Source organism: Anabrus simplex, chromosome 12 (assembly GCF_040414725.1).
Source record: "Anabrus simplex isolate iqAnaSimp1 chromosome 12, ASM4041472v1, whole genome shotgun sequence".
Taxonomy (NCBI): domain Eukaryota; kingdom Metazoa; phylum Arthropoda; class Insecta; order Orthoptera; family Tettigoniidae; genus Anabrus; species Anabrus simplex.
This window is the reverse complement of record NC_090276.1, coordinates 72,504,273-72,576,361: the sequence shown is the minus strand read 5'-3', so window position 1 is coordinate 72,576,361 and position 72,089 is coordinate 72,504,273. Positions and strand designations below refer to the sequence as shown.

Genomic DNA, 72,089 nt, shown 5'->3' with positions numbered 1-72,089 from the left:
ATTTTTAACACTTTTTAATGTCATTTGTGTGTATTTATGCATTTGTTTTAGTTATTGGATGTGTTTGTACAGTATTGCATTAAGGCTGGTGATGGCTAGCCAAGCTCAAAACTAGTTCCTAGTTCAGAAATGTAATTTAAAGATTGCATAATATAGTAATTGAAAAGGAGGATCATTACGACATTAGTTTATTTATTATTGTGATAACAATTCAATAACGGATCAAAACCATGAAGTTTATTCCTATAATATCACTTCTATCCTGGCCGTATGCATGCCCACTGTGGACACTCCCAAGTATCACCCATGTTTGGCTCTTTTGATCCTTACAGAGTACTCCCTGCCACTGGAATACCATTTCTATTCAAGGCCTTTTCAGTGGTATGCCACCATGTTGCTCTCTCCTTGGTTCCTTGAATGCAAGAGCTCTCTTCATGGGATGATCTTCATCTCGACATAGTATGTGTCCATACCAGCGTAACTGTCGCTCCTCCAATTGATCACTGGTAGGGGCCGTGCTAATGATCCTTGTGTAGGCTCATTGCGCAATTGGTCCAAGAGGGTGACACCCACTGGACATCGCAACATCTGCATTTCCGTTACATACATTTGCTGATCATGCTTCCTTTGCCTTGTCCAACACTCAGAGCCATAAGTTAGGGTAGGTCTTAGGACAGTCTTGAATATCTTGCCTTTGAGCTTTATAGGCAACATCCTGTCATGTAAGACGCCTCTCAGCAAATGCCATTTGGTCCATCCAACGTTGATGTGATGCTTCAAGTCTTCATCAGTTGTCATATCGGTGGTAATAATTGAGTCCAGGTACTAGGATATATTCACCATTGCCAGTGGTTCACCAGCTAAAAAAAAATACATTGAGAGGACCTTGAACTTTCAACCTGGCAGAGTTGCAGAACATATACTCCATCTTCTTACGGTTTATTCAGAGTACATTTGTCTCCAAAGTTCTAAGGCCGACTCAACCTCTTCACGTGTTTCACCAACTAGGACGATATTGTCTTCATATAGAAGGGTCCACAGTAGTTGTGTCATCTGTTGTTGTGTGAGATAGTTAATAACTATACTGAATAAGATTGGGCTCAAAGCTGAACCTTGATGAACACCAACCTCAACAGGGAAACTCCCAGAGGTACGAGAATTAGATTTTACTTTTTTAGAAGGATGGATGCACATGTTCTGTATCAGCCTCAAATACACCTCCGGAAAATTTTGATGTCACAGTGCGGTCCAAACAATTTCCCTAGGAACGCAGTCTAAATTAATGAAAGATCATATCACTGTTAAAATAAAATAAGGTATCTTGCGGAGCTACCTTCAGGCCGGTTAAAAATAAGAAATGGAAACAAGAGTTATCAGTAAAAAAAGTACTTCAAGACAACGGAAACAAAACTCTGATTAAGCACAGATTACAAAGGTTTTATTGGGTTAGTTTGAGATGTGCTGTTACTTGTCTAAGTATAAATAAGGTGTGTTCATTTGGGAATATAAAGAAAGTACAAAACTCTGTAAAAGGGAATGTGTTCCCACAGACCTTGAAATTTGCAAACCAAAAATTCAAGAGGAATATGCTACAAAACATAAAGAACTCAAACCGAGAATAATCATAGTAAGAGTTCCCATAATCCAAAAGTCCAAAACCAGGGCATAATTTACCTACTGTATTAGAATGGTTGATATGAGGAAGCATTTATCTTTGACTACTGTATATCTCCAAAGATGACTGGCCACTCAAATATTGCTGCAGTCATAGCAAAGGGTAACGTATACCTTTATTCATGAAAAACTTTTAGACAAAAATAGCGACAAATTTAAATTTATAATCTTAATCATAATGGCCAGTATTAGGTCTGTGTTGACTCAATCACAGTAAACTAGTCAATACTGTGTATCAAAATTTATTTACATTTCACACTTTAGACTATATAGTACATGTTTCGAGTAATAGGCTATGTTAATTCTTTTCTTCAGCTGTATAGGTTAAAATTCATATACTTACATTAAGACCTATTCAAACAATTTATCAATTTTTAGTATGATATATTGTATCTCTTACAATTTTAATTTTCATAAGAGTAGGGCCCTCCTATTTCATTAGTTCTTAATGTACATAAATGAATTTTAACCTATACAGCTGAAGAAGAGAATTAACACATTACTCTAAACATGTACTATATATTCTAAAGTGTGAAATGTAAATAAATTTTAACACATAGTATTGACTAGGCAGATTACCTATCTCTCTATTTTACTGAAATTTAAATTACTCGAAGTTTGACTTCTAAAACTTCTAAATAGACTAACTACGGGTGCAATAAAATACCATGGACTTTTGTCTTTTCAGCACAAATGTTCTTCTTACTCTGCAAAACTGTAGATCGTCTATGAAAGCCGTGGCACATGTAAATCCTAGTTGTAGTTAACAATAATGTGTCCAAATTAACACGTATGTTCTGAACAGAACAGGATGAGGGGGCATGAAAAAATATTTTTAAAAGTGCAGGAAATCCCTGATGTTTAGAAAAAGGAACTGAATGATAGCATCCTTCTTTGGCAGGTAAATCAGTAGGTGGTATACCACAGTTTCCCACACATAACCAAACTCTTTCCTGATTACATTTCTAAAATTGCATAGAATCTCTTTGTGTGTTTGCATTTAGCATTAGTACCATGCAATGCAAATGGTATATATATCATGTTTTATGAGCAAGTATCCAGTATGCAGATATTTTGATCTAATTTTTATTCTTCCGTCTTACCACACAACATACATCATTTTGCATGTTATATTACTTTTCCAACTAGAAATTGTCCAAAGCCATAAAATATTTTGTTAATAAAATGTATGGTTTTCAGAGAATCAAATGCATTAATTTCATATGTCACAAGGTATGGAAGCCACCTTGATATGTTACAGACATCTTGGAAAAAACTGGTACCTCCCAAAATCACTTTAAAAATACTTATTTCAGCTGATTTTGACTCCTCAACAGTCTTAATGAGACATTTTTAAAATTCTTCTGGAGGTGGTCAATTGAAGCAGATATCTATGCTAGCATTTAGAGCTAACAATGAAATTGTTTGGGATGCCTCCATATCTGTAATCAAAATGGCTGTTCATTTTCACATCCTGCACTTTAAAAACAGTGATTACTTTCCCAAAAGAAGGTAACATTTTGAGTGCTTTGCTAAGAGGATTGAATCTGAACCACTAAGCAGAAATAAGAATTACCTGTGAATATCTTTTCAATTAATCAACATACAATTGAAGTCTATTTGGGCACCTATTACGAAACTGAAATATTTCAGCATGGTAGAACCCCATTAAAAAATGTCTTGATATTCATGGACTATGGTAGCCTAATTACTCCCCTAATCACAACTGGGACACATAACAAAACACACAGTTCAGAAAATGTGTTTGAAGTTTTGAGAATGGTGTAAGCTCACAAAATTATTCAAATCAGACAGACTTTTAATTTGTAAATACAAAACTGATTATTGCACTTGTTAGGCTGGTTTGATGCAGCCCTCCATGCCACTCTATCCTGTGCTAAACTTTTAATTTCTACATTTATACTGCATCCTACATCTACCGTAATCTGTTTGTTATATTCATACCTTGGTCTACCCCTACTGTTCTTACAGCCTACATTTCCCTCAAATACTAACCGAACAAGTCGTGGGTGTCTTAAGATGCATTGTATCATTCAGTCTCTTCTTCTGGTCAAATTTAGTCAAATTGTTCTCCTGTCACCAATTCGATTCAGTATCTCTGCATTTGTGATTTTATCTACCCATCTTTCCTACAGCATTCTTCTGTAACACCCCATTTCAAAAGCTTCTATTCTCTTTCTTTCTGAGATATATATACACACTGTCCATGTTTCACTGCCATATAATGCCATGCACCGGATGAACAATATTCATATAGTTCCTTTAAAACTAATCTAATCTTAATATTTCCCACATCACCAGATTTCATTTGACTGCACTCCAATATCCTTGTTTTGGATTTATTTATTTTCATCTGTACTTCTTCTCCAAGACTCTGTCCACACCATTAAGCAATTTCTCCAGATCTTCTACAGACTCAGAATAACAATATCATTGGAAAATCTCAGATTTCTGATTTCCTCTCCTTGGATTGTGATCCCTTTTCCAAATACCTCTTTGATTTCCTTTATCGACTGTTCTATGTAAACATTGAAAAGGAGAGGGGACTAACTGCAGCCTTTCCTCACTTCTTTCTGGATTGCTACTGCTTTTACGTAGCCTTCAGTTCTTATCACTCCAGACTGATTTTTGTACAGATTATAGATAATTCTTCTTTCTCAGTATCTGATCCCAATCACCTTCAGAATCTCAAATAGCTTGGTCCAATAAACAACATTAAATGTCTTCTCTAGATCTACAAATGCCATGAATGTAGCCCTGTCTTTCTTAATTCGTTCCTCTACGATGAGGCATAAAGTCAGGATTCCTTTATGTGTTCCTACATTTCTTCTGAACCCAAACTCTTCTTCTCCAACTCAGTTTCAACTTGTCCTTCCATTCTTCTTTCAATAATACGTGTTAACATTCTGCAAGCATGAGAGAGTAAACTAATGGTGTGATAGTTTTCACACTTGTGAGCACCTGATTTCTTGGGCATAGGATAACAGCATTCTGTCTAAAATTGGATGACACTTCTCTTGTATCAAACATCTTATACACTAAATGGAATAATATCCCTATGATGCTTTCTCTTAAGGCGGTCAGTAATTCTGATGGTATGTCATCAATTCCAGGTGCCTTTTGCCTACTTAGCTTTCCCAAGTGTCTGTCGAATTTTGACCTCAAAATCGGGTCTCCCATTTCATTAGTATCACGAGATTCTTCTTGTTCTAGAATCTTATCATCTACTTATTTTCCTTGATACAACTGTTTAGGCCTAATATGTTCCTGCCAACTTTCTGCCTTGTCTTCTCTCTCCTGAAGTGGTTTTCGATCTGAGTTCTTAATATCCATACACCTAGGTTTTCTTGATTATCCTTTCCTACAATCATACAAACTTCAACATACGTACTTTTGCACTTCCATTTCAGCCATTCTTCCTTAGCTGACCTGCATTTTCTATCTACTTCAATCTTTAATCGCCTGTATTCTTTTCTATCCAATTCACTGTTTGCATTATTATATTTTTGCCATTCATCAGTCAGGTCTAATATCTCCCGAGTTATCCACTGATTCTTACTTTATCTTACCTTTCTTCCTAGTTCTTATTCAGCAGCCCTACTGTTCACATTCTTCATGACTGTCGACTCTTCATCTATGTTGTTTTCTTCAGCCTTTTCATTTAGTCTTTGTGCAACATGTTCCTTGAAACAATCCTTCACATTCTTTTCTTTCAACTTATATAGGTCCCACCTTCTTGCATTCTTTCCTTTCTTCAACTGCGGATGACATTTCATGACCACCATGCTGCGGTCCAAGTCCATGTCTGCCCCTGGGTATATCTTGCACCTTTCGAGTCCTTGACATAAGTTTTGACATGGTTGCAACAAAAAGATCATTTTTCCAGGTGAGAATCAGTGTTTCAAAATAGGGCATTGTTGCTGCAATCACTGGTATCTTCTTCAGACATATTTTGAATAAACCAAAGTTCCTGTCACACTGAGAAACAGTGATCAAGGACGGGGAAAATGTGCTAAATATGTACATTGTATGAATCTGCAATCCAGGAAATGAATGATATTATTGTCCTATTCTTATTTTGAACTTCTGCTGCATCAGACAGAAATGCAACTTATATATTTCATGGAAATCTGGATGTTTCTTTAATAGGCAATCATATTCATATTAGGATCTTCCTTGCCATCTGTTTCCATGAATGTATACATATACAATGTTTTATCTCTGTGAACATGTACATTGAAAATGTTCAGCCAGAGAAGTCTTTTGCAGAACTGGCTTCTGACATTTAGTTTTGGGCATAGTCAAATACCATGACTAAATTGCTAGTATCACTTTTTGATTTGTGCAGAATTTCTCTTTTTATATCTTCTTAATGCTTATTTTTTATTTTTGATGTATTAAATAGCGTAATATGCAGACATCTTGAGGATCTGACTTTAACTTCAGTTGGCATTCCTTACAAAAATCACACACATCCATTTTAAGATGACGGAAACTTAATGTGCAGGGTTCTTTGAAAAAACTGAAATAGGTTTTGTATTTTTTCGTGTATTTTCTTTCCTTTAAAGTATTCTGAAAAATATATCGTAAGAGAATCTTAACATTTAGAGCTGCTTCATCAAAGTAGCTCAAGTAGTTTTTCCATGGCAGTAGTGGGACTTTTTATGGTGTAGGCCTATGCTGTTGACGTGTTCAGGTAGCAAATCCCAAACTGAGGAGTCGTGCTTACAAGCTTTTCATTGAAATATTGTAGGGTTTTACCAGTAGTTTTTGATAAACCTTCAGTTGGTTTCCATCAACTCACAACTTCTAAGTCCAAGTATGAAGTCATGCTTTCTTAGCTGTAATAGCCAAGAGTTTTAGAAGGATATTCTTCATACACCTGGATAAAAAAATATTTTTAAAAAGACCCTGAACTTCTTTGTTAGAATGATATCAACAGCTCAAGCTGGTGATTGTCAGTTATATTTGTACAGCATTTTATCTTGCACAACAATTTGTAATACTGAGAATGTTTTACCATCAACTAATTTCTTTGATATTGATACATAATTCTTACCACATCAAAGTTGTGAAGACCAAGTTGTAGCATTGACAACTTACACTGAGTCAGGCTTTGAGAAACAATTCAAGAGTGAAGCAGTGCTCACAGACCTCACAGCCGCAAATGATACAGTTTGGAGAGATAGAATAGTATATAAGATTTAAAGCAAGGGGGTCCAAGTTAATGACACAGTTGTTAAACAATATATCATCAAATAGGAAGCCTCAGGTAGTAATCGACAGTAGGTATAACAAGCTGGAAGTTCTCAAGAATGGAGTCCCTCAAGGATCTGACTTCTCACCACTGTTGTTTAATTTGTACATTATAGACATACCAGCTACCTCCTCCTGCCAGTATGCATATGCTGATGATCTAGCACTTGCATTTCAACACACCTCAGTGGCTGAGATAGAGAGAAATATAAATGCTGATCTGACCATATCTGGCGGTACTGGGAATTGAACTCTGATTTCCAAAGATGTAAGTTAATAGCACTGACCATTATGCTATGGGGACTGATAAAAACACAGGCAAATTGTTAGCATTTAGTGCAATATGGAAGGCATTGAAGCCCAATTGGTGCCCTTTTTATTTTGTGTCAATGCTATAGATCTAAACATGAGGAAGATTATTACTTCCTTCCTCTCAGTGCCTCCCAATATTTAGCCTGAAACAAAAGTGTAGTGATATACCAAATATTAATGTGTAACAAGTGAGCAAAACTTACAAAACATTTTACATACTTTAAACGGAAACAAAATTTGATTATGTGACACGAGATGTACCTAAAAGAACCAAGTAATCTTCCTCAATTTATTGACGATGGACTCGAGAAAGGTCCAACTGGTGCTGTTTTTTGTAGGTTTAACTGCTATTTGTGATACTGTCAACTAGCAAGTTTAAATACATCTCCCCAGCAGTCAGGTACCTTGGAGTTCAGCTCAAACATGTGTTTATATTTAGAGGAAACTGCTATTTTGTCTGCATGAAGGTTAGAGCAATAATCAGCTTACTTAGAAAGCTCATAGGGTTCACTTGAGGAACACATCCAGCAAATGTGCAAATCACAGCCTTGTAATATCTTTCTCTGCAGCTGAGTATGCTTGTCCTATGTGAGCCAGCTCTTTGCATTCCAACAAAGTGGATACGACATGCCATGTTGCCTCTGGATGCCTCAGACCAACAAATAATGAAAAAGTGTACCACACCTGGGGTACAGCACTGCCCACTGTTTGACAGCAAGTAGCAACTTAAACTGAGAAACTGAAATACGAGGCAGATAATCCTCATCCTCTGCCTGGCCATCAAGCAGTATAAGTCATCTCCCAGACCACAGAGGAATTCCATGAACAGCGTCAAATCTGCAACAGTTAATCCAAGCGCTCCCAAGAAACCAGTACTGGAAGGAACAGTCGATATTACCAGACTGGATTAAGGCAATAGAGGTGATTTCAACTCATGCCTCACAATAACCATAGCCAGGATATAGAACACTTGTTACATTGTTGTCCAGAGGTGTGCTACTCCATTCGTTCCTCTGCACAGGATAGCTGAAGTTGGATGAGACAAATACTACTTCTTCATTTCCAGTCTTCTGGACTTTTAAATTATATGAGATAAATGATTGAAACTTCTGAAGGTACTTTTCCCATCCAGGTCCAACAACTGCTTCAGTTTTATGAAGCATCAGATCTCCACACATTCTTCCAGCAGGATTCATTCTTGGAGTACATGGAGTTGGTCTTGATACTTCTTCCATCAAATTCTCTTCCTCTGCTTCTCTTTCTTCTCCATGTTCCACTTGTTCTCCTATCTAATAATCTGCAAAGTTCTCCAGGAATTTCTTATATTTCATGTTTGATCTGGACTCTGCAATTGATATACCCTGAAATCATTGAAAAGTGAACAATTTATCAGGCAATGGAAAGACTTTCCTGCTCCATTTCACTGTTTTCCTGAGAAATGTACAGTAGACCAAGTACTAGTCAGCCCTGTCAACCCCCTTCACGAAGTTATTACGGATTTTGGCTTTTCTACATTTTGTTTTCCAAATCTATTTACAACATCTCTGACATGCCATTATGGATAGTACATATCATGCAAACTTCCCTCTTGTCTGTTCAATCACCATCATCATCATTTTACAGTTTCAGTTTCCTGGGTACTGTTTGCAAGCCTTTTCCATTCTGTCTTATTGAGATACATTCTCTTGTTAATGGCATCCTCCAGTGTCCTTTCCCAATCTGCAAGGTCCATCTTTATAATGTCCATCCAGTGGGATCTTGATCTTCCCACCATCTGTTTTCCTGCCACATGTCTCTCCAAGTTAACTTGGTGTTCTTGTTGGCTCCATCCTCATTATGTCCCCAAACCACTGCAATCTGGACATGCTGACCTGATTGACATGAAAAAACTTTAAAAAACCTTCAAGTTTCCTATGAAATACATTTTTACCTTTCTTCAGCATTTTTGATGAAGCTTTCAATACTTGGAAAATTCCTCTGTTTACCCAAATAGTCTCACACACTCTAAATTTTTTTCCTTTGGAGAAGGTTTTCTGCAATTTCTATGCTATTGTAATACAGTAGTTATCCTGGTATACATGACGTCACAAATCAAGGCAAGGTTCCAAAGCCAAGAATATGTTTTCCCCTAATTTCTTAGCTTATCCAGTATAAATCTCCACGTTGCAAATATATCCTGTAGCAGCCTCACGTACCATCCTCACTAATATACCATATCTGGTAAGTTTTCCAGGATTATAGCTCCTAAATCTAAGCCTGCCATGCCAAGAGATCATAAGTTCATAAAGGAAGGCTGCTGCACAGATTAATAGAGAGATGGAAACTTAGTAAATAGTTCACAATACGGCTCATTTTGTAGAGTCCATTCGAATCATGATCATTAGTCAAATTATCACTGAAATGCAAAAAGTTCCAAATCTGTTCAAAAAGATTTTGGCTCATAACTTCAGCAGAACCAGGTGTTTGCATCAACTTATTTGTTATTAGAGGCAAGAACTTAATTCATTTCCACCACATTTATATTTTTATAATTAAGGGATTTGGGGAGGTTTTATACCTCCCAGAATTTTGTTCATAACAGAGATTTGAACGTTCCACAAGAAATTGAAACAAGTCATCGCAAACTAAACAATCTACTACCTCCAAAATACTTGCAGGTTTCTATTTTCATCTTTATTTGTCCATCTATCAACCTCATTCTCACCACTTTCATTGTCATTATGATTCTTCTTCTTCTTCTTATTATTATTATCAACAGAATAGTCTAACCTGAATATTGCATTTTCACTTCCGCACTTATATTTTGATGTTGAAGGTCCCCCATCTTCACAGTCACTAATACTTCCACTAGGGACATTAGACAAACTATCAGCATGCGATTCTCCCAATATTTCACCATCGTTCAAGCTGTCTTCGTTGCAGAGTGTCATGCTGATAACAGACAATACACTGGTACTGAGTGTTATGAAAACTTCACTTCCTGTACCGAAAGCACTGCCAAAGAATGAATATACCTATCTCTATTTCTCTATTCTGATCAACAAAGATTTTAGTTTGTAAATGACACAAAGTAGTTCAATTAATGAACAGCTAAGAGAAAAAAATTACCCAAGAATGAAGCACTGTGAGAAAACATAGTTGGATACCGATATGAAACTATATTATTTAATATAGCCCATCATCAATGTGTTAATACGATAACAACTGGTATAGCAAGAACTAGGGTCACCCTAAAAATAGGGGATGGGGGTTACACAAAAAATGGTGCCAGCAAGTGCTGTGCTTTTCAAGACCTACAACATCTGTGCCATCTCCAACACTGCCCTGTGAAAGGTCAGCATGAAGATCTTGATGCAGTTGGTAATTTCAATGCAGTAATTTCTTTATACTGGGGCAACTTGAACATTTAAGAACAGCATACAATCATCATTACCATCTAATCAAGTAGGTACCCATGACAGATCATGGCGTTACTTAGGTTCCAATATTTGGTAATACTTGGTATATCGTCCACCTACTGACATTTCTTGATGGATGCACAGGCCACAGCAATATGAACCTTCAACTGAAGTCCCAGTCACCTCCATGACTGTGATAATATGGAAGGTGCTGGGTGCTAATCAGTAGCGTAGCCAGAATCGGCCGATGGGGCGGGGTTTAGTTATAAAATGCTGATGGAACATAATGAAGGTGAGTGTGTGGTGCACGGATGGATGACTTCTCCTTACAAGGACAATGATGCAAGTGTTACTGTTGCTGATATTCAAACTGCAGTACACTACAATATCTTACATTACAATTGAGAACAAGAACAATACGATCAAGGTCCAGGGGCTCTCAACTTGGGAGAGTGGGTTGGCAACCACATGGCTCTTAGCTGTGTCTTGGCATTGCTTCCCTTACTTTTGCCAGCCTCTTCACTTTCATCTACCCCCATCTGACCTCCCTTGGTCAACACTCATTCTTTACCAACTCCCAACAGTATTTGAGCATTTGAGGCCTAGAGAGTCTTTTATTTTCACGCCCTTCGTGGTCCTTGTCTTTCTACGGTCAATACCTTCATTTTTCAAACAGATGGACCCCTTCCATTTTTTCCCTTTGATTAGTATTAATAGAGGATGGTTCCACAGTTGTACTTCCTCTTAAAACAATTATCACCACCACCACTCACCTGATACAGTAGTTTGTCGTAAGGATTAGAAACAAGGTGTTTGTCAACCGTGTGTAATAATTTTTGAATAAAGCTTAAAAATCTGATTCATCTAAGAGTGTGAAGAGTAGAATTTGGAACTTGAAGTGGAAACTTATTTTGTTGCTTATTTAAAATAAGGGGAAAAATTAGGAAAACACGTTTATAATTTCTGTTGTTACTCCTAATGGCTGAGATCGGAACCCCCTCCTTCCGAGAAAGGAGATTTATTTTGGAAATAAAAGACGGCTATTTGACAGGAGTAGGCTACGTCCCGGCACCGGGTTTCACCCTCTCCCTTCCTACTATCATATATCACGTCATTCATTTTACCTCATTAACTCCTCTGATGAGGTTGTCACGAAGGGTATGCGGTCTTTTTTTTCTATTTGCTTTACGTTGCACCGACACAGATAGGTCTTATGGCGACGAGGGGATAGGAAAGGCCTAGGAATGTGAAGGAAGCGGCCGTAGCCTTAATTGAGGTACAGCCCCAGCATTTGCCTGGTGTGAAAATGGGAAATCACGGAAAAGCAATTTCAGGGCTGTCGACCGTGGGGCTCGAACCCACTATCTCCCGGTTGCAAGCTCACAGCTGCGCGCTCCTAACCGCACGGCCAACTCGCCCGGTGATATGCGGTCTTAACAATGCGCCACGACAGATTCATCTCACCTCATACCTGACCCCGTAGAGAAACTGGACAAGGGTTGGACAAAAGACAAACAATTAAGTACCGTACTTCTATTTCTAAGCGATCTTCTATTCTAATTTACTGCCAAAATTATTGGGAACTAATTCCTCACAACAGAAAATTAATTTCGGATGACATATTTTTCTTTTTTTCACTCAATCATTATTTCCCTACAAGTTCAAACAATGTCAAACAATTCTGAATACAATACAGCAAAACAGCACGACAATACAGGTACTATTCATTAACAATGCATTTGAGCGTCATGATGTCGTACTCGACGCCATTATTAATACTTACCTCAATATTCATCACTATCTGTATTCGTGTAGCCAAATTTGGTTGAAAGATTTCTTTAGGATCTAACTCATCTGCAACATCATCAGAAAACATGTCATACAAAAGTACGTCTTGATTCGACATGCACAATCTACACATATTTTTTATGTCGAGAGGCATTTTGGCTGGACACTATGCTTAACGTTCAACACAAAATCACACGGCAAAATGGTGGCCGATATCATTTTACCGTGTGTCATTTGTCTTAAATTGTTGGGGATTATTTTTTGGTCTAACTCGCAGGGTCGCAAACATTCCCTAATAATATTAGAGTTTCAAGGTTAAAGAAATTTATCAATGTAAACTATTAATATATAATATTATTATATGCTATGTCAGAGATATCTAAATAAATGTATTATACAGGTCTGTATGTACAAAAGATACGAATATTTAATTTCGAACATGTTATGTGTACTACCTTGCTTGTCTTCAGTAGTTGCCCTTCTGCTGGTACTAAAACCACCGCTTGCTTGAAGTACTTTGGATGTCTGCATGTGTATATTCTTTGTAGTGTGTAGAGAGCGGTGTGCTTTCAGTACAACTCTGTTCGGCTGTGCAATTTTTGAAGTTCGCTGTTCTGTCCAAAGAGGATTCTCTTTGATTCTATCTGAAGCGAAAAATTTCAACACTGGTACAATGGTTTTTCATCCACCATTTTCGAACGTTCTTTTCAAGCGAGTTTGGAGGCAGCTGTTTGTTTATTTAGGTATGTGGAGGTTATGTGTACGTGAAGATTTTGTGTTTGTAGAGGAGATTTTTGGCCTTGCATTATCTTCTTTTTAAGAGAGATTATTTAGCAAACAGTTAGTACCAAGCAGCATTTTTGTTAGAAATTTTCTAATAAAATTTTGAGATTAAAAATATATATATATACTAACAACCATATTGAAGCATTTCTTTTTATTAGAAAAAGTAAGAGTGTGGGCAGCGCGTTTTTGTTGTAAACTGAACTGGTGTTCAGAAAGCGGCTGTATTTTCGTATTTGCATGAAAACTGTATTGTTACGTAGGCATACATTATATTATGGACATCCAAGCAGTAGGTCTACTGTAATGAAGCCATGATGGAATATTAAGCTATTCTTTTATAGTAGGATATACCTTTTTTTTTTAAAGTTCATCAGTTTTTGTAAGTGGGTAGATGGAATGAGGAGAAAGTGCACAATGATCATGTCAAGTGTGAAAATACCCACACTCTAATAATTAGTGGCATAGGCCTAAACTTAATGCATTGTCTCTCTCTTGTCCTTTGCAAGACATTAACGTCACTTAAGCACCGCTAAATTAAATTCAGATTATAGATGTTGGCTGGAGGTATTTTTTTTTTTTTCCGTATAAATGGGAATAGCACAGGATTGGATGGCATGAAGGACTGCACACCTACCAAGACAGTGGTTTCAACTGATGAACCCAATGTAGCACATGAGGGCGAAACGCTGGTAACCTGGAATTAGCTGGACAACTTATAATGTCCAAATCGGACCATTTATGATGGTATTATAAATTTACTCATTCGGCACAAATATTTCAGATTCCCTATGGGAATCAACGTCTACTGTATGTCATCTGATAGCCAAGTAGGCATCAATTTTGGGTAAGGAGACAAAGTTTGTCATAGTGCATTGGCACTGCTGGTGGCTCCAAGTAGCCTACACAGTGGCCTCCACAGTATGCACTAGCCAGCGTCTTGGTGGGTGTGCTAGGTACCAACTGATGAGCCCAACCTAGCACATGAGGGTGAAACGCTGGCAACCAGGAATGAGTTAGCTGGAAAATTTATTATGTCCAATAACGGACCATTTATATTGGTATTATGAATTTACTCATTCGGGACAAATATTTTAGGTTCCCTATGGGAATCAACGTCTATATCAACTTCAGTTCTTATCGAGTATAGAACCAGTTCCTCGTTTGAGAGTTTCCGCACGGTCTCTATAATTATCGTTCATATACCGTGCACCCATGCCGAGGCATTATGAAAATTATACCCCGAAGTAACACTTCACAACTCGAGAACAGTTGGAGTGACATATCAACACATAAGTCACGTTCTAAGCATGGACCGGAACTGCAAAGTGCGGGCATTTCCGTGCTGTCGCTACGCTGTGTAACAGGAAGTGATGAGTCAACGGGAGGCAGATAAGTTGGGTGCGCCTGCCGGCCAATCGATGAGAGAAACTCTCTGTACAATCTGTACTATCTCCGTTCGTTTCTTTGTAGACTATTCTCTTTCCTTTTAGAAGATAAGCCCCTACTCTGTACATTATACCTATTTACCATACATTACTGATGCTATTCAGTGGAATGGCCTACTGTGGATAGGTGTTCTCAATATAAGAAAATGTTAAAATTAATAATATAGGCATACAGGTATGTTTTTAATGAACATCGCTGACAATTAACATCAAAAGGGTTTATATTAATCTTTTTAATATTTTTACCTGTGGATGATATTGCATAGTTACTGAAGGCTGTGACATTATTGAGACATGTACTTGTGAAATTTTAAGTTGTTACAGTAGGGCCCATGAGATTTGGAGTCTGACATTTGAGCAGCGAAAGCAATAATTGTGTTGAATGAAAAAAAAAAAAAAAAAAAAAAAAGTAATATGGGAAACTTTCATTCCAATTATTTGTAGACCTAATAAAAAACAAGAACAGAAGAATTCACAATTATTACACTCAGTTTCAGTTAGCGCCCCACAATCCCGCCCATAATTTTGTTACTGAATTTTGTTGAATACCATCTATTCAATACAATAACAACGTAATAAGAACTTGCATATTTATTAAATTGTTAATATGGTACATGTTTTGTTCCTTTTTGTGAGCATCATCAGCCAGTTATCATTTACTTAAGGTTGTGTAAGATCGTGAATCAATTCTATTGGGTTAAAGATATTAAGATAAGAATTCGAGAGATGCGCTGCCCTATGTTAAAAAATAGCTCTATGATAGAGATTTTTTAAAAATCCAGTGCGCCGTACATTAACGTTAAATGGCCCCTAGTATCACCCGTGTTCTCTGACTACGGAGTCCAGCTCTTGGCTGACTTGCTCCCGTAGTCGAGACGGAGGAGGACGTGGAGTGGGGAAATGGGCGGGATTGTGGGGCGCTAACTGAAACTGAGTGTAATAATTGTGAATTCTTCTGTTCTTGTTTTTTATTAGGTCTACAAATAATTGGAATGAAAGTTTCCCATATTACTTTTTTTTTTTTTTTTTTTTTTTCATTTGTCTCATTTAAGTTGAGGGCTGGATTCTTATATTGGTCTATACTAATGTAAAAATTCTCTAAGATGTTGAGTAGTGGACCTTTTTGTGGTATAATTATGATTTTGGTCTTTGTGATACAGTAGTTACTCATGACAGAGAAACGTTTATATTTTAAAGCGTTGCAGTGTTCTGTATATCTTATGAGGAAGTTCCTACCAGTTCGTTCAACATTCCTGAAATTCCAGTTTATATATCCTGGAATTTATGCATTTATTGCTACTATTTACTGTATTGACAAGGTGAACCCAACACGGACTATTTAAATAGTTTTTTAAAAACTTTAGACAAGTCAATACAGGATCAAATCAGATACCTAATATGGTTAAGTTTATAACTCTAAAGACCTGGATCATGCCTCATATCGTCATCGTTGTTATCATTATCATCATAATCAATGTTGCCAACTTTAGCAATCTGGAGTCTTTTTGAACCCATTTAGTGACAGAATTTCAAGGATAGCAACTAGTGACTTTGCCATTTAAACTAAATTTTGGCAAATTTTAATTTACGACTTCATATATTTGGTGAGCCAAGTAGTCTACGCTAGCATTGCTCTTCGCATAATTGCATAGGCGCGCGATGCAATATATATTGTAGGTAATGGCATCTGAATGCTCGACTTATTCATGGGTGTGGAGCATGCGTTCATATTATTGTATTTTAGGAAGGCTTTACAGAAAACGATTGTCCCTCCTACATACTTCCTATAGCAAATTTTAATTTCTCTTTGACGAGTTGTTGACAACACTTGGATCACTTTTCATTTGATTGTTATTTTGAAAGCATTCACTGTTCAATTGCTTCATGAATAATTAAAAAATAATAATAAAATAAGCTATTATTTCGTATTGTTCCCTATCCACTCCTTTGCTTACATGACCTGCCTGCTTCCTCTAGCAAGTCAGTGGTTGTTCTACTTCTTTGCCTGAGGTCTGAAGTCAGCTTAAAGACATATTATGACAAGATCATAACCATTATTTTTGTTATTATATGCACTTTAATGTTGTAATTATTCCTGCGACATTGTCTTTGGTATACATATGTTTTAGTTATCATATAATTTGTTTAATTTTTATTTGGCTGAAAATGGCTGCCAAGTGGCTGAAACTAGTCCCAAGACTGATGTAATATCATTTACTTGATATATTGTATTGAAAAGGTCAATTTATTTCTTATATTATATTGTATTCGATTGTACCACCACCATTCTCTGTATTCTGCAGTTTATCAGTGCCCATTACCCGTATGTTAAAGAAAGAGTATACTCGGTGCATGACAGAAACTAGCGAGTCCTTGGATGGTTCAACTTGAAATTTGAACCTGACTACAATATTTTTCCCTGCCCTTTGTAGGTCATGGACGGCGCCACTCAAGTAATGTGCCCTTGGAGGAGGCTGCAGAGCAGCTGAAAAAGAGCCACAGCGTTCTCGTCATGGCGGGGGCAGGCCTCAGCACCGCTAGTGGAATACCAGACTTCAGGTGACTTTGTGTTGTATGTTGATGTATTTCTACTAAAATAACTAGAAAGATGTACAATGATGAAAAGTATGGTCATAGGCTGGAACTTTCTACGTGTAAGCTCTCCTATATTCTGGGGAGTATTTTACTTTTAATCCATAATTCCTAGCGAACAGTCTTTTATTGCATTTAGTCATGGCCGATGACACGTGCATCACACTCCGTGGCAAATATTAAAGTTCATATACTATTGAGCATCTATGTAAACAAGTAAACCCCATATCTGCGCATTCTAAGCTCTTATTAAATATATGCTCCATCTGGGCATCAGATTCTACCTACAGGAACATGTTTTGCCAGTAAATGTACTGTTAACAGAGAATGGGCATGGGTTGTGGAAGCCGTGCAGGCAGTGTTTTGAAGAGGGGCGGCGCAGAACAGCATGTTCTACGGGAGCAGGTGTCATGACAACCAGGCTTGTGTCTTGGGCAATATTTCGATGAATTCCTCAAAAGGCAGAAGTAATTGACTCCAAACAGTGCCATATCTGCCTGTGTTTGTTGCACATTATTACAGGCTACTATATTGAGTAGGTACGTTGTACAGTGATTATTCACACAGTGGGATAGATATTGAAAGTTTTAGGGGGGATAATTGTCGTATGTATGCCATCCTACACCTAATATAATTCTTGTAAAACCTCCAATTTTATGGTAATACATTTTAATTGTCCTTTATTAAATTCTAAGTATGATTATACCCTGTAAATATGTATTGTAAATTTGTATAACCTCAAATACGTATTGTGAATTTGTCTAATCTCAAAATCTGTGTAGTCGAAAACTGTAGAAAACACAGTGATATTGTATAGGCCTATGCGGTTTGTCATTCTGATACACCTTATAGAGGATTCTGGAAACTTGCTATGTTTTATTATCCTGATACATGTAGAAACATTAGGAATTTTGTAGATTACATCACTGTGGTTTACATATACATGTAATCAAATATTCGAGTTTGATCTATGTTGCAAGAGATCTATGTGCCGAACCAAGCCTTCCTTGGTGATGCACTTCCTTTATTCCTACTTCTCCTTGAGTGTCGTTGTCGCCATTAGCAATAACATTACCCGAATGTGACATGAAACTTACAGTTTCTCATTGAAGATGGTGCTCTAGCCATCTGTGTTGATGCACAGTCTGTCTCTCGCTCTCCAAGTGTTATGTTGGTCTACTCGTGATACCAACAATCGAGGGATCGAAAATGATGCAAACTGGGATTTAAAATGTGCTTCTTGACCTAGGAATTGCTATTATCGTGGATTTACTTGTTTCAATGCTCGGCTCTGCTGGGAGTCGTTATTTTGATTCACATAAATATTTCGTTATTCCAGATGTACTGCTCCCAGGTATTTTATTTGATTTCACGTGCCATAGTTACAAGAACGGTTCTAGGTAATTGCATTCCCGTAGTCTTTTATTACCTGTCTTTGCAGGCTCTTAGTTAATTATTTTGTGTGTGTTTTAAATTTTTTTTCTTTGTTTGCTTGTACACACGTGAGAGTGGAGAGTGGCTTTTACCTGTCTGTTTCTTTGGATCTGTGTGTTTATGGGTTTTGAGACCATGCTCTTCTGTTTCCTCATCGTTTTAAATCATGGCTGAGCATTGGTATATTGTATGATTTGACGCTACGGGGTTTCATCCATGTTTGTCCACGTGAGGCAATTTGGATGTCCCGGTTAGTGGGTTGATGAATGTTGTGATTGCTATGATTATATTTGGATCAGCCTTGCCTGTTTTTGCGGCGGTCCAGCATTGTGTCTGTGGTGTTCGAACCAAGCTCGTGAGTACATGATATCCGTCACTATCCTGCGCGTAAGTATACGTCGCGTGCCTTGACACACCGGCCTGGTCTGGGTCGATTTTATATTTGGGTCTCTCTTCTTGTTCATACATGTGTGTCCATGCCTGTGCTGTCTGTCTGTGTACGTTTTATAGTACTCTCAGTATCTCGTAATCTTAATTTTAAATTTTCTTTCTTTTTCTTTTCTGTTTTCGTTTTAGTTGGCTGGCTTGACCCACGTGTGGTGTGCTATTTTATATTTTTCGGCCGTTATCTGCTTTTGCATTGTTGTTGTGATGCGCTAGCATCGAGTGGACGCTCACTTGGAGCACAGATATGTTAACTGTTGATATGTGCACGGTACTGCATTATCCCTCTGGTGGTTCCATTTTCTGATTCCTTCGATAATATGTTCCACGTCACATTTTTCTGAAACAAGTTCGTATTTGTATGTGGTAGTACGGAAGTGAATACTGCGATCGTATGCACTGTCGCCGTGTAACACAAAACTTACTATGTCATTGAAGGGAATTCTACTTGATTGTCTATTTTTCTGCAGTTATGTAAGTAATTTTTAATGCAGCTTCCCATTTTTGTTTTCATTTTAATATTGTGTGTGTTGGTAATAAACCCAATATTTTTTTATCCTTTCTTTTATTCATGGGAGTTACGGGTTCTTGCCTTTCTGTCCTTTTGCTCCCCTTTTGTCTATGCACCGGTCCAGCTCTGAACTGTTCCAGTCCATCCACGGCAATTTATGAAGAGAGGTAAGTGAGATAAGTATCTGCGTGTACGTGTCTTGTATTGTGTTGATGTGTTTTGGTAGCAGGGTGGGGGTGGTAGATCTACTTCAGTCGAGAGGCTGGTCGATCGATTGTTCCCTGTATGTTCGGATATATTCTATTTAGAGTGTTGCAAGACCATTTCCAGAAGTCAATATTTCCTAGACTGTTTGTTGAGCGATATATGTATCTAGCTGACAGGCCGAGAGGCCAGTGAGAGAGTGAGCATTACAGTGAGTTGAGGATTTGGTTAATATCTGTACTTGTCAGAATTGACTTGAGTGAGTTAGTTTTCTTTTGCGATGGTAAAGTGAATAACCAGTGTGTGGACTGTTGATATCTGTAATTGTCAGAATCGGCAGTAAAGCACTTTACTACACAGCATTATTGAGAGAAATGTTCAAAAACGCATTTATCTGCTGTAGAAATCTACTGTCAAACAAAACCTTCTGTCCCTCATTTCACTTCATTACACATCATGACACACAGGGTGTGACAAACAGCACTGGAGGCAAAAAGTTCATCACTAGTGCCACTGATGCACAGTGTGCATCATGGTTCCCAAGCGTAGAAATTTTATTGAAGTAATTCAGGTGATAATCTAAAATGCATAAGGACACAGAAATAAAGTCCGTTATGCAAAGACAGTACTTCTGTACTGTGGTAATGGTTACTAATATCCAAGCAGCCATAAATGTGTTAAAGAGGGGTACGAAATATATATATACTCCCTCCTCAAAATAACTGTTTACCAAGAGTAGAACTATCAGCATGCATAATTAATAAAATAAACATTGTCCCCAAGCATTGCTAGGGCTCCCTTCTTTACTGTCATATACCTGATGCAAGAAAATATAAACTAACCTCTGAAATCAGTGATGCATTCTGTCATATCTTGAGGTATATCACATTCTCACTTAACTTCAGTATATAGCATTAAAATTAAGCAATTGTTTATTTCAGCATGTATTTCTAATGTGTTAACAACTGTTACTGGCCATGTTATTTACGCATTTGTTATGAAAACTTATTCTCCTCCTTCATTTTGAATTTTCTTTACAGAACAGCAGTCGGTGGGTACTACTAATCGACTCCGACATCACCTTCGAGTTTGAATGTCGACGAGAGAACTTGCTAGTGCACATAGCAAGAAAACAATACGAAAGATGATCGAACACATTCAGTATAATCGCTGGAGTACATGAATATTGATAAGGGAAGAAATAGCACACGCTTAATCATTTGTAATAATGGATGCATCAGTGATACGGTTATTGTTGTAACCGAAGGATAATACACAGTTTCTTCTTCTTCTTGGTTCAAATGTGCTTACTTTGGACCACGCTTGTTGAACTGTTGGGCTTTGATCTTTGCCCAGTATTGTTGCATTTCCTTCCGGTGTGACTCCTTTCTTTCATCTGTCCAAAGGGTACCTTTCTTTTGGGGTTTTACCTGAAATCCATGGACTTCTTTCAGGGTATGTTGAACAGTATCGGTACTTCAAACCTGTGTCTCCAACTTACCTTATGTACCCTATCTGACATTCAGAAAGAAACGCATGCCGTAATGTTACACCAAATGACAATAACCGCAAATGAGTTGAACCAATTTTGTGTTTATATTTTATGTATTCTTTTAAATGTAAATAAATTGTAAATACATTTTTTAATATCTGAATTTCTTGAATAATTTATGCATCCAAATTTTTTGGCTTTCCCCCCCCCCCCCCCCCCCCCCGTTAAAGAGGTATGTTAATTATGCGTGAAAATACGGTAACTGTGGCAGATATAACTTTCAGCTTTTATAGAAGCTAATGTTATTCTTTTAGGGGCGTATTGCTTGTCCATTATGTGTGATGCCAGCCTCCCACCATATTAGTGTATGAGATTATAAAACTAAGATAATTTTCTGGACAGAAATTAATTTTTTTAATGGCACTTTTCTCGCAATGTGGTTAGGTCGCAGGTACAAACTGTATCGCAACTGTGGACTCCATTCTTCTTTTTGGCCAGATACACTTTCTGAAGCCAACCGTATATGGGGGAGGAGATACATTCACTATTACATTTTGATTGATTTTTGTGTGTGTGTGTGAAGAAAGTATTGCATCGAGGACTAATACAAATATAGTACTCGGCACGTAAGGATATACACGAAAAGGCAAACAACGCCGCCCTATTCCTTGTTTTGTAAATCGCTCATCACTGCTGCCAACTTGACTAGTTACATATTGAAATCACGAGACGTAACCATCAACAAAATAACCTCAATGTAAGTGCAGTATGAATAATTGATGTTCCCTTACCCAAATAAATGGTCAATCAAGATATTCATAATTAAGTCGGTTTTCAAGCTCAGTGGGGAATTAAAGAAATAAACACTCTCTCCCATCCTCACTCAATTTAATGTTATATATTTCTGCCTTTATTTTGATATGCGCATTAATATAACCGTATTCTTCTGTGTTTGCCTGCTGTAAATAATTCAAATTGGAATTTGTGATTACTTGTCGGAGTGAAGCGAAACCGCTCTGTAATAATACACACAAGCAAATATATTGCATGTACACATGCCGTCAGTCAGTAAGAATACACAAATGCTAAGTCTGCAAACTGTACCATTGTTGTGAAAAGATTAGGTTAAGTTAGGTTGAGAACGAAATATCCTTCCATTTCAACCGAACTGATCTTTATAGAGGAGGTAATGTTGCTTTCCTTTCCAAAGGAGTTTATGCAAATTTTTTTGCTTCTTATACATCCTAATTGAATTCTATACATACGAAATGGATGAAATAAGACCGTATTAATAAAATGCTATGTTCGTCATTTAAGACCAAGTACGTTATTACGTGCATTATTCAAATATGCTACAATTCTGCTTACCTGGTTTTACCCCAAAACAAATTTACAATCCTATGGAAAAAGAAAATATGCTTTACTTATACCTGCAAATGTAACACGGGTGATTTTCACAATACGGCAGTGGCAATACGTATAATCATGGCAGTATAGTGCCAATCTGCACGATTAACAGTAACTAGCAAGTAGGGTCTGTATGATGAGCGACACTGAATCGAACCCAACAGTTTGAAAATAACTAAAGATACCTTCAGTATTAACAGGGGGAAAAGAGTAAAGTTGTAACCTTAGTGTATAGGCTTACATGGCAGGAACTATATCTAGTTTCCAATTCAGAGGAATTAATCCAATGCAACTAAAATCCCTAACACGACAGAGAATCGAAGTCAGAACCTTCTGACCAATAGGCCGTTACGCTGATCGTTTAGCTAAGCGGCCGGATTTTTTTTCCCTTGTATATACAATTTTTATTCATAAGTCTTGAGACAACATTTAATCAAATATCACTTACCACTGATCTGCATTTAGGGCTGTTGCCCAAGTGACAGAATCTCTTCAGTTGTTTGTCTGGTCTTTAAATAATTTCAAAAAAGTTGAAAATTTATTAAAGACCAAGCGAGTTGGCCATGCAGTTAGGGTCAGGCAGTTGTGAGTTTGCATTTGGGAGATTTGTGAGTTGGGTTGACATGAATTGCTCTAATAAGTTATGGTACACATTACTATACATTTTGTAAAAACATCCTTAACATGATTTTTACACTTGAAAATTCCATTATATATTAGTTCAATCCAGTGTTGCTTATAATGACATGGGACTGGCGTGGATTGTTCAGTCTGTAATGTCCAACATGTGTGTAACCAATGGAAACTTATCTTACTTAATTGTCACTTTTTTGTGATGTTTGTTTTTTTGAGATAAAAATTTGGTTGTGGTTTTGTGGGTTGTTGTGGATGTGGTCAGTTGTCTGACTGTTTCTCTTCTTCATTGCCTTAAGATGAATAAAATTAGGTAAAACAGAGCTGGCTGCTGTTATGTTATGTATTGAAAAGGTGGACCCTCAAGAAGCATTCTTTCAGAAAGGTATATATTGCTCAATACGGACCTAACTATGAGATGTATAACTTGTAACATACTGCTTAACTAAGGTTATGTTACAAGGAGATTCTCACCTTCCAATACTTGTACAATTCCTTGTAGCTAGTTTATTGTTTACATGACATAATCTAGCTTAATCTCTAATTGTGATATTAAATAGAACATGTTTAATTGCAATTATAGAACATCTTCAGCTAAAAGATTTAACCAAATATTGACCGGACAATTAAAATATATGATGATTATTATGCTTAGTCAAGCTGTTCATCTCCTTACTTCCAAATCTTCCCAATCCAATGTTTAAAGTGACAATGGAGGACTAATACATTCATTATTTGTTCATAACATCACCAATTTGTAATCATTGACTAGTTAATGCAACATAAACTGTATTGTACATTTGTTGTTGTTGTTTGAGTCATCAGTCCATAGACTGTTTTGATGCAGCTTTCCATGCCACCCTGTCGTGTGCTAACCTTTTTATTTCTACGTAATGATTGCATTTGCTTAATAATAATAATAATACTTTATTAATGGTAATACCATTTTACATAACAGTAGAGAAGAATAAACAAAACAAAACACACTAAAAAGAAAGTTCAATGGAGTATAAGTAGAAAAATATGTACAAATATATACACAGGTTATATTACAAGTAATCACAGAAAAGTAATAGTCAAATTTGGAGATTATGTAAGTGATTTTTTCAATTTTGACAATGAGCAGTTAAATATATCAATATCCAGTTTGTTTAGAGATCTTGACATTCGTTCAATTGGCCCATTGAATGCGTAGTTAGTTCTGTGCTAATTTGTAGACAATGTTTTCTTGAACCTTGTGCATCTGTCTGGTACATGTACGTTAATTTTTGCAAGAAGTTGTGGACAATTCACCAAGGAATGAAGCAATTTAAAAATGAAGAGTGTAGCCAATAATTCACGTCCTTGTGACAGGCTATGCATATTTAAGGACTGTTATAAGGATGTATAATCAATATTATCATATGAGAATCCTGCTCTAAATGAATATAAACGAAGAAATTTATGTTGTACTGAATCTAATCTATGGATAGAGGTCTGATGAGAAGGGTTCCAAACAGGTGTACAGTATTCTAGTACAGTATAGGGCGTACCATAGACACATACAGCAATCGATAGGTAGCTAAGTTTGAAAATTCTCTAGAATATCTAGTAATGCAACCCAATCTTTGAAATGCTTTCTTACAAATATTTTCAATATGTTCATTAAACGATAGGTTATAACTGAATAAAACACCATGGTCATTAACTTGTGAAACAGGAGTTAGAATGTTGTTATTACTAAATTTGTACTGAAATGATATTTTCTTCTTGTTGCTTGTCATATTCATACATTGGTCTACCTCTACCATTCTTACTGCCTAAACTTCCTTCAAAAACCAACTGAACAAGTCCTGGGTGTCTTAAGATTTGTCGTATCATTCTATCTCTTCTTTTCGACACATTTAGCCAAGTCATTACTTTCATTTTTGGTCCGTATTGAAAATAGTGATCTCACTTAATTTACAAAAGGTATACATTTATTGTTCAACCTATTCAATACATTAGTTATACATTGAATAGGTTGAACAATAAATGTATACCTTTTGTAAATTGAGACATTTGGCCAAATCGATTTCCTCTCACCGATTTGATTCAGTATCTGTTCATTTGTGATTCGATCTATCCATCTCACCTTCAGCATTCTTCTGTAACACCACCTTTCAAAAGCTTCTATTCTCTTTCTTTCTGGGCTAGTTACTGTCACAGGTTTTACTTCCATACAATGCCACGCTCCAGATGAAAATCTTCAGAAGCATCTTTCTAATTCCTATATCAATGTTTGAAGTGAGCAAATTTCTTTTCTTAAGAAAGTTCTTCCTTGCTTGTACTAGTCAGCATTTTATATCCTCCTCACTTTTGCCATCGTTACCTTCAAGTAACAATATTCATCTACTTCCTTTAAGACTTCATTTTTTAATGTAATATTTCCAGCACCACCTTCCTTCGTTCGACCGAACTCCATTACTTTTGTTTTGGACTTATTTATTTTCATCTTGTACTCCTTGCCCAAGACTTCATCCATACCATTCAGCAACTTCTCGAAATCTTCTTCAGTCTCAGGTAAAATAACAATATCATTGGCAAATCTCAAGGTTTTGATTTCCTCTCCTTGGATTGTGATTTCCTTTCCAAATTCTTCCTTAATTTCCTTTACTGCCTGTTCTTTGTAAACATTGAAAAGGAGGGGGACAAACTACAACCTTGCCTCGCTCCTTTCTGGACTGCTGCTTCTTTTTCAAAGCCCTCGATTCTTTATACAGATAGTAAATAATTCTCCTTTCTCAGTATCTGATCCCATTAACTTTCTGAATCGTAAATAGCTTGATCCAATCAACCTTATAGAATGCCTTTTCTAGATCTACGAACGCCATGTACGTGGGCTTGCCCATCTTAATTTGATCCTTTGAAATCAATCGTAAAGTCAGGATTGCTTGACGTGTTCCTGCATTTCTTCTGAAGCCAAATTGACCTTCTCCCACTCAGCTCAACTTGTTTGTTCCATTCTTCTGTAAATAATACGTGTTAAAATTTTGCAGGCATGGGACACTAAACTAATGGTGCGGTAGTTTTCACACTTGTACATTTTGTACATATATGTTCATGGTTTAAAGTGATTTGATAGAATCTGAAAATGTTCTTATAGAATGAAACATATCATCCTTTATTTAATAGTGTGTATTGTATTTTGAAATACTGTGTTCAAGAAACTGAGAAAGCGTTAAAATTACATCAGCTAAATTGACACTGTAAAGTATGGCTTCCTTCTTAACAAAATTCCCCAACCATCATGAGGTCTCCCTCTGGAGCTTTTACCTTTTGTATGCTCTTGGGGTCCTAATTGGAGGCATCCCTCTCATATGGAATGATCGCTCTTTGCTTCCAGTCACTGGGGATTTAATTTTGTTCCCAATTTTTATTTAGTTCTCTGTACGAACGTTATATTCCAGGTTCTCAGTGTGTTTCGATCACGTCCACAATGAGCTCTTGCAGTCCTGCAGACTTATTGTTTGATATTCTCCTTGTTAATTTCACTAAGATATCTATTTTCCTTTTTAAATGACAGCTGATCTGAACTGAAAATGTTTGTTTTATATAATGTGATGTTGTTCTTTTCCTTCATAAGTTCAGAAAGGTTGCTACATTCCAGGTCCCCTGACACCGGTCTTTACTACAACCTTCAGCAGTACAACCTGCCTTACCCCGAGGCTATATTTGACCTAGGCTATTTCGTCCGGAATCCTCGACCGTTCTACACTTTGGCCCAAGAGCTCTACCCTGGAAAGAAGTACCGACCTAATTTGGGCCACTACTTTGCACGTCTGTTGGACATCAAGGGAAAGCTTCTGAGAATGTACACACAGAATATTGATGGGCTGGAACGCTGTAAGTATTATCCTCTTAGAATTCTTATAATAGAATGGAAAATGGAGAAGTATTAAAAACATGTTTTTAAACAATTTGTGTTATAAAAATGTTTGTATCTTTAAAGAATTTGTTAACACTGTTTCTATAATTTTAAAAAAAGTTTATCTCTAAAGTGATCTAATGGCATGCATTCTTTTTTGTTCTTCATATTCTTCTTCCATTATCCTAGTGCAAGGAATTCCTGGATCAGGCCGTGGATCACCGGCTTCTATTTTGCTCTCTCCTAGTCCTGATCCACTTTGACGCATTATACCTAATTGCCAGGTTTCAGTGAGGTTGCTCCTGACCTGTAGAACAGACCCTGCATGCTGGATTTTCAGTGGTATTTCCTCCACTGGGGGATGGGGAACGACCAACACTCACCTAATGGAGATCGGTTATTCACCGCCGCCCAACATTCAGTGCTGAGTCGCTGGCTGTTCCGTCTACTCTTAGCAGGTAACTGGCCAGTCACATCACCGTACATTACAAAACATAAACAAAGGCAGATATAGTAGCTGCTTCTGTTTCCTCTGCTATTTCATTCCACTTCGTTCATCATAACAATGTCCATGGGAGTCCCGGGTTCGATTCTCGTCCGAGTTGAGGATTTCAACCTTCATTGGTTAATTCCCGGCCTCAGGGGCTGGGTGCGTATGTCTTCAGTATTAGAATTCATCTCAGGTAGGGCTCCATCCTCACAGGCCTGCAGGTTGTCTATATGGCATCAAGTCAAAAGACCTGTACCCGGCCTCTTCAGGGGCTACATGCCATCATCATAACGATTTCAAAAATATAGGAGGCATTTCAGAACTACTCTGTTAAGGACATCTAGTGCCAGTTCTTTAATCAGAAGATCTGTCAATGTCCTCTCCCTCACTTCTGGGAGATCTTCCCTTACGGCTGGAATATTTGGTACTTTCCTTCATTGCTCACGATTGGCCTGAAGTATTGTTGCTTCCTTTGTGGGATTTTATTACCATATTTACTCATGTATTAGACCCCTCTGGATTTTCGAGACAAAGAAAATGTAAAAAATAAATATCTCATACGAGACCCCCTCCGCTCCCCAACGTAATCGATCAGAGAAAAACCACGATTCTGCTTCGAAGCGGGTACAAGCCTTACCGCAGCTCCGATAACATCACACAAATTTGTGAATAGTTTTGTCCGTTTGACGCGTACAATGAAAACCTGTGTCAAAGTCATGCGGTGGTTAAGAAATGTCTGCCTCCGTAGCGTATACCTACTGCAGCTCTGATGACGTCGCACAATTAGATGAACAGTTTTGGACATTGCAAGTACGCTGTATGTCTGTGCTTTGTAGTTAACAGTGTCTGCCTGTGTAATGGTTAGCACAATTAGTGCCGTTCTCGGGGGCTGGAGTTTGATTCTCGGTACCCTACTGCCAGAGATTTAAGAATGGCAATAAGGTAAAAATGGTATATACGCAGCTGCCTCTATTGATTTACCGTAGGGAGAGAAGGCTATTTAAAGGCAAGGCCCTATAACCACTCTCATAGTTCAGTTTAGCTGTCTGGTGGGGGATCAATTACCTCTGATGGAGTGAGAGTATTTCAGCCATCGTGAAAAAGCATACTGCAGTGTATTCAAAACATTGGCAAACTGTACGGAAGGTACATAAAAAACATCTTGGTCCAACTTGGAAGAAGAACTTTTCTTTGTTTTCATTTGGGTCGGTATGTTTTGGCCATTAACGTTATGTATGCAACATAGTATTTAATAATAATAATAATGAAAATCCACAGCCTGTTTCCAGTCATTCGACCGGGTCAGGAATGGAATGAATGAAGCCCCCAACTAGCGGCGAGGTTATGAACTGTGCCGGCTGCCGAAGCCTGTCACACTCCTCTTCGGCAATGATTAATGAATGACAGATGAAATGAAATGATATTTGAGTGTTGTTGGAATGAATTATGACCGGGAAAACCAGAGTTCCCGGAGAAAAACCTGTCCTGCCTCCGTTTTGTCCGGCACAAGTCTCCCATGGAGTGACCGGGATTTGAACCACGGAATCCAGCGGTGAGAGGCCAGCGCGCTGCCATCTGAGCCACAGAGGCTACTTATTTAATAATAATTGTGTGACCGCAGCTGACCTAGACAGCCTGTCTCTGCTGCTGCCTAGCACCGAAATCAGAGTTCTTCTAGACAGTTCCTGTTGTCTCCCCGGCTATATATACTGTATTTACTTGCATATTTTTCCTGCTTCTTTTAACAGTTTTTTAAAATTAAAAAATGGGGAAGGGAAAATGATGTGAATTTAATTTTCAATTTAAAGTACAAATGGAATTCCACCACTTTTTCGTTATTGTCCTTTGGCAATCGCTGGCATACTGCTGCCCTATGAAGAGAAAGGTTGTTCCCCTTCATGACCCTGCACAGTCACCGTCTGTTTGCTTTAAACTGTGGGATACCTATATTGCTTTTCTCTGCATCTCCAGCGCCTTAAACTGTAGTATTTTGTACGAAACTGTCCGGTGGTATTTGACGGGGCTCAGATACATCAGCCTCGTGTCGGTAGATTTAGTGGCACATAAAAGAACTCCTGCGGGACAAAATTCTGGCTCCTCGGTGTCTCCTAAAACCGTAACAGTAGATAGTGTGACGTAAATATCATTATTAAAATTTACATGTTTTAGCAGGTTTTTTTTTCCCTTCAGGTTCTGAATACTGGCCTGATTTTGGTCCCCTTACAACTGTCTTTTTTTATTTACGGCAGTAGTGTACATCTGATGTGAAGATTCTATACAAAACCCTGCTGCTGTATGATAGCCATTATTTTCTGCTAATCTATAACTGTGAGGTTCTTCAGTCTTTGGAAACTAATTCACCTCAACAATTCAAACTCCATTATATAATACATTAATGCTCATTAAACATCCCCTAAATGATTTCTAAAACAATTTAAAAGGTGAAATAAAAAAAGACGAGGCTACAAGTACAGTTCCGTGAAAGCAGATGACTTCATCATAACATGTTATTTTAATTCCAACTGTAAAAGTGTAGTCTGACATTTCATCACTGTTATAGATCAAGACTTGACTTAGACATACCAATTTGTAATATTTTATTGGTGGTTGTATATGCAATGTATTTCCAATTTTGATCATGGCTGAAGATGACCTAATTTAGCAAGGTCAAAACTAGTACCAACATTAATATATGATATAATATTAATTTGATGGTATTGAATAGGTGGACCTTTCTCTACCCTTTGTTAGAGATTAATATTGTCACTACAGACCATAATGAAATTCATAACTTATTCTTTGTCAAAGCGACTGAAATACTCCTACTCAGTCTGTGGTCTGACACTGTGCTTAGCTGGTTTGAGTCTGTAGTGAATTACACAACACATTGAATACACCTTAGCTAAACTCTGATTTTACATCACAATTATCTTTACATACAAATATATAAAAACAGCTCACTCCATCTTTGCTTTCTTGCCGCCCTTTTTTAACTCGACAAAGATAGTTTTTCCTCGCGTCTGAATTCATTCGAGTTCACTAGGGGTTCGGCCTACAACTCCAATCAGGATATTGGCCGGCAGGGTAGGAGAGGTGGTGGTATACAATTCCTAATCACTTGATTGCATGCTAATAGCCTGGATTCAGTTCCAAAGCTCATATGGAGTGAGGGCATATGATACTGTTGATTCTGATTCCTCCGTTGGATGGTGATGTTAATCATTGATCAGAGCCCTTGGTTCTATTTGACTGGAGTAGGCTATGTGCCGTCACTGGGTTTCACCCTCTCCCTTTCTTACTGTCATACGTCTCGTTATTCATTTTCATTCATTTCATTCAATTTTTCTGGTGAGGTTGATGTCAGGAGGGGCATCCTGTCATAAAAACTTGCTACCAGATTCAACTCATTTCATATCTGACCCCAATGAGAAATAGGACAAGGGTTGGATATACATAGGCTACTTTTAAGAATTCTGAAAGGTGCATTACATACTGTCCTAAAATATGCCCTTTAGAAAGGGAAACAGTCTCGCAGAGCTCCATTTACAAAAACCTATCTTTCTTCTTCCTCCTCTTCTTTGTGAACGAGTAACTTAGGACCACATTGAATCAACATTTTCCAGCCTTTATTTTAGCCCAGTATTCCTTCAAATGCAACGAGTGTGTGTGTGTTGTCGTTGCGTTGACCATGTATGTTGGTGAGTCTGCCTCGAAACCTTGCGTGTGAGTGATCTTTCTGATTTCATTTTGGTCGGGTAGATTTGGTGATTCTAGTTGTTTTAGATGTTTTTTCTGTCTGCTCAGTAGCCTAGTTCTTTAAAAATGTGTGGATTTAGTCCGAGTCCATTCTTTCTAAGTGCCCCATGAATTGGATTCTTTGCATGTGCATTTTGTCTGTGATTTTGGAACTGTTTCTATGTATTTCTGCTTTAGGCTATTGATTTATTTGTTTCTAATGTTTTTTATTTTACATAAGATTTTATTGATTATAATTTGTTTCTATCTGTGTGTGAGGTACTTACTTCTTCACCTTGTTTCAAGTATCAGGAATGCCACCTGAAAAGTTGGTGGAGGCTCACGGAGGATTCTACACGGCATCCTGTATCCGCTGTTATAAAAGACAAGATCCCGACAAAACGCAGGAGCGCATCATGAAGGGAGAGATAGTCGAGTGCGACAATGAGTCTTGCGGGGTGGGTGTCTCTGCATGAAGTTCCACTCAGTTATACTGCATGCACTCTCTTTGTACTAACGTGCATGTCATTAAGGTGACCAAAATGGTACCTGTGCTTGCGTTATTTGGAAGAAAAAAAACCTTTGAGTATTGGAAAGGAACTAAAATGTGTGACGAGGGAACAACAAAAAATGGAGACAAGGGAAAACATGAAAGCACAAAAGAACATCCACATCTTCAAACCCTGCTGTCTTCAAATTGATAGGCTCTCTCCTTGTAAATCCCAGTTCTAAAGTACTTGTCACGTAAGGTTGTGCACTAAAAGGCCAGTGTTGCTGCCCTATTCTCTTTTTTTTAATGGCTCATTGCTGCTGCCAACTTGACTAGTTACACATTTAAACTACAAGACATAACCATCAACAAACTAAACTCAGTATATCAATAATGGCGCTTCCCTTACCCAAGTAAATGATCAGTCAACATATTCATAATTTAGTCGGTTTTCAAGCTTAATGGGGAATTAAGGCAATACACTCTTTCTGTCACTCTCCCTCTCACTAAATTTAATGTTATATATTTCTGCCTTTATTTTGATATCCGCATTACTCTTAACCGTATTCTTTGGTGTTTGCCGTGTATAAATAATTCATCTCCCTTCTTGAAATATGCTATTACTTGTTGGACTGAAGAGAAACCATGCTGTAATAATACACATAAACCAATATATTACATGTACATTTGCCGTAAGCCAGTAAGAATACACAAAGACTAAGTCTGCAAACCATACCAAAGTCGTGAGAAGACAAGGTTAGGTTAAGATGATAAGGAAATTTCCTTCAATTTCAACTGCACTGATTTCTATAGAGGTGGTAAAGTTGCTTTCCTTTTCGGAGGAGTTCTTGCAGATTTTTCTTCCTTCTTAAGACATTCTCATTGAATTCTATACTAAGTATTGTACGAAATAAGACTGTAATTAATAAAATGCTGCGTTCATCATTTAACACCAACTTACGTTATTAAATGCATTATGTATAGATGTTGGTTCCCATAGGAAATCTGAAATATTTGTCCCAGATGAGTAAATTTATAATACCAATATAAATGGTTCGTTATTGGACATTATAAATTTTCCAGCCAACTCATTCCTGGTTGCCAGCGTTTCGCCCTCGTGTACCAGGTTGGGCTCATCAGTTGGTACCTAGCACACCTACCAAGACGCTGGCTCGTGCATACCGTGGAGGCCACTGTGTAGGCTACTTTGTAGTTGAATACGCAGATATATGATGTATAAATGCCTAACAGGAACTTTTTTGATCAAACCTTTCTTTCTTTTAACTACAGAATGGTTTTTCGTTTCTCCTGAATACAAAAGAATTACGATTTCACTCTATTTTCAACTATGAAACACACTATAGGCACACCGAAGTGAGTGAAAGTGCAGACACGTTCTATCTTGATGCAGAGGAATTTTGAATTTAAATTACTCTGTAAAATACAGTACTATTTAAGAAAAAAAATGTAAAGTCAGTTTAGAATTAAAAGTCTGAATTGTTTTTCGTTTAAATATGACATATGGGGACAGTTTTCTTCCATCTATGGTTGCACAAAGCATAACTATCGAAAACTAGGTGAGCCAAGAGCGTGTTGGCAACCTTGACATGAATAAAACCCGCACCTCAATTTTGCGCTTCAAAATTTTTTAAAAAATATGCAGGGATTATTCGCGTAAATACGGTATGTATTTATACGAATTGTACTTTTATTAGTACACGTTTGTTGCACTGCAGGTCATATTGCCTGCATGTAACGGGAAGAACATTTTCCAGTGTCGGTACTTCAAGCTCACATGTCCAACTTACCGGATGTACCCTACTTGACTTTTCATAAAAAATCTCACACCGGAATTTTACGCCAAATGACGATTAACCACAAATGAGTTGAACCAGTTGCGTGTATATTATATTTGGTGTATCTTTTAAATGTAAATATTTTTTTAAATATCTGATTCCTCGAAAATGTATGCATCCAAAGTTTTAGCCTGTGTTTTTGCCAAAAAAAAGTGCATTAATTATGTTAGAAAATACGGTAGTATAGTTTTATGTTTCTTTCTAGGTATGAGGGATTACGATTACATAAAATATAGAAAATATAACTTTCATCAAGCACCTCTTTATCGCAAAAAGCCATGATTTAGAACACATTTAGTGGCAACATCTGGTAATGCACACTTGTCAATAATATAACAAATTCTCTGACTTAAACACACAATACTGCCATCTTTTGAAATACTCTCGTAGCGAATACATGAAGAAACACGACATAGCCTCCAGAATTACATAAAATCAGTTTCATGGTCCGTATCGCTGTTGGAAAGCTTTTCCACTCGATTTCCTTCCTGATGTCTTCATTTCTTATGGTGTCCTTTCTCGACCTTCCCATCACACTTCTTAAATATTCGTCTCACTTGTGTGGATTTTACTCCCCTGTCTTTTTATCTATGTCCTGGTCCCTGCCGCATGTTTCCGTATGGTGCAATAATACATCTTACTCAACAGAGGGTGTCGGCCATGCGGTTAATGTCGCGCAGCTGTGAGCTTATGTTTGGGAGATAAACTCTTTCCAACCAAGGAATAAAGTAGACATAAACATATATTTTGTATCGCTCTGCAAGGTCCACGTATCTCACTGCCTGCCTTTATCTTGTGGACTGGACATAACAGCTATGCCACAGTAAAATATCATCTCTATCTATTACAATGCTTTTTTGATTTCTGCTAATGAACTTTAAATCTATTTCTTTCAGTAGCTTGTGAAGGGAGGATTTTTTTTTACATCTCGGAGCTGAGAACACTTTTTAAATGCAGTAGAAGTCCGTTATAGTGAGAATTCATAACATCGAAAAATTGTCGTTACATCCGATTTTTTGGAAAAGTCGGGTGAAACCCCACATACATTAAAATCAATATGAAGCGTCAATGAGTTTGTTCAAAAAGTTGCGTTATTGCGGATGATATCCACACTACGGCTTGCTCATTTGTTATTTTTCTAAATTCGATACTATGTGAAAGTGTATGTTTAATTTCATTCTGAAAAATTATAGTATCACTCCAGAGGCCTCTATGGCAAATGTTCCAGTTTTCTTTTTCAAACAGCGTCACCTAACCTAACCATATATATATGTATCATGAAAACATATTTCAAGTGCACGTAGAGAAATTATAACCTCCTCGCTACAAAATTACATGGGAGCAGCCTTTCTGAAATTTAACTAGACATGAGAAAATATAAACTATCTTCTGAATCGGTAGTGTACTTTGCCATATCTTGAGGTGTATCACATTCATACTTAATGTAAATATATAACATTAAAAATTAAGCAATCATTTACTTCAGCCTGTATTTCTAACAAATTAGCAACTGCTATTAGCCACATTATTTATGTATATATTATGAAAACGTGTTGTCATCCATTTTGAGTTTTCTTGTAGAGAACAGCAGTCGACGGGCATTACAAATCGACTCCGACATTGCCTTCGAATGTCGAGTAGAGAGCTCACAAGTCTACATAGCGAGAAAACGATATGGTACCGAAGATGACCGATAGCGTTTTGTGACAAATGTTTCAGTTTTCTTATTAAAACACAGTCACCTAACCTAATTTAACTGCACTATATATATCATGAAAACATATTCCAAGCCCCAGTAGAGAAATAATGACATTTGCACTATAAATTTACAGGGGAATAGCGTCATCAAAATGTAACCAAACATGAGAAAATATAAACTATCATAGGTAATGAATTTCATATTATTCCGTATTGAAGAGTACTTCTAATATAAAACAAAAGCTAAAAGGTTTACAACTATTCATTACTATTTATTGTATGCATTGTTTAAGAAAATCAATGTCTGCTTAACTTTGCTATTTTGACTTTCAAGCTTAAGTAGGTTATTTTCTCTGCCTGTTGGCATTATAATCATCTATATATATAACATAAGGGTTTTGTCTGTACATTGCTCAGAATTTAAAAAGAATTGTATTTCTGTATCGGCCATGACCACAGTAACGAGGAAGGCCATGACCACAGTAACGAGGAAATGCACTCTTTCATTTTCCATAATTTCTGTCTGTATGTACATGCATCACTAGAAAACGGCTGAAGAGAATTTAATGAAAATCGGTATGTAAAGTCGGGGAATAAGTCACTATAATCTAGGCCATAAATAATTTTATTAACACTGAGTGAAATGGTAGTTTAGGGGAAGGACTAACATTTAATTCTCAAATATTTGTTAATAGCAGTTGTATTGATAAATACTACATACCTAAATTTATATAGAATTAAATATCTGATCATTTATGTCTTATACATTTTTACCGTACCGGCTATGATAACAGAGATATTCATGAATTTGTATTTTTGTTGCTAAGTCCATATCAACGCAGAGCAGCCCCCACGAACCTACTACGCTGGCATAGCAGGGAGAGAGGTGATACTCCCACGTGGCGGATAGGGGGGTTCCTAACCGGCTTGCCTGTGGACTTGAGGGAAATAAAATACCTCTCGCGGACCAAACACACAACCCCCTGTGGGTGGGGGACGCAGACGAAGAATACACCCACGGTATCCCCTGCCTGTCGTAAGAGGCGACTAAAAGGGGCGCCCAAGGGATGATTGGATTAGAACCTTGAAACTACTTGTGATTAGTACCACCATGCGGGGAACACCATGGGTCGCTGTTACTTCCGCGTAGTACCACTATGTTAGGTACCAAATAGGTTTTTGATAAGTAGCAACCAGGAGCACCGTCCAGTCAGGCTTTTACGGTACCTGTGATTAGTAGCACTATATGAGTGACACCAGGGTTCTGGCTTGTCTATGATTAGTACACACTATATAAGGAACACCACGGGATAGTAAGAGTCCCTGTCCGTGCGCGTAGAGGCGCGCGGCTGTGAGCTTGCATCCGGGAGATAGTAGGTTCGAATCCCACTATCGGCAGCCCTGAAGATGGTTTTCCGTGGTTTCCCATTTTCACACCAGGCAAATACTGGGGCTGTACCTTAATTAAGGCCACGGGCGCTTCCTTCCAACTCCTAGGCCTTTCCTATCCCATCGTCGCCATAAGACCTATCTGTGTCGGTGCGACGTAAAGCCGCTAGCAAAAAAAAGAAGTCCCTGTGGTTAGTACACTTATGTGAAGAAAACCATAGGTTTGCGTTGCCTGTAAATGGCGCCGCTATATGTTAAACACCATAGGTCTGTATTACATGTGCGAATTTCATTACCTGTGAGTAGTACCATAATGTGTGGAATACCGCGAGTCTACGATACTTTTGATTAGTACCGCATCATGTCAAATACTATGGTTCTACTTTCAAAGCGATAAGTACCATTTTGAGAGGCCGATGACCTATATTTTGGACCCCTGTAGCTTGCAAGCATCATCAATTCAGTATTGAACTCTAGAAGCAGTCCCTTGGTCAGTATTACTATCATTTTCCGTCATTTTCTAAGACTGAGGCATTGCGGGTCGGCTCCAATGATTGTTTTAACTTCATATCCATCCGTTCATTTTTCGTCCTCACGCTTTGAAGTCTGGTCGGTGGAGGATTTTTTATTTTTATTTTGTCATTACATTTCTTCTCATTTCGTACCATCAGGGGCCGATGACCTAGATGTTAGGCCCCGTAAAACAACAAGCATCATCATCATCATCATCATCAGAGCAGCCCTGAAGTTGGTTTTCATGCTTCCTCATTTTCACACCAGGCGAATGATGGGGCTGTACCTTCATTAAAGCCATGGCCACTTCCAACTCCTAGGCCCTTCCTATCCCATCGTCGCCATAAGACCTATCTGTGTCGGTGCGAAGTAAAGCCCCTAGCAAAAAAAAAAAAAAAAAAAATTACACTTCCTTCTTTCTTCATTTTTTCAGATCAAGGTCCTCATATTCTAGTAACATGCATTTCCCTGTTGTAGCCTTTTATTGATCTACACATTCAACCCTGAATCCTTCGTCAGATGACGTCTCAAGTACTTGAAGCTTTCCACAATTTCAAGGTCTCATCTCCCAATTCTTACTTGGGGCACAGCTCCACCGTCAGTCCGACAGCAAGTAGCAGCTGAAACTGAGAAACTCAGACTAGAGGAGGACAACAGGCGGCTACAATTTTTGAAATTGATCATAACCAGTACTTGCCTCAATTTTCCGTACTCTCTCGGCTAGCAGCAAGGAGGCTAAACATCTCATTTGATATGACTAAATTATAATTACAAGTACATCTCAGTTTTAGTGAGATATATGAGTAGGTCCTCCTCTGCGAACCATGTGACCTTGCCGCGGTGGGGAGGCTTGCGTGTCCCAATGATGCAGATAGCCGAGCCGCAGGTGCAACCATATCGGATGGGTATCTGTTGAGAGACCAGACTAACGAATGGTTCATCGAAAGGGGGGTAGTAGCCTTCCGGTGGTTGCAAGGGCGGCAGTCTAGATGATTGACTGATACGGCCTTGTAATAATACACAACATGGCTTAGCTGTGTTGATACTGCTACACGGCTGAAAGCAACAGGAAACTACAGCCGTAACTAACTCCCGAGGACATGCAGCTCTCTCTGTATGAATGATGTACTGATGATGTCTTCCTCCCGGGTAAAATATTCTGGAGGTAAACTAGTCCCCAATTCGGATCTCCGGGTGGGGACTACACGAGAGGGGGCGATCATCAGGAAGGTGGATACTGACATTCTGCGAGTCAGTGCATGGAATTAGAAGTTTGAATCGATGTGGTAGGTTAGAGAATCTGAAAAGGGAGATGGATAGGCTAAAGGTAGATGTAGTTGGTATAAGTGAAGTACGTTGGCAGGAAGAACAAGATTTTTGGTCAGGCGACCACCGAATTATCAACACAAAAACAAACAAGGGAAATACAGGAGTTGGTTTAATAATGAATAAGAAAATAGGGCAGCGGGTAAGCTACTACGACCAGCATAGTGAAAGAATTATTGTCGGCAAGATAGACACCAAACCAATGCCCATCACAATAGTGCAGGTCTATGTGCCTACTAGTTCAGCGGTTGATGAAGAAATTGAAAGAATATATGAAGAGATAGAAGATTTAATACAATATGTAAAAGGTGACGAGAATCTAATTGTGATCGGAGACTGGAATGCAGTGGTAGGCCAAGGAAGAGAAGGTAGTACAGTAGGAGAATTTGGATTGGGACAAAGGAATGAAAGAGAAAGTCGTCTGGTTGAATTCTGCACTGATCATAATTTAGTCCTTGCCAATACTTGGTTCACACCACAAATGACGGCTGTATACGTGGACGACACATCTGGGGACACTGGAAGGTATCAAATAGACTTCATTATGATTAGGCATAGATTCAGAAACCAGTGGTTGGATTGCAAAACTTTCCCAGGAGCAGACGTGGACTCTGACCACAACTTGTTGGTCATGAAATGCCATCTGAAGTTGAAGAAATTGAAGAAAGGAAAGAATGCAAAAAGATGGGATCTAAACAAGTTGAAAGAAAAGAGTGTGAGGAATTGTTTCAAGGAACATGTTGCACAAGGACTAAATGAAAAGGCTGAAGGAAACACTATAGAGGAAGAGAGTCATGAAAAATGAAGTCAGTGGGGCTGCTGAAGAAATGTTAGGAAGGAAGAAAAGATCAACTAAGAATCAGTGGATGACTCAGGTGATACTAGACCTGATTGATGAACGACGAAAATACAAGAATGCTAGAAATGAAGAGGGCAGAAAAGAATACAGGCGATTAAAGAATCAAGTGGATAGAAAGTGCAAGATAGCTAAGGAAGAATGGCTGAAGGAGAAGTGCAAGGATGTCGAAGACTGTATGGTCCTGGGAAAGGTAGATGCTGCATACAGGAAAATCAAGGAAACCTTTGGAGAAAGGAAATCTAGGTGTATGAATATTATGAGCTCAGATGGAAAGCCACTTCTAGGGAAAGAAGACAAAGCAGAAAGATGGCAAGAGCATATCCAACAGTTGTATCAAGGTAAAGATGTAGATAATTTGGTTCTGGAACATGAAGAGGCTGTTGATGCTGATGAAATGGGAGACCCAATTTTGAGGTCAGAGTTTGACAGAGCTGTGAGTGACCTAAATAGGAACAAGGCACCTGGAATTGATGCTATTCCCTCTGAATTACTGACTGCCTTAGGAGAAACCAGCATGGCAAGGTTATTTCATTTAGGGTGCAAGATGTATGAGACAGAAGAAGTCCCATCCGATTTTCGGCAGAATGTTGTTATGCCTATTGCCAAGAAAGCGGGTTCTGACAGGTGTGAAAACTACCGCACCATTAGTTTAGTATCTCAAGCCTGCAAAATTCTAACACGTATTATTTACAGAAGAATGGAAAAACAAGTTGAAGCTGAGTTGGGAGAAGATCAATTTGGTTTCAGAAGAAATGTAGGAACACGTGAAGCAATCCTGACTTTACGTCTGATCTTAGAGGATCGAATCAAGAAGGACAAGCCCATGTACATGGCAGTCGTAGATCTAGAAAAGGCATTCGATAATGTTGATTGGACCAAGCTATTTATGATTCTGATGATGATGGGGATCAGATACCGAGAACGAAGAATTATCTACAATCTGTATAAAAATCGAAGGCTTTGAAAAGGAAGCAGCAATCCAGAAAGGAGTGAGGCAAGGCTGCAGTTTGTCCCCTCTCCTTTTCAATGTTTACATAGAACAGGCAGTAAAGGAAATCAGAGATAAATTTGGAAAGGGAATCACAGTCCAAGGAGAGGAAATCAAAACCTTGAGATTTGCCGATGATATTGTTATTTTATCTGAGACTGCAGAAGATCTCGAAGTTGCTGAATGGTATGGATGAAGTCTTGGGTAAGGAGTACAAGATGAAAATAAATAAGTCCAAAACAAAAGTAATGAAGTGCAGTCGAATGAAGGCAGGTGATGTAGGAAATATTAGATTAGGAAACAAAGTCTTAAAGGAAGTAGATGAATATTGTTACTTGGGTAGTAAAATAACTAACGATAGCAGAAGTAAGGAGGACATAAAATGCAGACTAGCACAAGCAAGGAAGAGCTTTCATAAGAAATTTGCTCACTTCAAACATTGATATCAGAATTAGAAAGATGTTATTGAAGACTTTCGTGAGGAGTGTGGCATTGTATGGAAGTGAAACATGGACGATAACTGGCTCAGAAAGAAAGAGAATAGAAGCTTTTGAAATGTGGTGTTACAGAAGAATGCTAAAGGTGAGATGGATAGATCGAATTACGAATGAAGAGATACTGAATCAAATTGGTGAGGAGATCAATTTGGCTAAATTTGACGAGAAGAAGAGATAGAATGATAAGACACATCATAAGACACCCAGGACTTGTTCAGTTGGTTTTGGAAGGAAGTGTAGGTGGTAAGAACGGTAGGGGTAGACCAAGGTATGAATATGACAAGCAGATTAGAGCAGATGTAGGATACAATAGTTACGTAGAAATGAAAAGGTTAGCACATGATAGGGTGGCATGGAGAGCTGCATCAAACCAGTCTATGGACTGATGACTCAAACAACAACACATATGCGTAGGTGCAAAGAAGCAATATAAAATTCACACAAAACATTTTATAGTAGACAGTGAATAATAGCACTTGACACACTATTCAATTTTAATGTTGGTCATAATGATATCTTTATCTTACTCTGTGTCCGGCTCCGTTGCTAAATGGTTAGCATGCAGGCCTTCGATGCCAGGAGTACCGGTTTTGATTCCCAGCAGGGTTATGAATTTTAACCATAATTGGTTAATTCCGCTGGCACGGTGGCTGGGTGTTTGTGTAGTCTTCATCATCCTTTCATCCTCGTCATGACTTGCAGGTCGCTTACGGGCATCAGATCAACAGACCTGCATCTGGCGAGCCATATGCTGTTTAATTTTCATCTTCCTCTGTATCAAACTACTGTCCATCGGGTATAAAGTCCGGACCTAGGTCACTGTCTTCAAAATCATCATCTTGTTCAACATAGTGGATTTCTCCTTCGTCATCGGAAGGTTCAGTGAGAATATTCTGGATTTCTTATTCCGTGAGATCTCCATCCATTTCAGACTGTTGACCATATACGTAAAACCTAAAAAAATATAGATACAGAGTCCCAGTGTATATTTTCACACAACTACTAAGTGAAATATTCCACTTTATATAATCAAATGCAAACAGTACAGATCATTAGTAGCAGTTCGTGTTGGAGATGAAGGAAAAAGTAAACATTTATATGTAACGCTTCATATCGGCGACGGCTAAAATTCTTGAAACTGATCATAAACAGTACTTGCCTCAACTTTCCGTCCACTCTCTCGGCTAGCAGCAAGGAGGCTAAACATTGGACGAAGCCCTGCCAGACATAAGTGAAAATAGAATAAAAGGGAGAATTGGGGGAAGTGTATCACGTGTTCATCATGGAGGCGAGTGCTACCTTTCTAGGGTTAATAAAACCAGGGCAGCTCCAGTCACACCAAGTGTTCTTGGAAATCAATACTGGCAGCAGCAGTCTATACTTTCAGACTGGAATTGGCCAACAGAAGGAACACCAGCACAAACTCAGCAACCTCGGCCTGTCTGGAAGATCCTTAATTGGATAAGAACTGGAATGCCTAGAACCAAGGATAGACTCAAAAGATGAGGTTATACACAAAATGCTGATAAAGAACAATATGTAATTAGTCCACCTTGGTCAATACAATAAAGATGAACTTTGCTCGACTCCAGATGAAGTCGATAAGTCTCACTATCACATGATTGTTGTACACTGCTCAACTCCAGGCAAAGCCGATAACTCTCACATTCCCACGACTGCTGGACACTCTGCTCGACTGCAGACAAAGCTAATAACTCTCACAATCCCATGACTGCTGGACACTGCTCAACTCAAGTCCAGTTACTTTCACTGTCACGTGACTGCTAGACAGTGCTCGACTCCAGACAAGGCCGACAACTCGCACAATCCCGACACTGCTCGACTGTAGACAAGGCGATAACTCGCACAGTCAACCCAACACAGTTAATTCACAATCAGCCTGTCTGTTCCACATGCTGAGCTACTCAACACGTACCACTTGACAATAACATGGCATGACCAACACCAACACCACTTTAACATTACTCTCAGATGCACAGCTCAGTACACTCGAAGACAGAGCAGTGCTAACCAGCACATCTCTCTAACAGTCACTTACTCTGATGAAGCTCTCACAGCTCACAAAACAACAGCTCTGACTACAGCCAACAATATTGATGTCTGACTCTATACTTCTTAGCGGCTAGCCTCCTTTCATATCCCTGGTGATGGAGTACTAGAATCTTCGGGGCTTCGCTGGAGTGGGAACATTCAAGTGTCGGCCTGAGTCAGTCATCCCGCCCAGGAAGTAGAGAAGGGGCTACGACAGGGCTGACAGTCGCGTAGAAATATGTTCATGTTACGAGGAAGGGTGATCCCCACATCATCAAAGAAGTATTTAGTATACATCCAATCCTCACAGGGGAAGCGGTAGGCAGACTGGAATGTGAGCATTGGTGGTGGTGGAGGTGATTAATGTTTTAAGAGGAAATACAACTGGGCAACCATCCTCTATAGAACACCAATCAGGAGGAAAATGAAAGGGGTCAGACACTTCGAAAAATGAAGGTTTCGGCTAAAGAAAGACAACGGCTATGAATGGTGTGAAAATGCAAGAGTCCCTAGCCTTAAAAATCTATCACAGTTGGGGTCAGAAAAGAACAAGAGTTGACCATGGGAAGTTGGATAGGATAGATGAAAGTGAGGAGCCTGACACGAGTAAGTGGAAGCAATGCTAGAACTCAGCTAAGGGTCCCATGGTGGCCAAACCACGCTCCCAAGTTCAGAGCACCTTGGGCCTCTTACGACAGGCAGGGGATACCGTGGGTGTAATTCTACTGCCGCCACCCACAGGTGGTATGGTCATGTAACAAGGGATTGAGAATCGTCAACTTACCGCCTCTGGCAGCAAAAGTTCGAGCAATGCAACGTAACAGTTTGAGGAGACTTGACTACGAACAAAGAAAAAATACAGGAAGGTTGCCCATTGTACTTCCCGTTAAAACAGTAATCGCTACCTACTTGAAGAGAAGCTTGCGGTATTCTAGCCTCTGTCTTGAGATTATTATTATTGCAATATCTGAAGCCATCTCTTTTGAGTTTCAACCGAGTTAATTTTTAACTGTTAATTTCTTCAGTTTGCCGAAACTAATTTTGAGTAATAGTTAAAAAAAAAAAAAAAAAAAAATGAGAAAGTATTACATTCCAACTGAAGAGCTGGTTACCGTGCTGTATTTCTAGTTGAAAAGCCTGAACACTTATTCTGGCAATACCAAAAACCTGAACATGGTAAAACAACCACTTTCTCAGAGGAAACGTCTGTTGACACAGACCAAAAGACATCAGACCGGTGCAGAGCAATGACAAGTGCATGCTTGACTTCTGCACTTCACTACACTATTTTACAGTGACTGCACGAAGATGTGTGAAAGACACTGACGGTAATTTTGGCATTATTAAAATTAGATTTGAAAGCTATAAGGGGCTATAGGTTGGTTCTTTATCTTTCATCAGGGAATGTATGACATTTTGTGTGTTTGATTCAGCATGGGACTTGCGTGCTTTACTTGAAATCAAAGGTTCTAGTGTTTAAGTAGTGTTTGGACTTTGTAGCTCTATTTTTTAGAAAACAAATGTTTCGTGGAGCACTACTATGAAATTAAATTATGAAAGTCCAGTTAAAAATGAATGCTAATGATTTTTCTCTTTTTCCTTTCAGGGATTGGTAAAGCCAGACATAGTTTTCTTTGGTGAAGCTATGCCAGAACGTTTCTTCATGTATCAGTCAGATACACTGTTTGCAGATTTCCTTATAGTTATGGGAACATCTCTAGAGGTAAGATAAATAAATATAAAATAAAATTAGGTCATATGTAGACAGACACAGAGCCTCCATGGCCCAGGTGGCAGCATGCCAGCCTCTCGCCGCTGGGTTCTGTGGTTCAAATCCCGTTCACTCCATGTGCGATTTGTGCTGGACAAAGCGGAGGCGGGACAGGTTTTTCTCCAGGTACTCTGGTTTTCCTCGTCATGTTTCATCCTAGCAACTCTCTCCAATACCACTTCATTTCATCTGTCATTCATTAATCATTGCCTCAGAGGAGTGCGACAGGCTTCGGCAGCCGGCACAATTCTTGTCCTCGCCGCTAGATGTTGGCTTCATTCATTCCATTCCTGACCCGGTCAAATGACTGGAAACAGGCTGTGGATTTTCAATTTCATGTAGACAGATACAAATACATCTATAAGGAAATCCATTACGCTTTCTGTCCAGTTGTAGTTCTGTCTAAGGATTTTCACTAACTCCCGGATGAGCTAAGAAAGTCATCTCTTTCAGAACTAACAATAGAAATTCAGACGTTCTACAGCAATTCCAACATGATCAATAGTTCTAACCCCTTCTCAGAATCAGGTGTATACAGATTTCGATGCAATTACTGCAGCAGCTCACATATTGAGCAGACTGGCCGGAGCATAAAAATTAGGTACACGGAACATAACGAATGCAATCAGGAATAATAGATTTTCCGTGGCAGGCCAGCATATACACGATGCTAAGCACAAATTTTACGGAATAGACCAGGATATTGAGATCCTTGACACGCTTAGCAAGGGCCCTCTTGTAGATACTACCGAAAGCTGCTACATTCACTTAGACCAATTTTTAAATTCGAACTTTAATTTAAATGACATCTCTGAGGAAACCGAAAATCCTTTTTGATGTTCTCATTGCAGTGTTTAATATGTTCAAAATTCCAGAAAATAGCTCAATCTTTCAGATAGGTCGTAACTCTTTGACGCGATATCCCCTCCTACCTCCAAAACCTTTGAGCCCCACTGTCGGCAACCCTGAAGATGGTTTTCTGTGGTTTCTCATTTTCACAACCAGGCAAATGCCGGGGCTGTACCTTAATTAAGGCCACGGCTGCTTCCTTCCACTTCCTAGGCCTTTCCTCTCCCATCGTTGCCATAAGACATATCTGTGTCGGTGTGACGTAAAACAAAATAGCAAAAAAAAGAAAACAACCTCCAAAAACCCCTGATCCCACCCTGTCTATTGCCTTTCCCCTTCCTCCTACCTAACACACTCCTCCCTCTCCCCTTCCTTCACCAGTCAGTCCACGCGACTCCTTTGCCAGTTCCTCTTTAACTCAACTCCGCAGCACACACAACCAGCCAGCAAAAGGTGAGTCTCTTCATAAAGCTTTACTTTCTTTCTTCATTTCCACTATCTGAGTTTAACTCGTTTTTATCTTTCATACTACAAACCCGCATTGTATCGACAATATTTTAACTTCTTCAACACATAGTTCCGGTCACAAGATCCACTCGCTCCAGCACAATACGACATAACATCGTATTTATGAAGATGGTTTTTATATGTATTATCTACTGACTTAGTATTGTTTTTATGCTCACAGAGGAACATCATCCACTTCTTTCAACGTATTTAGCATTACCGCATCGCACTTAGCATACATTTCTCTACATACGATGATGCCAGTGCTGTACAAAGCACCCAAATCTAAAAATTTTAAGACTGTCAAAGACTTCAAACTTATTTTCTGCGAGGCTTCTCAGCTTCAGTTTTTTTATTTTATTTGTGACTAACAAGTTGTCAAACTTGTACTAATTACATGTTCAAACCTGGACATTTAGCATAAATATGCTTTGTATTTCAACTTGTTATAGACAGTTTTAATTATGAGGGTCAATTTTGTGTGTTTCAACTTCAATGTCCATCTTTGTTTAATGACCCTATTTGGCTGATGATGACGTCCATGGATGTGGGGGGTGTGTTTCAACTTCAATGTCCATCTTTGTTTAATGACCCTATTTGGCTGATGATGACGTCCATGGATGTTGGAACCGGTACCATTTAATAAATGAGGTTGTAATTTTAATCAACAACATATCTTGTATTGAAAAGGTAGATCTTATACAATCAAACTTATTGGTTTGTTAAAACTACATACCAAACTCATGGTGTACAAAGCTGTTGTCATTTCCAAGCTGCTGTATGGCTGTAAAACTTGGACGCTCTATCGCTGTGATTTCAAAAAACTTGAGCGCTTCCACCAACAGAATGTGAGATACATCTTGAATATTAAGTAGGAGGACTATGTGACCAACACCGCAGTTTTCGACAAAGCGCAGCTAAATAGCATTGAGGCAACAATCATCGCTCATCAACTGAGATGGTTAGGCTATGCTCTCTGCATGAGTGATACCAGGCTTCCCCGCTAAATTCTTTAGGGTGAACTTTGCTCCACCAATAGACCTCATGGAGCCCCTCTTACGCATTTTAAGGACCAGCTGAAACACATCATGAAGACAACTGGTATAAATATACAGACATGGGAAGAATGTGCTGTGGACCATTCACTGTGGCGGAACACTACATCTACTGCTGTCATCTTGTTTGAAAGAGAACGCCGCAGACATCAAGAGGCCAAGCGACAAGCAAGAAAACTCCGTCAATTACAACCCTGCCCTCCTGCATCAATTCAGTGTGATTTGTGTGGGCCTATGTTTTATGCCGGGATTGGTCTGTTTAGTCATCGGAAACACATCCATAAACTGAGTTGAACTGGTCAATGTATGCAGGAGGAAGTTACAGACTCAGATCGAGTTACAGCCAACGACTCCAGCATGTCATTCCAAAATGTCATTAAAAATAATACAAGTATCCTTCAGATTATCTTCTTACAAGGTAAGTTACAATGAAGGAGAAATAGGGGGAGAAGAAGAATATCTTGGCTACGGAATCTCTGAGGATGGTATAGACACGGTACTTCCACACTTTTCATATATCCTGAGAACAAGAACGTGACTGCCCTGATGATAGCTGACATCCTATGAGGATGTAGTATATCGATAAGAAGAAGTGGTAGTTTTCCTTGTTTTCCCATTTTACTCTTTCATTCTTTTTTACCATGTGTTCAAAACTTTCTTGTTCTCACAGTGCCAGCATTATTTATATAACTATTATACAGCCCTGGATTCAGTGGGTAAAATTTTACGTTTTGGTACTCAAGCTTAGTTTAAAATATACAAATGTTATAGCCAAGGACCAGCCAGTTCTGCCTCCTCTCCCCCCCCCGAAGTATGTTTACTTTTATAACCTGCGTGTTTTGGGCCACGAAGCTGTCATTCGGGGTATAGTGGGTCCGAGCTCCACTGTCAGCAGCCCTGAACATGGTTTTCCATAGTTTCCCATTTCTATACTTGACAAATGATGGGGCCTTAATTAAGGCCACGGCCGCTTCCTTCCCACTCCTAGCCCTTTCCCATCCCAATGTCGCCATAAGACCTACGTGTGTCTGTGCGATGTAAAGCAGTTTGTAGGATAATAAGGAATCTTGCATGTGTCATTGTCCATTAGATCAGTAGCTACTATAATAAACACAGAACAACTATGAACATGATGATTTGCTCGCCCGTCCGTGCCAGCTAATTGAATAGCGCAGCGTTGCCTAGATAAATAAATTGCCACGCTGGCGAGCTGTGTTAGATATCTGCATTTCTTTTGCGTATGAAAATCGTTACAGATTCAATTGTTTTGGTGATTCTATGTGAAAGTGCTAAAAATTCTGAAGCTGTCTGTCCAAACCCAATGATTCTAAGACCAGACATTTGGTAAATATCATCTGCCCTTGAACAGAAGGGATAATTTCAGTTTACATTTCTCATTAGTGAGAAAGATTAGAAGATGCTGAAATATTTAGGTTTGCTGGGGAACTGTATTTGGAGAAGCTTTCTCGGTGAAATACAAGTTACGGTGAGATTATTGCAGTATCAGCTTAGTGTGGTGGAAGTTTAAGACATGTTCTGAGTTTGTATTCATAATGTGTGTTAGCAGTGAAACACTTGATACTAGTATTACTCATGAATAGAGTTTACAGTAAATGCGAAATATATTGAAACTTTGTCAGTGTATGTGCCTTGATCTTATATGACCCCTACGAGTGGTTTTAGCGATGAAATGCGAAATTGGTTCAAAATGTGAAATTATACAATTTATGTGAAATTCTCAGTTTTATATGAAATACACATCTCTTTTTAAAAACTATGCATTTTTCTTAAAAATAAGATATATGTTGTTATTTATTTCAGGGGAAAGAATTATTACGGCGTCTTAAATCATTCAATGTATGGAATAACTTTTGCCGGCCAAAGGGCAGTGCGAAGAACAACCAATCAAACAGCAAATGCACTTTCAAGCACACATGTTCATTCTCTTTGTGTTGACTCTTGATCATAGTCGGTTATTCTTGACATAGGCGTTGAGTAGTAGTTCTGTTTTAAAGTACGGTAGCGATTTATTTTACACGTATTGTCTGGTAGCCGTGGGTAGGAGCAAAGTGAAGATCAAAGAGCGTGCTGAGAGTTACAAATTGGGGCATTTTTATGTAAGGGATACAGATAGGCCTATATTGATGTGCCGACTTTGCAATCAAAGCCTTGAATGGAAGAAGAAAAATGTTTTGGAGTCCTTCCTTTGCCTCGGCAGCATTGCAGTGCATTTGGGCTTCCACGAACAGTCCCGATGTAGAGAGGTTTTTTATAAGCAAGTACAACATGATTGTAACTGATAGGCGGTCTCGCATGAAGGAGGACCCATTTAAGCAATTGGCATGTGGCTAAAGGATTATTCTCCTGACCTGTGCATAGTGTCACAGTCAACTCCTGAGAATCAACACATGGTACAACGAAAGGTCATCAGTTCCTTTCCTCACAGTCAACACAGACCAGTTATTATTTACTATGGCACTGAGATCCCTCTTGTGTCTTCAGTACCACAACCTCGTTGGAATTTTCGACTAGCAAAGTGGGATAAATTTGCAGAAGGACTTGATAACACTGTACAGTGGATACGACCAGTTCCTGAAAATTACAATAGATTTGTCAACGCCATAAAAGCTAATGCTAGGAAGTTTATTCCCCGGGGATATCGCAAGACGTATATACCAGGATGGTCAGAAGAATGTAATCAGCTCTACACCGAATATCAGAACTCTCCTAATAAAACAACAGCTGATGAGTTGCTAAGGGCTCTAAGTAAATCTAGGAGAGAGAAGTGGCACAGAACTACAGCAGAGATAGACTTCACACACTCTAGTCGTAAAGCCTGGAACCTCATTAGAAAACTTGGTAGTGACCCTACAATGAAACGCAGAAGTTTGCCAATGAACCCAAACACCATTGCCTCCAGACTGACACAAATCTCTAGAGCGAAGATGGACAAGGTACACGCAAGGAGTGTTAAGAAGCAACTAAGAACGAGAAGATCACAGTTGACATCCCATCCGGAGTATTCCTGTGACTTCAGTACTGAAGAACTGGACAAGGCTCTATCCAAGATAAAGATAAATAAAGCTGCGGGTCTGGATGAAATCTATCCGGAGTTTCTGAAGGCCATAGGCCCTGGTACAAAACAATGGCTAGTCAACTTCTTCAATGAAATTCTACGAACTGGTAAATTACCTAAGTTGTTAAAACAAGCCAAAGTAATTGCAGTCTTGAAACCAGGAAAGGAAGGAACTGATGCTTCACATTATCGACCAATTTCACTCCTTAGTGTAATCTACAAGATGCTTGAAAGAATGATACTTAACCGTATCCAGGAAGCAATAGAAAGAGTCATCCCAGTTGAGCAAGGGGGTTTCAGAAAGAATCGTAGTTGTTGTGATCAGGTGTTAACACTGACAACAGAGATTGAAGCAGGATTCCAGAAAAGACTGAAGACTGCTGCAGCTTTTGTCGACCTTACATCAGCCTATGACACGGTCTGGAGAGAGGGACTGTTGCTCAAGTTTGTTCAAGTCATCCCTTGTCAGAAGCTAGCATGCTTACTAAACAACATGTTATCCAACCGTCGACTTGCTGTATTTCTGAATGGTGAAAGAAGCAGGTGGAGATCTCTAAATAATGGTTTACCCCAAGGGTCAGTTTTATCTCCCATTCTATTCAATCTTTACATCCATGACCTGCCAAGAACAACTTCAAAGAAGATACAGTTTGCAGATGATCTAGCTTTAATTACTCAGAGTACGGATTTGGCACACTGTGAGGATGTACTTACAGAGGACCTAGCTACCATGTGTGACTATTTTCACAAATGGAGACTCCAACCAAATCCTAGTAAAACGGAAGTAACAGCATTCCACTTGCATAACATGGAAGCTAATCGGAAGCTACATGTGCTTTTTAACGGAACAGAAGTCTCCCACAACTTCTTCCCAAAATATCTGGGTGTCACACTGGATCGGTCCTTGTCGTTCAAACAGCATTGCTCGAATTTGTCAAAGAAGCTGAGTACAAGAGTAAATCTACTGCATAAACTAGCGGGCAGCAACTGGGGTGCAGATGCAAACACTCTTCGCACTGCTTCACTTTCTCTAGTATACTCAGCTGGTGAGTACTGCGCTCCTGTGTGGGAAAACAGCGTACATTCGAGCAAGATTGACGTACAGCTCAATGAAACCATGAGAGTTGTTACTGGTACAGTGAGGTCGACTCCTACTCAGTGGCTGCCTGTTTTAGCAAACATTGCTCCTCCAGATCTGAGGAGAAAAGCAGCAAAAGTACAGTTGCTCAAGAAGACCTTTGCACACAGGAACTCACTTTTGTTCAATGCCTTAAGAGATCCACCTGTGATGAGGTTAAAATCCAGGAATCCACTCTGGACTGATCTACACTCCTATGAAAAATTCAGTGTAACAGCAGAATGGAGACAGCGATGGGAACAATGTCCACCCACTAACGCCTTTCTGATTAAAGACCCAACGAAGAAAGTGCCAGGTTTCGATCTTCCTCGACATAAGTGGTCAAAACTCAACCGTTTCAGAACAGGCCACGGCAGGTGCCGATATATGATGAAAAAGTGGGGATATTGTGAAAGTGCTGCGTGTGAGTGTGGTGCTGAGAAGCAGACATTGCTTCATGTTGTTGAGAGCTGTCCACTGTCAGCATTTAAGGACGGTTTACGGACTCTGCATGAATTGACACCAAGTGCAGTGGACTGGTTGTTGAAGCTGGACATTCTGGTTTAATTACCTCTATATTTTAATGTGTATGTTAATTGTATATTTTTACAGATTATGCTTGTAAATGCCATACGATAATAATAATAATAATAATAATAATACTTCAATCATAATTGAAATTCCTCTTTCTTATAGGTGTGCTGTGCTGTGATAAATGAATATGTTCAGAATAGTATTTTTCACTTTGAAATTGTGTTTGTAAATTTGTATATATGCATATTCATGTGTGTGTGTGTGTGTGTGTGTGTGTGTGTGTAATACTTCTTGCAGTCTTATGTTGATGTTTGTCTTATTTTCCATAGTGTATTCAAAACTGCATGACGAGCAATGTGTGATTAAACAGTATGATTTTACTCCCAACTGTTGTGTGTGCAATTTAGCAAATTATGCTTATTTTAAACCAATTTGCGACAAAACGCTAAATTTGAGAGGTATAGATGCTACAAAATGCTAAATTTGAAAATGAAAACAATAAATATCTGATTTTTAAATGCTATAAACCATGAACTCTACTCCTAAAGTTTTACACAGTTAGGCAAGAAGTATAATTTACAGTGTGTATGGCTTTTTAAAGAAGCTTTCAAATATAGAAGTGCGCATGAACACACTTTTTCTCAAATTTGGGAGCTGATTGCTCAAGCTTGCAGAGTGAGTGTACACACACACTGTCCAATATTCTTTCCGAGGGCAGAAAGATTGTTCAAATAGGGAATAAGGCCATGTTTAGATCACCGGGGAAGTATCGCACAAACGTGCAAAAAATTTGGACAATTTTGAAAAGTGTGATCAATATTTGACTTGTATGATAATGGACAATTTCCAACAGCTTAACTCTTTCCGGTCTAACTGTGGTCTAGCATAGCTCGCAGTAGCCAAAATTAGGCTCAGGCTGTGCTGCGGGCATAGCCCGTAGTAATGTTTGACAATTTACTAAACATCGAGAACGAGCTGTGCACGCATTCTGGTGGTTACATCATGTTTCTTCATGTATTGGTTACGAGAGTATTTAAGCAGATGGCAGTATTATATGTCTGTCAGAGAATTTACGATATTTTCGATCAACATGCATTAGTAGATGATGTCACTCATTGAGCTCTAAGACATGGCTTCTCGCAGCAAACATGTGCTTGACGAAAGTGATATTTTTTATATTTTATGATATATTATAAGTTTATGCGCAGATGAACATATTATTGACTTACGAATTCGAAACAACTTCTTACATTTCATTAAGATTGGAGTTCGTTTTACGGCCTAGCGCATGTTACATGTTTTTAATAATTTTGTTTGAAATTTTTACATACTAGCGCATGTTCCCACGTATTTCAAATTTGCATGAATACGTAAGATTATCTACATATTAGTGAAGTTGTCTGTTTAGAAGACTGTATTTTATTTTTCTCATAAGTCTTTTGTGGTAAATGGAACAATATTTTTACATTTGAGTAACTTTTGAAAAAAATTATCAATTAAAATAAAATTTCATAAGAGCTCCCATTTTCATTATTGTAATTATTAGTATTATTATTGAAAAATTATTATTTTTATATCATACTCATTATTGTTGTCGTTTTGTAATTGCAATGCACATTTTATATTAGCAAAATAGGGTAAATATAACAGTATTTCAGAAAACTGTACTTGCTTAATTATCCGTCAGACATTTTTTTTCCATTCGTAAAACATGGTATAATATATATAAACAATTTTAATATCTCAAGTGATAGTTGACATAATACAAACAGTGTTTTTCAGAACTAGATGCTCAAACAAGCACGAAAAAAAGAAAAAAAAAAAGAATCATGCAAATATCTCCTACAGGTACAGAGATATAATGTTTTAAATATCCTTAAAAATTCCTAGTCCAGAACGTTTGTTAGGGATATTAAGGCCCAGACTGGAATGGGTTAAAATTTTTTGTACATAGTGAAGGAGACAATTCACTATAGGGGCTCTGTATCTTCCATGAAAACGTTTTTGAAATCCCTTAGTTTCAGATACAAGCGTACTAATGACGGTAGGAAATTCCTTTTAGAAAGAAGCAAATTTTTTTCTTTTTTGTCAATTGGTTGAATGTTACAGTAGTCAAAGAAAATTTACTTGCAAAATCATAATACTGTGATGAATGCACACAATAAAATACAGTTAAAGTCCTCGTTCTTTCATACCAAAATGTTTAATAACTCTCATTGCAAAGAATATTGACAATGATGAACATGAACGTACAGCACCCACACTCTGGTGGATATTTAAAAGTGAATCACCTAGCCGTTTGGTCTGAAAACCGCCTCTAATGCGTGGTTAAGGAACATAAATTACTTAAAGCTGTTTTCCATTCTGAATGGGGATGACTTGGCCATTCCTTAAGTATCTCGCTATAAGAAGATTGTTTGTAATCTGAAGATTGTTTCTCTCTTATGCATGAGCTTGCTGTATAACTTTGCATATAATGTACTAATGATTATCTTTTTATTGACAGCGTGCGTTTCTTCATGGTAGCATGGTTTCTTCTTCTAGGTGTATCCCTTCGCTGCCATCGCTAACGAAGTTTCTGATCACGTGCCAAGGTTGCTGCTCAACAGGGATGTGGTCGGGACTTTTGGCATGAGAAACAGAGACGCTGTGCTGACGGGAGACATCACGGAAAATGTGGCAAAACTCGCCAAGATTCTGGGTTGGGAAAAGGAGTTGCAAGAGCTATCCGAGAGCAGTGAGGCTGCCTCAAAGAAGTAGAGAATAGGTGCTTTTTTGCCAGCAATTCTCAGAACAGATCTAGTCATAGGTAGAGTTTGTGGTTTATAGCATTTGTAGCCTTTTGAATTTTTAGAGTAAGCGTTTAGTAATGTTCAAGCTATTCTGATGCAACATTTTGTGGGAAATCAATTGAACATGAAGATCTCCAGTAATGCCACTTATAACTTAAGTTTTATCAAATAATGTACTTTAATATCATAATTCACTGAGCTGTTTTGTCTTTATTACTAGAGTAGGAGTTTTGAAGGGAAATACGCACTATCAATTCCTGACAGAATTAGCAGTGTGGGGGCGTGGGCTAGCATGCCCGAGCGTTTCAACTTAATGGCGCGGTTCAGTTTCTGCAGCGTGTCTTCATAGCACTGTGCATTGATTGTGGCCCTGCGCTGCAGCGGAAGAAAGACATTTGTTGTTTTGTACGATGACCGAGAAGAAAATAGAAAAGTTGGTTTGAATATATCAAGTTTGTTTTAGCATCTTGTATGGATGTATACTTGCACTTGAGTTGACTCAGAATATGAGTTTATAAAGCTGATGACGTTTTGGACTTGGGCCGTGGAGGTATACAGTATCGCAAAGCAAAGCCATATCTGTGCAGGCCCTGAAGACACTCATGGCCTCAGAAAAGTGGAAGTTAAAGGCAGTAAGCGTGATAGTGGTTAGCTCTGTGTTTGACTGTCTTTGCTCCCAGGAATTAATTTGGTACTCATTTGTGTTGCGGGCTAAGTGAACCTCAGGATCATGTGCCTCAACAGAAGTGGAGACCTTGTTTTTATCTGTCAGAGAATTGAACCCACCTTCTTTTAGGTGAAAGAAGACTCTTTTATTGCCTTGCATAGGCAGCTTCTGAAAAGTATACACTTTCTTAATTAAATTCAACGTATAGTCAACCCAGAGTAAAATATTTTAACAGAAGATTTGGTATTTTAAGAATTTAAATGTTATTTAATATGAGAATTCTATTCTTTTTATAAAATATCTGGTTTACATTTAAAAAGACCAAGAAAGTTACCATCTTGAACTTTTTGGTGCTAATTTGAAACAGCTGTGTCCACAAACATTTTGACTTAGAACCTTATGTTGTTTTTGGTAATGTTTAAGATCTATCACAAATGCTAAAAGCCACAAACTTAAAAAAAATAGTTTATCGAAGCTATCCGTGTCATTTTGTAAAATTTATATCTTCCACTGAGTTAACTGGCTGTGTGTGTTAACACGCTATTGCCTTGGAGGCGAATGGGTTCGAACCCCACCATCGGCTGTCCTGAGATTGGTTTTCTTGCGTTTTCCATTTTCACTTCCAAGCAAATGCCAGACAGTTCCTATTCGTAGGCCGCAGCTGATTCGTTCCACCTCGTTACCCAATTTAATTCACCAGCAGTCATTTCATATTCATTGGCTCCTCATTCGAGGTTGGCGCCGGGAAGGGCATCCGGCCGTAAAAACGTGACTTACATATTCATCTCGCAGGGTGAGTTGGCCGTGCGGTTAGGGGCATCTGAGAGATAGCGAGTTTGAATCCCACTGTCTGCAGCCCTGAAGATGGTTTTCCGTGGTTTCTCATTTTCACACCAGGCAAATGCTGGGGCTGTACCTTAATTAAGGCCACTGCCACTTCCTTCCCACTCCTAGGCCTTTCCTATCCCATCGTCGCCATAAGACCTGTCTGTGTCGGTGCGATGTAAAGCCACTAGCAAAGTAGCATATTCATCTCACCTCAATTCCGAACCCCATATTGGAAAACGGGTCTAAGAGGGTAACCATACAAATTTTATATCTTCCATTCCTGAATACACACACAATGCTTTTGTCAGTAGAGTATTGAAAATAAATTGTATTGACTGTTATATTAAAAAGTAATATTTTTCTAAATTTGTTCAGTTATTATAATTGATTCCCTGAGTGACATCCATATCTCACATAAGCTAATTGCTTGCTTACTTATTTATTTATTTATTTATTTATTTATTTATTTATTTATTTATTTATTTATTTATTTATTTATTTATTTATTTATTTATTTATTTACGAGGGATTTTAATGAAGAAATGACAACATAGTTCAGACACTTACAGAAGATCGGGCATGTGCAAATAGCTACACAGATTTCCAGTTTTAAAATAGGACTAGCAAGTTTTATGTTCACCAGAAGAGTTTTTAGACGAGATGAGTTTTCTACATCAACATTCACATGTGTTTTTAATATGTTACTCATGATCATTATCTTTTTCTGTGTTAGTTTGCATATACATGTAACCTTTCAGCTTCTACTGAAAATGGCCTTTAGATAGGCTGAAACATTCTAAAACACTATCCCATCTAATGTAGACTGATTTTTGTATTGAAAAGGAGTACAGTATAAGACTTTTATTTGTAAAGAAATATTGTTGTCATGTCGCAAAAAATGTGAAGCTCTTATTGCAACAGTGGCATTGGGAGGTCTTGGAACACCCTCCGTACTCACGAGACATGAGCCCTTGTGACTTCGACCCGTTTCTGAAGTTGAAAGAACACCTCCGAGGCCGCAGATTTCCTGACGTGGCAGCAGGGCGCACCGTCACTATTATCAACAAAGAACGCCTTGCCAACGGTCCCGAATGTAATGTACTTTGCGGGTGACTACAGTGAAGGAATGTAATGCAATTGTTAGTTCTATCAATATTGCCACAGCCCTTCTGTATGTATATCATACTACTAAACAGTCTGAAATTAACACTCAATCCTGGGACGAGCTTGCTGAGAATCATACATTTTGGCGCCACACTTTTTCTACGTAAGTTACTGTGTTTGAAGAGGAACGATGTAGACATTGTAACCTTGCTAAAGATTGTTAAGACCTCACACGACCTATCGTACATTGTATCACGACACAGACTGAATTACCATACGAAGCAACGATCTTGTTGAACGCAAAGCAATGATTAATAAATGAAACGGTCGCCTTCAAGTTGTACGATTACATGTCATAAATTCAACATAAAAGAAACATGCTACTCTACATTTAAAAGAAAGCAACTACATAGCGGAATAGTGAGACATTATTTAAGTACTTATCCTTGGTTGAATCCCATGACGATGACTCCTCTCGTCTTCCAGTTCTTAACTTTAGCCATCGGAATCCATCATATTTCTCATCAGATCCTTTGAGGTCCTTCCATTGCTTAACTGCTCATGTTGGAATTTGCAATCGTTTCATAATCACATCCAATGAATATTGGTCTCATGATACCTGAAACTTAAAATACGTATTGGAACAGGGTTACATGCATCAGAATAGTTACAAAGTTCAAGCACCACACTTGCCTTAATGTTCTGACAGAACAAAATATATATATTTTACGATGATATGCCAATATCGCGTTATTTTTAGCTTTTATACAATCTCTCTCTACGTATTTAACATCTCTAATCCTTCCAAGACTTAACGAGATTGAGATCCATCCTCATCAGGAAACAAATTCCACATTACAATCTAATAATGACTGACGGTTTGCATGTTATGATCTCTCCATACTTCCAGCTCCCATATGTTTTTGACAATTAAAACACATGACACATAATACGTTGTGATCCCGTACGAATCATTTATGTCGGCAAAGGAACTCGTTTAACAATTTACTGCATCGTATTTTAGGTTATTAATCGACAATTTCGTCATCAATCTCGATCATCGAATCGTACCAGACTAGATGAACAAGGTATGGCCATCACATATAAACTCAGCTTATTCCGATTAATTCAGCTCATTCCATGGCCTCCGATACCTTTCTTCCATTGATATTTTCGCCATTTATACGCATTTTAGCAGACTTTACTTGAGGAAAGTGTAACATTCATTTAATTCTGCATTATGTACCACGACGTCTTATTATTTACCGAAATTCTTACGAGGCACCACGGGGTTTAGAACTTATCATTCCGTCAGCTCCTTCAATCCACCGCCTATCGTTCAGATAATTGGACGAGTCACTTGAGTTCAGGCACTCCTGGACGTATGATGATCAGACATATGATTTCATTGATGTTAATTTCATCATAAACTTCCAATGTATTTACCAACTTCATCCTGACGTACATTGGAAGGTTATAACATGAAGAGGCTAAACGACAAGCACAGAAGCTCCGTCTAGCTCAGCTGCGCCCTCCCCCCAGCAATTCCGTGTGATTTGTGTGGATGTATGTTTCATGCCATGATTGGTCTACCAAGTCATCTGAAACATATTCCCAAAGCATTGCAAGTGTGAAAATGTAAACTGCTGAAGAATATGTTTACTCGGATACGAGTTGAAGCTGATGACGATATATCGTATGGCAAATGTTCACTCTGAAATAACCATTTCAAATCTAGACTGTGGTGTCCCTATGTACACTGTAGGATCTCTGAGGTCTGCCCTCTGGAACATCATCCTTACAGTCCAGACTTGTTATCTTGTGACTACCACTTGTTTGGACCCCTGAAAGAAGAAATGAGAGGAATATGATTTCATGATGATGCAGCGGTAGATGAGTACGTGCACAACTGGCTGCACTTGTCTTTTTTGAGCACGGCATTAAAAAGTTGCCAATTCGGTCACATAAATGTCTCAAATTTGGGAGACTCTGTAGAAAAATGAGGTGCTTGTTGTGTATTTGTTAGTGGATTCAGAAAAAAGGTAAAAAGTAATTCTGGTTTGTATTTTATTCACGTTGTCTAATTGGCATCCAAGAACTGCTGATTTTTTTTGCCGATTATACAGCATATGAAATCAGCAAAACAGTAATAAAATCTCGATAATTCGAGATCGGTTAGTTAAAAATTCTGTCCATTTCGAAGAAGCTCTCGTTCCCAGAAGCATGAAGTACGGTTTTGCATATTATTTAAATTGTTTAATTTGAAATATGGATAATTTGTAATTCGAAGAACAATGTCCCATTACCGAAATTCAGACTTTTATTTCAAAACTGCCTTTACTTTTTTTTTTAAAGTAGTATTTTACAGAGTTATTTAAATTCAAAATTTGTCTGCGTTATGATAGAACGCATCCCCGGAATGTGCTGGGGGAGCTTTCTGTACTTTCCCATACTTCGGTGTGTCTACAGTGTGCTTTATATTTGCCAAGTAGTAAAATCATAATTCTTTTGTATTCAGCGTTTTAAGGAACACCACAATATCATGTAGCGGGCAGTGTACAGAGAAGCAAAACCCACGAACATTGCTGAGGCCAACAGTTGGCAAAAATGCACAGCTCATGTAATCAATTCGTACGCACCAAACAATATTTTCAATGCCGATGAAACTGCATTTTGTTTAACACCGACTCCAAATGGACTTACGGTTTTAAAGGAGAGAAGTGTCAGCCGGGAAATCGTACGAGGGTGGGGGGGTCATTGTACTGTGTTGCAGTGCTTCGATAAGCCACAAAGTTTTAAGGGCTTAGGGCACTCTCCGTGCAAGTACAAGGCGTCTAAAATATCCAAACAGTACAGTAATCCACAAATTAAAGTCTTTGCACGGGGGAGCCAGCATAATTTGTCCCCGTATTTGTATCATATGTTTTTTTCTTCCATTGCATTGAGGTTATGTTTGGCAGTGATGTATCCTAGTGCATTATTTGAATAACGTAAAGGCACCTTGTTGGATAAATTTTGGAAATAGGTTTTTCCATGGCATTTGAAAGGTTTAAACTGTGAATCAAGGTGATTGTGTTATTAATGGGCCTTAGAATACTTTGTGACACGGCAAGAGTTGGCAGTTCTGAATTACGAGTTGGATGTTAATTTGAAATCACGTAATTTGAAGTCCAATTTTTGCGTCCCAACGACTTCAAATTAACGAGGTTTTACTGTACTTGGATGCCTATTACACATTATCTCATTGGGATCCTTTTTTCCTTTTGTGTTTATCATGTGTTCCTATTCTTTCACCACCTGTATTTATCTTTGTCTTATTATCCTTCCCTTTTCCTGTACTTATCTGGCTTTCTTCTTATCCTCCATTTCCCACATCAAGACTGAAGGTCCTTCAATGAATGTTGATGTCCACCCTCTTGATGAAATTGGGAAGCAAAAACGAGCTCATCGGGGCCCAAGAAGAGATGGATTGAGAGGAACTGGAGCTAATGTGGTAAGAGCATATCTATTTGAAGATGTGGAGATTCTCCTTGTCCTCTTGTGTTTCCATGTTTGTCCTTGTTTCCTATTTCTTCCCGCAGTGTCCTGCCACTGTGTTTCTCCTATTATATTTGCTCCTTTCTTATTCCTCTCTTTATCTCTGACTTGATGTGTCATTGTGTTTGACATTCCTACTGATGTCACTATAGTAGTTCATTAAGAATGGGCTATTCTCCCTCGGTGTCGCCTCAATATAACTTAACGTTTTCCAGGGGTGCATTCTGCGGGGTACCGGGGCTACGACGGAAGCCCAAAAAAAATTACATCTATATAAATAAGTTTTGTCTGTCACTTAGAATCTAAAAAGGATGGTATTTCTGTATCAGTTGTACCCACAGAAACAAGGAAATACAATTTTTAATTTTCCATAATTTCTGTGTGTAATGTGTGTACAAGCATCACGAGAAAATGGCTGAAGAGAATTTAATGAAAATCAGTATGTAAAGTCGGGGAATGAGCCACTACAATCTAGGCTATAAATCATTTTATTCACACTGAGAGAAATGGTAGTTTAGGGGAAGCCCTAAAATTTACTTCTCAAATATTTATGTTATTAGTGGTCCTATCGATAAATACTACATAACTAAAGTTATATAGAATTAAATTTTTGATCATTTATGTCTTATATGTTTTTACCGTACCAGTTATGATAACAAATATTCATGAATTTGTATTTTTGTTGCCAAGTCTGTATCAACGCTGAGCCACCAGAAAATGGGTAAAGAGAATTTAATGAAAATCAGTATATAGAGTCAGGGAATAAGGAACTACAGTCTAAGCTATAAACAATTTTATTCACCCTGGATGAAATGGTTTTATTTATTTAATCGTATGGTGATTTTATACAATATATGTACACAAGACAGAATCAAACTTTAACCTTTAACGCTGTTACCAGTTTAGCACCACCCGGTGGTCACGTGTAGGGTAAAATGAGGTAATGCCTACGGACGTGAGTAACGTTCAACCCCCATAAAATGGTAGTTTAGGGGCAGGCGCCTAAAATTCATTTTTTAAATACAGTATCTATGTTATTGGTCCTATTGAAAAGTACTACATAACAGAATTTATAGAGAATACAATTTCTGATCACTTATGTTTTATTCAGTTTTACCATACCGACTATGATAAGAGTGGTATTTCAGAGTAGGAAGAAAATTAATGTGAAGGCCTACAATATTGAAAGCTCATAAAATTGATCAACAATAACATTACAAGTGATTATTTTCATTTTGACTGTATTGAAATTCAATTATTAAATGTTAAACATTAATTTATTGAAACCATCTATTCATTACTGGTATTGAATGGGTGATTTCAATAAATTAATGTTTAACATTAACAACAACATTACGTTGACCACTGTTTGTTGTGAGATTCTTTGTCTTTTCTGCTGCCACTCTTCTCCGATAGATGGGATTACTGCTGCGTACTGAGTATAACAGCTTGCCTGAGTATTGACGGGAAATAGCAGGGGAGTTAGATAACTTTCTTCTCTAGCATACCAGTCCTCTGGTTCATACAATTTCTGATACTGCTGGTACGTAACACACTGGTTCATCATGGCATTCCAGCTACTCAATCGCTGCTCTGAGGCACTGATCGGAACGAGCAGTCAGCACATTTGACAGAATAATTGCAGAGGAGTGTTCACAGCTGTCTGTGGCCTGGTAATTCCAGGTCTGGAACTTTGGACTGTTAGATCGGCAGCTTACTACTGTTCGTTAAAAGTGAGAAAATGTGTGGTTTTTCATTTGATCGAGTATTAAATATGATAGCATTGCTTTTAATCCCGACTTTCCAACTGGCGTCATTGTAATGACCTATGTCGATTTCAGTTGGGAAAACCACTAGGGCAGTCTTTCTGAGGATTTAAAAAGGCAGGTGGATAGTGAGAGTCTGCAATTATAATGAAAATTCCCCTACTTGATTTTGACTGATGGTAGGCAAGAGGGCCTACCATTACAATGAAATTTCCCTAACCGAGTCTTAACATTAAAAAAAAGGACGCTTGGTGACATCCCCGTTGCATTTCTGCGGTAACGTTAAGAACTATGCAGTTTAATACAATCTTACAACGTGTACACTACCTAACCTAAAATTCTGTATACAATGTAGAATTTCATAGCGAAGCACGGGTACATCAGCTAGTTAGAAATAAATAACACTTTCATTACAGTTTCAACAGAGCATTCAATCATGACATTCATGTGCATTCTTCTTTATCGGAAGATATTATGGTTAGTGGGTAGTGAATGTGGCAACGCTGTAGAAACTGTGACTGGAGAGTGGTAGCCTTACGGTCCTCATCCGCACTTGTTCAGTGCAGTCTCAGCACTGAAAGCGGGCCAGTTGCTGCTACAGCTAGTGGTTTCTTACCTATTCAGAAGCATTTAAAAGAACAAACAGCCTAGAATAAATATACATTATCGCACACATAGATGTGAATGTTTTGGAAGTTGTAGTATTTGAGATTTGTCTTAATGTCTGTATGCGGAAGAATTGTATAATTTTACTTATTACATTTTGTTTTAACCGAGCCAGCTTTGATTTTGTGAGATGATGATGATGGATCAAACACCTGTGGGGACTATAATGCCAGTGACTGTATAATAGAGAGTTTGTTAAAATTTCCTTTCTGCCGTCACCCAAAGCGCAAATTATGTATATGACAAGACCTATGCCTGCGCAGCACTGAAGAGGAAAAAAAGTCATACTGCCGTTCAACACAGGCACAAGAATGTTTGTGGTTTGGCATTAATGCAAACTGAAAAGAGTTGGCTGTACAGTTAGGGGCGCACGGCTGTGAGCTTGCATCCGGGAGATAGTGGGTTCTAATTTCTCTGTCGGCAGCCCTGAAGTTTATTTTCCATAGTTTCCTATTTTCTCACCAGGCAAATCTGTACCTTAATTAAGGCCACGGCCGCTTCCATCTCCTAGGCCTTTCCTATCCCATCATCACCATATGACCTATCTGTGTCTGTGCGATGTAAAGCCACTAGCAAAAAAAAATAATACCAAACTGAAAATTTCTTTCTTCAGAAACTTTGCAAATGGCCTGGCTACAAATTCAGTGACATCATCAAGGAATTTTCATCCCAAACCAGACGTCTTGACTTCACGTACATAGAGATAATATTTTTAAAATGTAATTTAATGTTTTGTGTATTACTAGGTTGAGTGGTAGCCCAGATCTTTAGGCCAGGGTATCTATCACCTGGGTTATCTCCGGCTGAATGGTCAGCGTAGTCGCCTTTGGTTCAATTCCCAGCTGCGTTGGAGATTTTAACCTCCCAAAAGTTAATCCTCCTGGCTCGGGGACTGGGCGTATGTACTGTTCTCAACATCCCAGCAACTGATGCACCACACACAACACTATCCTCCGCTACAATAACACGCAGTTTCCCCTTACGTGGCCGATGGCACCCACCCCCCGTCGGAGGGTCTGCCTTATGAGGGCTGCATCAGGCTATAGAGAGTTACACAAAATAAAAATTATTATTATTATTATTATTATTATTATATGTTTAACCCATTTAACCAGCAAGCAATAAGTGTACAACTCAATGTAATTGTAATATTGAACTAAAATATTCTTTCAAGTTTTGAAGTAGCACGTGAACACCATGGTAATCCCAAAACTCTTAAAATTTATACAATATTGTTTGATGAGAACAAGATTTCTGTACGTTGAGAACGTATTTACAAAATGTGTTGATTCATATTCAGTTTTCCATTTAAATCATGCGCCACACCAGCCAATCACAACCCCGCTTTGAACTACAAACGGTGGCGTATTGCGTAGCTAGAGCTTGAAGGGGCAATGCTGTGGTTATTGTGAACGTGATCACAGTTTACTGTGTGATCACGGCACTGCCTGCTCGATATGCAGCCAATATGGGAGAAAGAAGACGAGCTGCTCGACTAAATGGTATGTCATAAAATTTCACATCACTATCACTATCAGCCATATTCAATCGTTTTTACGATGTGGCCTCTTTAAGTCCGAAGCAAGGTAGGTTTTCATGAGCGATGTTCTGCCAATTGATCCCAGTAATCTTCCGGATGTCTTTATCCCATCTGTCCGGTGGTCTTCCGCTTGGTCTGAGATGATCTTTCGGACACCACTCAAGCACAAGCTTTGTCCACCTACCATCAGTTCTCCGAGCAACATGGCCTGCCCACTGCCATTTTAGGGTAAATACCCTTTCTAAAATGTCACTGACCTTTGTGACTGACCTGATGTAATCTGCTCTCTTCCTGTCTTTCTTCGTCAAGCCTAGCATGAACCGTTCCATAGCTCTTTGGGTTGTTCTGAGTTTTTGCTTAATAAACTCGCTCAATGTCCAGGTTTCACAACCGTAAGTCAGTACGGGGAGAACACTCTGGTCAAAGACTATCTTCTTTAGGTGGGGTGGCATGTTGGATTTGAAGACTGAAGAATTTCTTCCGTAGGCTTGCCATCCTAGTTTGATACGTCGGAAGATTTCCGGTCTTAAGTCCCCTTTCATGTTTACAAGTTGCCCAAGATAGACAAATTCACTGACCTGTCGTAATGTGGTGTTTCCCACATGCAGCTTTCCTGCTGGGGCCCATTTGTTAAGCATTACTTTGGTTTTAGAAAGGTTCATTATTAAAATAAGTCCACCTATTCAATACAAGTTAATGTTGTTATAACTAGGACTTAATCCTTATTATAACTATCATATGTGGTACCGGTACCCCGTCAAACGGGGTTACTTGGAACTACAGTCCAACTTGGAACAATTTGAACTCAGGCATTATAATAGCTACAACACCATATTAATATTAGTATCTCTTTTTACGATTTATATTTAGTGTGTCGTGAAGTGTTCGTGTCTAAAAATTCCCCGCAATTACAATTTGCGTTCACTATATTCACTGCAATGAGCTATGATGGGTTTGACTGACAAAAAACATGCGTTTTTCCGCCTATATACGACCACGCCCCCTATGAAGAGCACTGTCATTAGGCTTCACTCTCAGAGCCTCCAAGGCTTCTCTCTGTATTCTTTACTCCCTGCGGAACCGTTGTAGCTCCCTCCTTACTCCTCACCCCCGTAAAACGGCGTGTGTCTAAAAGTTTCGCGGATGACTGTCCCCAGATAATGATGGGATCTGTTTGTACGTAGACTCTTTTCTTTTAGCAGTATAGACATTATTAGGAACGCTCTGCAATGTGTTGAATATATTTGGAAGCTAGGAAAGGTTAGAGCATCAAAGAGTATCTAGGGGGAATAATCTTTCGTGATCAGAGGAAGTGTATACTCTCTGGATTGACAGGTAGTAATCAAACATGGCTGCCTGCAGTGACATTAAGGATGAAAATCACATATATCAGAATATTAATGAAAGTGTTTGTCGCTTAGCAACCAGATGAATAAGCCTTCGCCTGCAATTATTGGAGTGACCCTTTAATGATTTGATTTTATGATTGTTCAATTTTGATGAACTTGGAGACCTATCAATGTCCCATGATTCACCGGCAGGTAATTCCGGAGAGAATAAAACAGAAAGGAAGCAATTCGGTCCAGTAGAACGGACGGACGGATCTGCCAAAGCTGTATTTAGTAAACCGTTTTAATATATAGATAAGTGAAATAATTTATACTTTACTACTGCCCTATCTTTACCTGCAAGGAATGTCTCGTCTTGAAACGATCATAATTTCGTTGTTACTTTCTGAATGACGTGACTACAATTTACCCCTTTCCTGGAATCATACTGTATATTGCAATCGCACTCACATGGGTTTTTTCAGCTTGTTGATCAGCAAGAAACTGCCACTCACTGACAGTCGTTGCTCGAGAGCAGCATCTTGTAATAATGTCATCATACTTGTTTTAAGTTCCCGTGTGCCTCACAAACATCGCATTATGAAATAGAAAAAACCTTGCTTCTATTGCGAGAAAAGTAATTGAATTTCATAATTCACTCTTTTCTGGTACAAACAATGAAGAAATAAATAAATACGGTACGTATTCAAAGTACGATGTGAAAGGGAGTTAAATTTTATTTCGAGTTATCGAAATTTCGACCGGTCCCGCGGTGTAGGGGTAGCGTGCCTGCGTCTTATCCGGAGGCCCCGGGATAGATTCCCGGCCAGGACAGGGATTTTTACATGTACCTGAGGGCTGGTTCGAGGTCCACTTAGCCTACGTGATTACAATTGAGGAGCTATCTGACGGTGAGATAGCGGCCCTGGTCTAGAAAGCCAAGAATAACGGCCGAGAGGATTCGTCGTGCTGCCCACACGGTACTTTGTAATCTGCAGACCTTCGGGCTGAGCAGCAGTCGCTTGGTAGGCCAAGGTGCTTCGGGGCTGTTGCGCCATGGAATTTGGTTTGGTTTTTATCAAAATTTCGAGATATAGAGAATACCGTTTTAAAGCTTGTATACCACATAATTGAATAATATGTATCTACGGGCTTATACTGAATACATAATTTTTAACAGTATTTGAAAGTATACAAACTCTATTTTACGGCATCACTTTAACTATAACGCTTAGGCCCATTATAGCAACTTTTTAGAAGACGGGATACAGTGCATACAGTAGTGAATCAAGAAACATACCTCGGTTAACACATTTGAAAAAAATCCATTAGTCCCTTCTGTTTGTTACTGTAAACCTTCCCTCCCTTCACGCTGAAACTTCTCGTCGGTACCACGCAGCCGAGATTCGTACATGGAGCTTGTCATCCGCGACTTCGGGGGTCGCTTTCGTACGTGACCTGTAATTAATTCACGCCCGAGAAACACCGAGATGTCGAGGTTCGACTGTAATTTCTTTTGATGCTACACTATTTGAGAATTAAACAGTATTGCTCGAAGTCAATAATACGTTGGTTATGGCGGGCAGGTGGTGGTGGTGGTGATTATTGTTTTAAGAGGAAGTACAACTGGGCAATCATCCTCTATATAACACTAATCAGAGGGAAAAATGGAAGGGATCTGATACTTCGAAAAATGAAGGTATCGGCCAAAGGAAGACAAGGGCCACGAAGGGCGTGAAAATGAAAGACTCCCTAGCCCACGCAAACCTAATAGCGTCGGGGTCGGAAAAGAACAAGAGTTGACCAAGGGAGGTCGGATAGGATAGATGAAAGTGAGGAGCCTGGCACAAGTAAGTAGAAGCAATGCCAGGACTCAGCTGAGGGCCCCGTGGTCGCCAACCCACGCTCCAAAATTCAGAGCCCCTGAGGCCTCTTTTAATCGCCTCTTACGACAGGCAGGGGATACTGTGGGTGTTATTCTACCGCCCCCACCCACAGGGGGATTATGGCGGGCAGAACCGAGACGTAGCAGGGGGATTTTCCAAGTTTTAGTTTTTTGGTTCTCGTCATATTAGGTCCCGGTATCACTGTAAACTTTTTTTAAAACTTGTTAACTGTTGTTCACAAACCACAAATGCCATATTGCACAGTAAATATTGCACAAAATTTGAGTTACAGATTATTTTTTCCTTCAGGGGAGGAAATGTTTGCTTCGAGTAATAGAGAAATAAACACACGTGAAGAATAGGACAAACCACCGGGAAATTCAAGTTACTTCGAGATACTGATAATTCGAGTAATGGAGGTTCGAGATATCGAGGCTCGACTGTAACAAATACAGTAGACATAATACGCGACACTGAGCGAAATATCGAAGGACAGCTACTGGAGCTCTCTCTAACGAGTAGACCTGAACAGTACTGATTCTCTCATAAGAGCACGTGTATTTTTGTATGAAGTTTTTGGTGTTATTTATGCGTTTTCAGTGATTTGAGATAAATAAATAGTAGTGTGTGTCATTCCTTGATATCTCCTCCCAACATGAGGGGAAAGGTATGTGCTGTGTTTGGCTGCAGTAATTACGAAGTAGAGAAAAATGCGCGGTCGTTCTTCAGGTTCCCTCGTGGCAAGAACATGTAAGTAATATTGTGTTTGCATTTATTTTCTTCCAGTAACAGATTTTTATAGTACTTCATAATCTTCTGACCTGCTCGACCCGTATTTTAACTGGCATAAAATGTAATACGCATATTTTATTCTATAGTGTTGTTGTAGGTGTGATCTGTGGGTTTTGAAACGTCATAGAAGCGATTTGGATAATGTGTACAAGAAAGAAGGAACGTTACGCTTATATAAGAATTATAAGATCTGTTCAGATCATTTCCAGGCCAACGACTTTAGAAATCCTCGACAATACAGTCAAGGGTATGCTACATTTTTGCTCTAATTGTACGTAAATATTCCTTAAAGCATCACTATCGACAACATTTTCATACTTTTCTTTCTTTATCCCTCTTCTCAGATTAAAGCCGGGATTTTATAGATTATCTTTCTGTTAGTAGGCTTCATGTTATGAGGAAAATTGTCCAGTTATTAAATGTTAATTCATTGCATCATATGTGTAAGGAATGTGCCGATATTTTTATTGACAAGTGTCTTAATGTGATGATACAATGTTTTTAAATGAGAAAAAAGACAAATCCAACCGTAAGAGTTCAGGCAGGAATGCTAAAGCTAAAAAAGTAATGCATAAATGAAAGATCAAGCCATTTCACTTCTTGTTTATATGTCTAATTTTAGTCTTTGAATAATAACCTTTTAAACAATTCTTCATTCATTTATCCAGAATTGCTTTAGCAACTTCGAATTTATATCTCAATAACTCTTTCTAGACGTAATTTATTTATCCATTTCCGTATATACATTTCCATTGATATTTGAATTTAGCGCGATTTGTTCAGGTCAAGTCACTAGGAGCGCCACCGTCGAATTGTCTCCCATTTTAGCAAGGCGAAATCCGTAAGTGTCGCATATTATCTCTACTGTATTTGCTCGAAGTCAATAATAAGTTGGTTATGGCGGGCAGAGCCGAGACGTAGAACGGAAAAGGTGAAATGTGAAAGAAAGCAGAATTCTATCCATAATCGAGTCTTGAATTTCGGTCCTCGGGGCATATTGTTAGAATCCCAGACGTGTTGAGGGATTGTAATGCTAAAACAGTTAATTCCCTTGGCTTGGGGCCCGGGTTTCTGTACTGTCCCCAACGTTCCTGGAACTCGCACACCACACACAAAATTATCCTCCACCAGGCAAGATTTCCATTCACGACCGATGCCACCAGCTCATTTCGGAGGGTTTGCATTGTAAGGGATAGCAGTAATTGCACGGAATTATTACGACCATTATGGCGATTATCAATTTGTTCTTTGAGTTGCAGGTTGTATTTGTTTTGTCAATTATATTTATTGTAAATTGATTTTGCTTGCGATCACACTAGCTCACCAACTCAGTAGCGGCGATTGGGAATTAGAAGTTTGGGGGGGGGGGGGGAGAATATGTACAGACAACAAAAGTACCCGGGTTTGTGGGAGATAGCGGTCGTCGGCGGGATAAATATATCAAAGCTGAAAAAGCTCCAAAATGGTAAGTTTTTTTTTTTTTTGCTAGGGGCTTTACGTCGCACCGACACAGATAGGTCTTATGGCGACGATGGGATAGGAAAGGCCTAGGAGTTGGAAGGAAGCGGCCGTGGCCTTAATTAAGGTACAGCCCCAGCATTTGCCTGGTGTGAAAATGGGAAACCACGGAAAACCATTTTCAGGGCTGGCGATAGTGGGATTCGAACCTACTATCTCCCGGATGCAAGCTCACAGCCGCGCGCCTCTACGCGCACGGCCAACTCGCCCGGTGGTAAGTTTTTTAATGATCTCTAAGCGAAGTACAACAGAGAGGTAAAGGTTGACAGTTTATCAACTTAATTGCGGCAATAATGTTTTTTTTTTTTTTTCTTGATAAATTGATTCAATACTATACAATCAAAGTTTCACCAAAGGAACAATATTACACATGTATTACAATTACATAGAAGCACGGCGTGATTATACAGTTAATCGTTTACCATTTCAGGGGCGTAGCCAGGGGTGTGGGGGTACTGGAGGTTAGAGCCCCCTCCCTCATAGAGTTTTTACATAAAGCAAATATACATAAACTGTCAATAAAATAACAAACATTCAGACACACAACTGTGAACCAACAGATCTGTTGGATTTACTTTCTACGAAGCTTCGAAAATTGGATTTTAGATTACAAACTGAACACACCATTCGCTGTAAAACTGTTCACCTTGATCGTATTGTTCTTATTCTGTATTTTAATGTAAGATTTTGTAGTGTGCTGAATATCAACATAATTCACTCATTCGCGCACCACGCACGCTCCTTCGTTGTGTTCTGTCGGTATTTTGTAACTATAACACACACAACCCGGTCCTGGCTACGCTATTGTACCAATTGCTACACACTAAAAAAAAAAAAAAAAAAAAAAAAAAAGCTCCCATACACGATCAAACAATTTGCGCAAAGAAGGGTTTGTGCAAACTTTGGTACATACACGTTGCAATGGTTTGTGCAAACCTCAGTTCATTTTTTTTAAATTCTCGGAAGAGGGTGTCCGACACAGAAGCTGCTTGCGCTTGCTTGTTTGCTGCTATCGAGTTTCTTAAGTTCTCTACGGTACGAAGTACGAAGGGTATTCATTTTAGTACGCACTAGGGCCCTGTCGCTTTTGGATCAATCTCTTCATCTCTCTCTACCAGTTTCTCATACGCCTCATCCTTCATATTCCTATTTTTAGACACCTCACTCTTCGCTTTCCAAGTCACGACAAACTGAAATGAGCTCCCGTCAATATTCTTTATTAACATTTTTTATTGACGCCATACTAAGCTGGACTCGGGCAGATACAGGAACACGGCCAACTGTCGTCAAACACTAACATAGACGTTCAAACCGCTTTTCAAGCAGTGTGTGTTGCGCAAATTATTTCGGTTTCTCCCGATTTGTCTCAAAACAGTTGTGCAACTAGTAAATCCGTGCCATACACCATCAAAATGTTTGTGCAAAACACTGTTGCGCGAATTGCTTGATCGTGTGTGGGGGCCTTAAGAAACAGCCACTAATAAATCATATTAATTCCTCATTTCAGCTGGATAAAATGGAATGAAATGTAATGTTTCCTCCACGAAGTGGGGAGGCAACGCCCCAATCGCCGCTACTGC

At 38.6% G+C, this 72,089-nt stretch overlaps 1 protein-coding gene across 2 annotated transcripts; it reads left to right on the top strand.

The window, feature by feature from the left end:
• Positions 1-13,007: 13,007 nt before the first annotated feature.
• Positions 13,008-56,738, top strand: LOC136884499 (NAD-dependent protein deacetylase sirtuin-3). 2 transcript variants are annotated; one of them, XM_067156707.2, is made up of 6 exons: positions 13,008-13,192; positions 17,113-17,239; positions 27,026-27,261; positions 31,815-31,966; positions 44,783-44,899; positions 54,630-56,738. In XM_067156707.2, exons 1-6 carry the CDS (start codon positions 13,123-13,125, stop codon positions 54,843-54,845), a joined length of 918 nt encoding a protein of 305 aa, XP_067012808.2. In that variant the 5' UTR covers positions 13,008-13,122; the 3' UTR covers positions 54,846-56,738. The 2 variants fall into 2 exon arrangements, with proteins under 2 accessions (XP_067012808.2, XP_067012810.1); XM_067156709.2 differs by having other exon boundaries at positions 13,188-13,289.
• Positions 56,739-72,089: the final 15,351 nt, after the last annotated feature.

Bases quoted from the DNA above. Each gene is read 5' to 3' on its own strand.
- LOC136884499 (XM_067156707.2), top strand. From the start codon at position 13,123: ATGGTTTTTCATCCACCATTTTCGAACGTTCTTTTCAAGCGAGTTTGG. The intron at 27,262-31,814 runs GTAAGTATTATC...CCTTGTTTCAAG, and splicing joins TATTGATGGGCTGGAACGCT to TATCAGGAATGCCACCTGAA. The intron at 31,967-44,782 runs GTGGGTGTCTCT...TTTTCCTTTCAG, and splicing joins GCGACAATGAGTCTTGCGGG to GGATTGGTAAAGCCAGACAT.